Source organism: Mytilus galloprovincialis, chromosome 6, assembly GCF_965363235.1.
Source record: "Mytilus galloprovincialis chromosome 6, xbMytGall1.hap1.1, whole genome shotgun sequence".
NCBI classification, from domain to species: domain Eukaryota; kingdom Metazoa; phylum Mollusca; class Bivalvia; order Mytilida; family Mytilidae; genus Mytilus; species Mytilus galloprovincialis.
Window position 1 is genome coordinate 12733684 of NC_134843.1, and position 72089 is coordinate 12805772.

General features: G+C 32.5%; 1 protein-coding gene across 1 annotated transcript; it reads right to left on the reverse strand.

Annotated features, from left to right (window-relative positions):
• Positions 1 to 20041: 20041 nt before the first annotated feature.
• On the reverse strand, positions 20042 to 40217 carry LOC143078971 (uncharacterized). The gene is made up of 7 exons (XM_076254050.1): positions 39539 to 40217; positions 37231 to 37261; positions 32590 to 32861; positions 31883 to 31910; positions 30344 to 30667; positions 25585 to 25884; positions 20042 to 20790 (listed from the first exon to the last, which is right to left on the reverse strand). The coding sequence occupies exons 1-7, from the start codon at positions 40067 to 40069 to the stop codon at positions 20456 to 20458; spliced, it is 1821 nt and encodes a 606-aa protein (XP_076110165.1). The 5' UTR covers positions 40070 to 40217; the 3' UTR covers positions 20042 to 20455.
• Between the last annotated feature and the right edge of the window lie 31872 nt (positions 40218 to 72089).

The following is a 72089-nucleotide window of genomic DNA, read 5'->3' on the forward strand; positions in this document are numbered from 1 at the left end:
TATTAGAAATCTGGGATGAAAAACGTTGCTGATGTTGATAGCGTCATTTTCTTTATAAGAAATCTGGGATGAATTTCCTATTTTTATCATGTAATGGGTTCTGATCTTACTATTTTAAAAACTCAGAAAAGAGCTACTTCAGAAATTATACTGAACCGACTGTTTATTGAAGAACATGTATGCATCCCTCACCAAGTGCATAATATCAAATATTTAAGAAAATTAAGAAGCAGTGACAAAAGAACAGTTCTTATGAAATTAAACCCTAGTGGAAAAGAAAGGTCATCATAACTCCCATTAGGCGATCTAAATTTGGCAGACATGTTTACATTGAGCTTATAGTAATATATTTCCCCATGATTACGCTGGGGTCTACAACAATTATTAAATAAGCTCATTTCATTTACATCGCTACAGGATTGAGTTGACAAATCTTCTCCTCATGTATGTAATCATTGGAATCAAATTGCATTGCAGTACATATTTCCCTTATCCAGAAATGTATCAATCTTGCAAAGCATTACCCCTATTTTTGACACTTTACCTACTATTTTATTGAATTTTTCTCGGAGTTTGTTTTACTCTTTTTTTTAATACCCCTTGTTTATAAAATAAAAAATTGTATGAAAAAAATAATCCACAATGCTTGTTAATATAAAAAAAGGTATCTAACCCTATAGAGGTATTGCTTTAGAATAACATAAGGCATATTTTGTTGATAATGAACAAAAAAGGTGAGTGATACACGTTTGAAAAAAGTGATTGGTATGCTGGAATTCTTATTGGCATCATTATTTTGAATTGAGAGGTACATTTTTTCATCAAATTGTCGGCATGCCTAAGTGAACAAACTTTGTGTCTCTCTTTGTCGACATCTTATTATTTTCATATGAGTCCGAGTTTCTCCAGACAAATGTCAAAAACCAGAAGATCAACTGACTTTACATTTAGATATATTGATGATGTTCTCTCCATTAACAATCCAAATTTTTCTGATTGGGTTCCATTAATACATCTTCCGTATCAACTTCACAAATAGTCTATGATCGTCTTGATGTATAGATACTAGGTACTGACGTTGTTTATTGTCTTATTACGTGGTATAGTATTCTTTTGTTTGTCTTTGTTCGTTATTTACTAGTTCTATTTATTCTATTTTTTTGTAATATCAGTACTTATATATCCCGCCATAGTATTATTGTGCCATGGTCTTTTTGTATTATTGTCTTTCACTTTTGCTTATGTTTGTCGTCTATATTTCATTTTATTTTTCTTTGTTTATATAATTTTTGTGTCTATAGTCATTAAGATAATAATACAAAACTGTTGATTTTACCAATTAATAACGGACATTCTGTTTTGAACTTTTCTTGAAATCGGTAGTTTTGTTGTTTTATTATTTTCTGCGTTGTACATATCAGTTGAGCTTATCCCTTTTTAACAGATTTTTATAGTTTGGTCATATTTTATGCTGTTAAAATACTGTCCTATAGGGATAGGGTTAGCGCTTACAAACACGTTTAATCCTGTCACATTATAGATGTATTTAACCCAAGTCAGGAGTATATAGTTTAGATGTTGTCGTCGGTTCATACCTGTAATATTTGTTTATTTATCAATTGCAATGTTTTGGCCGTAAATTTTCTCAACTGACCTGATTCATATTTGTCTTGTCCGGCTTTTTATAGACACCTATACGGTATAGATTAAGGAAGTTCGCAACTCAGTTTTAAACACTAGAACAAGTTTGAAGGGGATTATTAAAGGAACTAAAAGAGCAGATAAAACATATATAGGTCAATGTGCTTGTGTTCGAATATTAGACATTAAATGTTTAAATTGTGGCAAAATATATGGTATTACAGTGAAGTTATTTAATGTAATTAAATCAAAGTATATGAATTTGAAATCATGTGTTAAAATAAATGGCAAATTATCTTAATTTTTAAATGCACTGCTGTTGGCTTATACAAGGGGAATCTTTATCTCCTCTTTTGTATTCTATAAGCTGTACTTGCTTTTGGAATAAAGTATTATAACATATAAAAAACTTGCGGGAAAATGTTCTCTCTTGAATTTTCATAGGTTTATTATTGACAAGTTGAAGGTCTCAAAAGCTATAATTTTCTTTTAGCAAAGATCGTATTGGACTTTATCAGATGGCCTATAATTATACATGTAAAAGTTTTATAAAAAGAAATGTTGGGGTGATTAACTCTTAAAGTCGTATAGTTTCCTATTATTGCTTACATAAACTTCATTTGAACTTTGATGAATATATTTCTCAATGGCAATCATACCACATAACATTATTTTTATATTGTAAAATAGCTGTTATTTCTAGTCTGCGGTATATAACAAACATACTGTGTATGATCCTTATTGAATGTGAATGTATGTTATTACTCAAGAGATCCTCATTTGAATTCGATGATTTTAAAAATCAACTATTTTAGACCAATTTCTTCTTCTTCTTCTTCTTCTTCTTCTTCTTCTTCTTCTTCTTCTTCTTCTTCTTCTTCTTCTTCTTCTTCTTCTTTCCTTCCAATTAAGAACACTAAGTAGAAACGGAGTCGTTTTCACTTGTATTATTTAAGATTATTTTTAAAGTACTATATAAATCGGATAGTTTTAAAATGTAAATTTTTTTTGAACAACTCCAACTCCCAAGCACAAGTTAAAAGGTGTCATCCGTTAATATATATACAACACTATAGTGCAAAGCATGTGCAACATATATACATCCATATCCTCGGGTTATACTACATGAAGGTTTAAATATTTATAGAGTAAGCACATTGTCTTAAAGATAGCTCATGTTCAAAGCTAGCAAAATTCTTCTTTCCTTCTGCTAAGATTTTGTACAGTCAAAACGTTATTCTTATTTCATTCAGTTCACCATAAAAAAAAAATTTTAAAAACGCTATTTGGTTTCCTCACAAGTACGTCTATTTATATGTGGAGAATAGTTAAAACATAAAACTGTTACTTTCATGCAGTATTCAAATATTATGATAATGATAAGTTACTATATTATAATGTTTGTTTAAAAGTATCTCTAAAATCTAAGAATGAGTGTTGTGTGTTGGTTGGGAACCTTTATGTTATATTCAGTTCTAATTTTAATTTCAGCCTTTTATGATGGATTTCATAGCACATTTCACTTGTTGCTTTTATTATATGTTCTAGATTTGATGTGGATTTCATTGTTTTACTGTAATAGTTGGGATCAACTATCAGCTGTGTTATTGACTGTTTATCAAAAACAGAATGCATTCCATTGTCTTAGTACAATGTATCCAATGATGATGTTTTTTTAAATCTTAATAGATGTATTTTTCTGACATCATGTAGCAGTATGCATCTTGTGAGCATGTGTTCCTGTTGCTATACGACAGTGGTTGGTAGACCTTTTCACCTCAGTGACTGATGACCCAATAGATTGCCAAATTTGATGCGGTTTTCCTATTTCCACTTGATCTACACAGAGATGTTTCATTGTTGATTTATTGGCTGATTGGTCTTTATATGTTTTTGACCAATAGTTATTAATCGCTATCTTATGTTGATGTTTCCACTGTAATTTGTTCATTTGATTATTCAGTAAGAATTCTAGATTCGGTAGGTTATACAATTCCAACGTTTTTGATACTATGTTATATAAACTTCCTGGGTTGTTGAGTTTTCTTAGGCAGTTTCTGTGGAACTTTCTAAGGCGGTCAATATCTATTTGTTTTAGTGGTAGTATTTCAAGTCCAAAAAGAAGTTTAGGTATTACATAGCTCCGAAATATTTGGTAAGAGGTGATGGGATTTAAGCCATTTGATCCATGAAGTCTGCTGTTAATTAAGGAGTAGAGTGTCCTGCGAGCTAGGGAGAGTCTGTATATTTTTGTTATTTTCTTTAATTTCAGCTCTTATTATACCTAGATGTTTAGTGTGGTTAGTTGGTGTTATACAAGTGGTGCCGAGATTCCATTGTAGGTTTTTTTCTTACAGTTTTGCCTATATTGATGATAACAGCATTTGTTTTTGTTGGATGAATTGTGACCCTGCCCTGTTTGGCATTTAGAACAGTGTTAAGCATAATTTGTAATTCTTCAATATCATCAGACAGAAATGCTATATCATCTGCACATGTTGGTGTGCCAGTGTAAGCATTGCCAATTTTCATTCCTACACGGCTTTTCATTAGTTCCCTCAATACGTTGTTTATGTAAACCTGGTATAGGTGAGTGGAAAGGACTCCACCTTGTCGTACTCCTTGTTGTATTGGAAATTTGTCACTTATTTTGTCTTTCCATTTTATTTTTAAGGACATGTCTGAATAAAGATCTTCGACTATGGACCAAAGCTTTGGATGCATACAGTTTATCTAGAAGAATGATGTGAGAAACCACGTCAAATGCAGTTTGGCTGTCTACCGGAATCATAACTAGAGATTTTAAAGTTACGTGTTTGAATTCTGATTTACATTCCGATACGAGAAAGGCAGCTATTAGCATAAAGAGACCTTCTCTAAAACCAAATTGCATGTCTGCTTGGATAAAGTTTTTTGTAAGACCTGGTAACAGAACATATTCAAATAGTTTGGTAAATAATATATGTTGGTGTCACTGTGATACCTCTGTAACTTTCTACTATTGTGTTGGATCCTTCAGCTATTTTAGTACTGGGTTTGTAGTTCCAGTCTTAAAGAAAAGCGGTATTTGTTTTGTAGTTATGATTTGATTAAAGATGGAGGTGCTAGATTTTTTGTGCAAATGAAGCTTTATTAACATCAAGTCCTATCAATGAAATAAAAGTGTCAATTCTATGGGACATATATATAGGAAGATGTGGTGTGAGTGCCAATGAGACAACTCTCCATCCAAATGACAATTTGAGCTTACTCAATAAAGGCTTTTCTATGTGGGAAATTTACTTCATTCGAGAACTAGCAAAAATATGCCCTTTACAATCATCCTTTAATACCTTATCTTTCTTAATGAGAGTGAAACCGCGGGCGTAACTTAACTTGTCTTTGAATTTATGTCGAAAATCTGTAATATGAACGTTTTACTAAAAGTTAAACATAAAATCAACACTAACCAATGAACCATGAAAATAAGGTTATGGTCACAAAAATCCTTTCAGATAGACACGAACAGCTCGTTTTTATTCCATGCTATAAATACAATTGACCTTTTGTGTATAATATCTACGGACACACAAAAACTAAAACTGTCAAATGCACCATTAATTTGAGGTCAACGTCAGAACGTCAGATGAAACCTTGCTGATAGACTTGGTCATCTGACAAACATTCCACTCACCAAATATAGTGTCCATACTGCTTATAGTTTCTGAGAAATACACCAATGCGCAAAAACAAAACATTGTACAATGAAACATAAAATCGAGGTCATGGTTAGACAAAATCTAATAATGGGATATGTATCCTTTATATCATGCCAAACACCAAATATAGTTCAGCTATTGCTTATAGTATAGGAGAAATAGACCAAACCAGAAACTGTAAACATTGTGTAATGAAACATGCAATTAAGGTCAAGGTCTGATGAAATCTATCATTCGGATATATACCCATTAAATCACTCTATCCGTCAAATATAGTTGACCTATTCAAAATATTTCTGAGATACGGACTTGACCACGTAATTTTAACCATGTTCACTGATCCATCGAATACTGTAAAGGTTACGGGCCATGTAGACGTTGCTAAGAACTCATATACCAATTATAACTATCCTATTACTCATAATAAGTGAGTATTTCACATAAAAACAATCTGTAATTCTTTCAAGTTGTCAGTGAGCCATGAAAAAGAAACAATAAATATATAACGGACGAAAACTTCGTAACATTAGGTATCTGTATACCATGGTATGAATCATTCTGATATTCTGCCTTGTGACATAAAAAAGCTTTAAACAAATACTTTATCTCAATGCAACTAGACATACCAAGTCTGCCTTAAATATAAAAAGAGAGACACTTAACAAAAGTTTATCCCTTTTGCTGTTCGAAATGGAGCTTTTTAGATATCGTTTTTATTTTGGCAGGCTTTGTGCTGCTCAGACTAGTTTTTCATGTTGTGTTTTGAAGACTGCTGTTTGTATTTTAGTCGTCTTTTTAACATGGCATTGTCAACCTTTTTCTTTGTTATCTTTCACGTCTGTTATACTTGTAAATGTGTGTCTCTTTGACACATTCCCCATTTCCGTTCTCAATTTTGATCATTTGAAAACAAATACTTAAAATGTATGAATACACTGATTTTAATGCCAAGCTGGAATGTCTGGTTCATCCTCACGATGCTGCTTTGGCAAACTGAATAAGACTCTGAGGAATAAGAACGAGAAGAATGTATGCAATTTTGAGTTTACTATGAAAGATGGAAAAAAACAAACACTTTATATACATACACAAGTAAAATACATTTCCAACACACCAACAACAAAAAGCACATTGGTATTATGATAAATGGAATAATATTTCAAGATATGTGAATCTTCGCCATAAAACTTATACAATGCACGAATGACAGGGACAGCTTCCAATTTGTCAGTGGCTCATTGACCGATGATCATTTTCATGGCAGAACAAAATCTTCACACCAGGAGCCCCATTTAGAATATTCCACACGGCACAAGATGCACAAGGAAAACACGATTCAAAAGGAGAACCACTGGCAGTGATCCAAAGAATTCCTTACCTAGTTCCAGCGGTTTGCAGTTTTCGTCAAACATCAATCTTGGTATGTTTAATTTAAAAAAAAAAAAAGTTGATGTTTTGTGGCGTATAATTATTATAATTTATATTTATCTCATGATGAATAAGATTAATATGATAGTGATAAAGATTAAATTTACTGAAAGGATTATTTTTTATTATTATAATTTGATGTCATATATTTAATTTGAATTTCACATGAGCAATATGATCGCACTGTGGCCTTTTTACATGTCTCTGCTTTATTGTAAAATATCTTATATAACCATGCAGTCATTTGGAAGACGCACCTACTGCCTATAGCGCTATTACACACAAGATACACACGAGGGCAATACGTGCAAATTCGTCAACCTTTATCTCAATTTAAAATAACATGATACCACTAATTATACACAATTATAGTTGAAGGCAGTACAATGACTTATTGTTATTAATGCAGTATTGGCCCTGCTCATTATTGAAGGCAGTAAAGTGACTTATTGTTATTAATGCGGCATGGGCTCTGCAAATTGTTGAAGGCAGTAAAAAGACTTATTGTTGTTAATGCGGTATGGGCCCTGCTCATTGTTGAAGGCAGTACAATGACTTATTGTTATTAATGCAGTATTGGTCCTGCTCATTATTGAAGGCAGTGAAGTGACTTATTGATCTTAATGCGGCATGTGATCTGCTCATTGTTGAGGGCAGTACAATGACTTATTGTTAATGATTTCTTTGCCTTTTGGTCTACTGTGAAGAGTTGTCTCATTGATTCATACCAATTCTTTTTTACATGAGTGAGTTACTCAGTTACATGTATATATATATATATATATATTGCGTTTCTATTCTTGTTATCTTGCTTGCTCTAATTTATGCATGTTTCACTTTGCCTAGCTATTTACATTATGCATGTGTTCTTGTTGTGTAATATGCTTATAATTTGATATCTGATTTTTGTATTAAATATCAAGTCAGTTGAACTTGAGAGAGCTACAGAGCTCATATTTACGTTGTTGAAACATACATATCATGCCCGACCCTAAATTTTCTGACTTATGCAAATAGAGTTAAAAGCAAATATAGTTATACAAGCAAAGCTGAGTTGATATTTTCAACCTCAACATATGACTTGCAGGCTCGTATCCAGGAATTTTCAAAAAAGGGGAGGGGGGGTGTATTTGGACTCGTGAACTCGACCTTAACAGTCACAATTTGAACAGAACATTGACTTTAACAGTGCTTATTTGGTTTCAAGGGGGGAGGGGTTCGTCCGAACCCCCCTGTCTACGGGTATGATCTGTTATTACTATTGGTATAGGTTATTCTGATAGCTCACTAAAGCTCATGACCAGGACTATTAGTTTACCAACATGTTAACTTAAAGCAAATAAGGGAATTATGTGCACTTTTGACAAATTATCAAATTACTTTATAAAATCACGAAGCAGCAGACAGAGCATGATACACAATATCCTCTTTACTTTGAAGTGCGATAATGTTATTGTATATATTCTTGTATTGTTTATAATATTTTTGATTGTCATCATCATCATCTAACAGGGATATGTGAATATTAAGGACACCTTTGTATTTTACCATCACATTTCTTTTACATGTATCACATGTCAGCACGAACTATGGGCTTTCCCACAACTATTTTTAGAAACAAAATAAATATGTGGTATGTACTTTTAATGACTTTTACAGACAAACACGTATATTATCCAGATGGGAGACTCCATGAATTTTTAAACTAATTTCAATTACTCTTGATCTATCTCCTTCTATTAAAAGGAACATCTAGCATTCTTATTTATATACAGAGCTGATTGACACAATCTTTTTAATTCTAGTCGGAATTAATCAACTATGCATCTATACACCCACATGGAATTTCACTTTAGCACCTAGTTCTTTTAGGTCACAAGATATATTCGAGGTAAAACTATACAAGTTTGAACTTTCCAAAAAGCTGCACAGACTGCTTAGCTGTATCCGAATTTCAGTTTTACTAGGAATGCATGTGGCAGGTTGCCGACTTAGTACAGAAAGTGTAGTACGTTCTATATGTATTGATTGATACGAATAAATTATTGTTTAAAATGTACGTTATACACCCTTGTTTTTAAAATATTTTTGACGCTACTTGTTAAAAATAAAAATATATACAAATGTACTCAACTTCGAAGGGGTGAGAATAGCATAAATTATATATACAGGTTAGGTATTTTCGTAAACTTTGTAGAGGATAATAAAATTGAGAATGGAAAACTAATATTAGTCAATAGTGCGTATTATAGATTAACAAAGCTATTAGATAGATTCATGGTATACCACTATCTTGCATTGTACTTTTGCAGTGACCAATCAGTCTATAGCTAGTTGTTAGCCAAATCTCCGAATTTGTACACACATGTTCAATTTTATTGATAAGAATGTTTATTTCTGAAGAAAACTTCCTGTTTTATCGCACTATAAATATGAATAATATTTTAACAAGTACCAAACATATGTGCTTTAAAATAAATTTGTTTAACTAAGCCAGTTAAGGCGAGATAATTTTGTTTAGTAAACATTGATAATTCATGAGCGGTTTATCAGTGGATGTATTACAAAACTATTACAAAGGAAAAATATGATTGTCCAATATTCAAACGTATTAACAAAGACTAATGCCTTCTTAGATAGTTCACTTAAATGGACCTTTAGGTTGTGGAAAAGGGGGGGGGGGATTTGATGAGTGTGTATAGACACACTCAAGTGGCAAGATTAAGGGGTTATGATCGTTTCCCGTAATTGTACGTCGGATCATATTAGGTTTTTACTTTCCTGCGGTACCGCAGGAAGTTGTTCTGTTGAGACCATCTCATGTCTACCCTGAGTGGCCGGTTCTGAATTGGTACCAGTTCGAGCTTGACTGTTTTATGATACATAGTATGGCCTATGTATTCAGCGTTTTATGATATAGAAACTGTTAATCTTTACTCCCCTGAAACCAGGGGGTGATGCGAATAAGACCCGACGTATGGGGATCATAACCCTCGTTCTCTTTAGGCTGAACCTTGAGGAACTTGAGCATCCATTGCTACCAATGGTGCATAGATTTGTCAGTTAAATCAATCATGTCGGCATTCTGTAATCATGTCAGACCTCGTCATTCTAAGTGAACTGTGGCCGTTATTTCCACATTAGTTATTTGTTTGTTATGTTTTTGCCTGAAACTTGATTCTTTGATTACTAGGGTTTATCTCTTTCATAAGATAAACCAATTTAATTAAAGAGAAATGATTACTGCATCATTCGGATCCGGTTCTCGTTTCCCGCCAAACAACGTCACATGACTCGTCAGCATTACATTGCACTAGCCACTCTTGTAGCCAGATATGTAAAAGTTTCAAAAACCCACCCACCTCCCCTTGCAATCTCCCAATCTAATAACAATTCTTGTGTCTGCTGCTGTTTTATTTATCTTTTCAGAATGAACAGAACAGGCCGGATCTATATTATTTTGGACAAAAAAGAGGAGATAAACAAGCCGATGGATTTGTTAGCTGAATCATACATTCGAGAACTATATATGTCAATGCCTATTTTTATGAATGGCTACCACCTTTATCTAAATATTCAGACACCAGTAGTGTCAGAATGGAATTGTCAATTGAATACCTGCTATTAGTTCTTCGCCTGGAATGCATTTAACTTTTGACTTTATTTGGATAAAGATCATGCAGCATTTATCTTGATTACTTGATTCTTATTGTTCATTTATGTTTTGTAATAAAATCATTCGTCACAGTCAAAAAGGATGTCGGGATCTGGCAAGATTAAGGGGTTATGATCGTTTCCCGTAATTGTACGTCGGATCATTTTAGGTTTTTACTTTCCTGCGGTACCGCAGGAAGTTCTGTTGAGACCATCTCATGTCTACCCTGAGTGGCCGGTTCTGAATTGGTACCAGTTCGAGCTTGACTGTTTTATGATACATAGTATGGCCTATGTATTCAGCGTTTTATGATATAGAAACTGTTAATCTTTACTCCCCTGAAACCAGGGGGTGATGCGAATAAGACCCGACGTATGGGGATCATAACCCTCGTTCTCTTTAGGCTGAACCTTGAGGAACTTGAGCATCCATTGCTACCAATGGTGCACAGATTTGTCAGTTAAATCAATCATGTCGGCATTCTGTAATCATGTCAGACCTCGTCATTCTAAGTGAACTGTGGCCGTTATTTCCACATTAGTTATTTGTTTGTTATGTTTTTGCCTGAAACTTGATTCTTTGATTAACTCTATTTACAATACCATACAATAATATACAATGCTCTTATTTGTTAGAGCAGGTGCGCAAATTATGACACATTGAATTACACATTACATTCCGCCTTTTGCATTTACACTTCGAATTGTTACAACAGCCCTTACATGTATTTGCAAGAGAGATAACCCTGTCCACCAGTTTTTGAAAACAATTTAATAGCTACAAGGTCATTCTGTCCTCTACAGTTGAAGTCAGCAGACATAATAGTTTTAACAACAAGTTGTGATATGTCAGTACGTTTTCGTTTAAAGATACATTGTTCACAGTTGGGTATAAATATGTGTATTGCTTCCCAGCTAATGATTAAGCTCATATGGTCTTCTGTTTTGTGACCTAAAGTTCTTTAAATAATACTTGTACACCCTTATTTACTGTGATCATATAGTTACGATTTTAGGTTGATGTGCCATAGTGACTGCAATCTTCTGTATGCAATAATGCATAGTATGTGTAATTGATACATCATCATGAACATGCATGACATATTTTGCCACTTGATGTTAAGCAACCAACAATCAATCAATTATAATTTCATTTTTTAACACCTTAACTTTTACTTGTGTTAATGACCAAGTGAAAGAACAGTGAACAGGAGTTCAATTAATAACCTAAAAGCAATAGGAAAGGAATGAATCAATATGACTTTAAAGATAGCATTGAATTTTTTTTTATAGTGGGTATCAACACTTTTTTATCACAATATCCATATGATAAATTATTGTACAAGTTATAAGTGAAATTAAGCCTTATTTTGTACAAATTGTAATTTGAACAAGCACGTTTTGTACAAATTATAATTTGTACAAAGTCAAAATACAAATTATAATTTGTACATTTTTTTTTTACAAATTATAGTTTGTACAAAATGATAACTTGTACACAACACATTACATGAAGAAGAATGATATCAGCCATACAATTACTACCGGTTTTGATAGCAATACGCCTTTAGATGTAAAATAAGCTTTAATTGAATAGTTAACGTTGTAGAATCGTATGCTGATCTCTCCTGATATCTAAATTGTGTTCTTTAATTAAACATATATAAGGTTTTTTTTTAAAATCCTTTGATATCTGAACACACCTGATTTACTCATTTGTGTGCTTCTGGCATACGAAAAATTATAAACTTGGTATCTTTTGCGCGTTTTTCAATAACCAGTTTGAAGCCACTGATAGTGAATGTTTAGTTCCCGAGGATATCAACAGCTTAAAAGATCTATTCTGCGTATTTTCTTTAAACGAAAATTTTAATTATCAAAATCACAAAAGTTTGTACCCCAGGCGTGCGCGGCCTAACAATTAGTAGTGTTCCAGAAAAATCTATTAATATACACTGAATAATTTCCTTAACCAAAATATGTCATGACTCTTCCAAAATTATAATATACATGTATGTTCAGAAATGAGATTTGTACCTATTTTAGCGTTTTTCTTGCCATGACACTCATACATGAAATATGTTTATTTGAAAATATTGTTATCACTAGTATATTGTAATTCAATCACTTTGATCATTTAAGTGACCAGATCCTTGAGTTTTCATTGGCAATACCTCATTCTATTGATTGTAAAATGGTGTCTGTCCTAGTTTTTTACTGAAAGAAATAACTTTATTCTATTTTAAACATTGACGGAGGATTGCGATATCTGTGCTCGTAACATCTGTCTTCTCTATTTGATCTGCTAGATCTACATAAATTGAGCCTTTTCGTAGAGCTTTGAGAAATTCATTAAATCCTTGTTCATTTTTACGCAAAATAATGTCCATTAACCACCTGTTCATTTCATGTTGAGTTTTACCTGATTCTATCCTCCTCCCATCATCAACCGACACTACCTCTCTTGATATTAAATGATCTACTGTGCTCTCATGTTGTATACCATTGATGATATTGAGGTAATTCTTTTGTAGACGAACTTTATACCATGGAACATTCCAGTCTAATAACCCTTAAAAATATAAATCATTTATTTCTTAAGCATGGTGTGTGATATTGCCCTTTCATGTTTAAAAAAATAAAAATATTAGGTTTGTGAATATTACAATAAAAAAATTGATAGACATGTGCAATGTTTTAAATGCAATGTATCATAAACAAGATGTATGTTTACATACAATGTTACGTCAATATTTCTTATTATATTTCTGTTAGCAAATTGTATAAATTGTATTGCTTAATTTATATCAATATTTTTGCTTTGAAATTATCAGACACATATGATAACCATTTAACAATTTTAAGAGAATTCTCAATCGAAAAACAATTTATATTTGACAAAAAATAATGTATTTGCAATATAAAGGTTCAAGATCCTTTCCTACAGCTATGTTGAAGTCACGGTTCATTAAGTACCAGTCACCAATCAGACAAATATGTTTTTCATGAATTTTGCTGTATTAGGTTCCTTTTGTTCAGAAAAGCTTTTCATGTGTTTATATCTTATACATCATGGGCTTTTGAATGTTTAACATTCCGGGTGAAGTTAATTCAAAAAACACTTCAGTCAAACAATAGAAATCAAGTTTAAAGGGAACTATAGGCTCTCAAGAGCCTGTGTCTACTGTGATTTTTGAAATAATGTCAAATAAGGTTAAAATCATAATAACTAGAATAAGATACCCAAAAATGATTGAGACCAAGTTTGGTTTAATTTGGCCCAGTAGTTTAATTAAAGGCAGGTCATCCCATTGTAGTGTTATTGTAGACCCATTATCATTATTTTAATTATCTTTCAAGTTTTCAATTGAACATTTTGCAATTTAACAATTTGCCCATAGACTTCTCTGGGTCAGAACGGTTGAGAGAGCTTTTCTCATCACTTCGCAACTAGCAATGTCTTTTGTCCGGGAAACTACTCGGCAACGTTGCCAAAATTTTCATTATAGTATCTACTACTACAATGCGCCCATTGCTCCCACCTTACCACAAACATAGTCGACATGGCTAAAAAAAAGACCATCTGGATACAATGCAAGTTTTGTCTATTATCTTTCTTATGCTATTTAAAACCGCTATAAACAGAGAAAATCTGACAGGAGCTGATATGTTTAAAATGATGAGATCTACCTATTGTCAGTTTCATCAAGACTGTACACGACCTGTTACAAAAAGTTATTGCCCTTAAATGACACATTTTACCAATTTCATTTGTATTAGTCTATAATCTTGAGAATTGTAATAGACCAAACGCACAATAAAAGGAAGAGTTAGGCTTATCAAGTAGAACATTTTTTTATTGTTAGCCTGTATATAAACTGTCTGACAGCCACGAGGACCTTGCAAGGTATGTACATACTAAATAAAGTCACCTTAGTATGCATAATTAGAAAGAAAGTAACATTTAAAATTTTTTTTTTAAAAAAAATCAAGTAGTTACTGAACCATGAAAATGAAGTCAAGGACAATGGTCATATGGCAGACGGAAACTTCATAACATAAGGCATACAGGTATACAAAGTATAAGGCATCCAGGTTTTTCACCTTCTAAAATATAAAGCTTTTGAGAACTTACATTTGTAGTTGACGCCCCTGGATCACTATCTCATTGTCGAGCGTTTTACAACAGAAGTGACAGGGTCGACAATAAAACTATTGTATTTATCAGATTGCTAATTTAATTGAATGTTTGTCGATTTATTTGTCAACTATATTGAATTTTTTCTCAGTTAATCAATGCAAATTTTAATAGGGACTTTTTTGCAGGTAGTGTTCTGTTATTTTCATGTCGTCAAGATATAACTACTGTTTTTTCATATGATTACTATCAAACATGGATGAAGGTTTACACTCATCAAAACCCCTGATGAATTCAATGTTCGAGACGATTTTTCACTCAACGAAACCACAGTGTCAGAATCAATACAAATTTAGATAGGAACTCTTTTTGGAAAGAGCGGTCTTGTGAAACCATCTGTTCATGTCGGCATGATATTACTACCATGTTGTATATGATCCCTATCATATGCGGATGGAGATTTACACTCATTAAAACCCCTGGTAAATTTAATTTTCAACCTCTACTGTCTAGGATGATTGTTTGATTAGGGAATTGTAAAAATGACCAATGCATTTGTTTCGCCGCAAAGGAACCTTTATTTTCATCAGGTCTTCTTTATACGGATGAACATGAGGTTGAAGAAAGTACATCCCTTTCAATGTTCGAAAAAAATCTTCCAGCTACCAGTTTTTGGTGCTCAGTCTAGTTTTTAATGTTGCATTTTGTAAACTGTTGTTTGTCTTTTGGTCGCATTTATTTTTGCAATGGCATTTTCAGCTCGTCTTCAAATTATGAGTTTGAATATGCATTTGGTATCTTTCACCTCTGTGTGATTTTGTGGATGGTTGGACTGTCAGTCTCACCGTGTCGATGCTGCTTTGATTTCTTGGCACATAAATAAATAGAACATGCATGTAGTTTTGTTTTTACCTTTAAGGGTAGTAGAATGCACAAAAGTTTAGACATATATACAAGTATTATTAAGGGTAGAAGAATGCACAAACAAGTTCATCGTAATGTACCAAGACCTTGTTGATTAATATTCCGTATCAACTTCACAAATAATGCATGATGGTCTTGATGTATAGATTCTGCGTACTGACGTTGTTTATCATCTTTATAACGTGTTGTATTGTTTTTTTTTATTTGTGTTTGTTCTTTTATTATTATTACTTTAACTTTTTGGTCTGTTTTCTGTGGTATCTATTTGACATGGCTCGGTACTTACACATCCCGTCAATGTGTTGTTTGTATAATCTTTTATTTTTGTTGGTGTGTTTTGTACATCTGACTTTTTGTCCAGTTACAGGACTTCAATTATTTCAATTCTTTATGGGTTGATTTAAAATACATATATAAGTTAGCAACGAATGTGGTTGTTAAATTTGATAGATGCTTTTTGTGCTTCTCTGTTAAATATTTGTTTGCGTTTGTTTTAATTGAGATTGTGACACAGTGATGATTGCTGTAATCCTATTTTGACAATTTTACTGTTATGTCTGTTTTGTTCATGCATCGTTGTAAATATAATGGAATTTGATTCGACGGTCATACAAGTGAGAGGCTTAGCGCTATAAAACCAGGTTCAATCCACCATTTTCTACATTTAAAAATGCATGTACCAAGTCAGGAATATGACAGTTGTTGTCGATTCGTTTGATGTGTTTTATCATCTGATTTTGCCATTTGATAAGGGACTCTCCGTTTTGAATTTTCCTCGGAGTTTTTTGTAATTTTACTTTTTTTGTGCTATTATTTCTCTGTTTGTCATGATATTTTTTTTAGCCATGGCGTTTTCAGTTGATTATCGATTGATGAGTTTGACTGTCCCTCTGGTATCTCCCCCCCTTTTAAAAGATTGTCGTTTGAAAATATTCTGGAAATCATTTTGTACATTTGCTCACGTTTTGACTGATGATTTTAAACATGTGCTACCTGGAACGATTGTTTGATTAGTCACTTGTAAAAATATACAATGATATTTTGTCAGCGCAAATGAACCTTTATTTACATCAGGTGTTATTCATCTTTGAAAGAATGTTTCTACTGATAAACATGGGGTAACCAAAGTATGTACCTTTCATTTTTCGAAAAAGGGTTTCCAGCTTCCAGTTTTTTGAAGTCTTTGTGCTTCTCAGTCTATTTTGTTTATGTTGCATTTTGTAAACTGTTGTTTGTATTTTGGTCGCATTTATTTTTTGCCATGGTATTTTCAGCTTGTCTTCGACTTATGAGTTTGAATATGACTTTTGTATCTTTTAACTAGTTTCTGTTTTTATTAATGGTTGGACTCTCATGATCACTGTGTCGATGCTTCTTTCATTTTGTGGCACAATAAATAAGAACAAGAACCTTTATTTACTTTGATTTTACCTTTAAGGGTAGTAGAATGCACAAACAGTTTATACATATATACAAATATAAGACAGTTCTTACACACATATAGTGCTACAATAATCACATCAACAACAAAAACACAACTGTATCATATCATATTAAATTTGTAAATAACAAAGTTTCTATATATTTAAAATAAAACAGTTGTACTAATTTATAGCTAACTGTTTGAAGGCAAAATGTATAAGCATTGAAAAAGGCTGACAAATTGATGACAAATCTGGCATAAGATTTTATAGTACACATTTGGGGTGATTGAGTGCAAGAAAAAAATTATCAAGCATGAAATCAAACTATTATTATTGTTGCAAAATCATATCCGACAGAAAGCCTCCTCGTGGGGTTATCGAGTATTTCTTTATTCAGCTGTTTTTATAGTGGTTATTTGGTTATTTGGTTACCAGACCAAATATTTTATGATTATTTAATTATTTGATAATCTAGAACTGTATTTTTGATTATTTGATTATCTTGTTTAGAAAAAATAATTAATGATTCTGTGATTACATGATTATATGATCACTCGGACACCCCCATGAGGGGCCTCACAAAATCTAATCTCTATTGAATATAATTGAATATAATAAAAATGTTAAAAGGGCAAATCAAACAGAAAGTTGTATAGCATTGCGCTTAAACACAAACAAACAACACATGGTGTAGATAACCGTACTTGGTAGAGACGCACAATTTGATTCGGTGTAAGTCCATAAATGTTTTGTGATATGTTCTCAAACACTTTCAAATATTTGATTATATAATATAACCAAACAATTATCACTGATCTATTTGGATTCACAATCCGTTTTTCTGATGAATGAAAAATAATTTCATTTGATAGAATAGATGCATTATGTCAAAAACATTGTTTTTTTTTAGCAATAACTATATTTACATAATATGAGCATATCGTTTTTGATCAAAACCTTATTGATGAAGAGACCTTTTTATTTACAAGCTTACATTTAAAGTAGCTGGTCGATTAACACCATAACAGCAAGCTACTGTCAAGAATTTAGAAATGCATGAAGGACAAGATTCGGTCTCTGATTAAGTTATTTCATATGTGCATACTTGAGTATCCATTAGACTTAAATTTAGAACTAAATTAACTATAAAGGTATTATTGAACAGCTTTAAGTGATTGATATACAAAGTTACCAATGAAATGAAACTCGTAATAATCTAATTGCAGCTATGTAGATTATTCAAAATTTATTAAAATAGTATATATAATATATTGTATCTAGGGGAGATATATACTATTGATATATTTTTTGTTTTGTAAATTTACTGGTATGATCTCTATAGTTAATCTCAAAGATACCACCGTGGGAACTAGTATAAATACACATGAGTAGCGGCCAAACTAAATTCTGAGTATGACCAAACGTGAAGGGTGAGAAAGTACATAATTTTGTATCAGTTTAAACTCATAAGTTTGAGGTATATAATTGTTGAAAATATGCTGCACAGACTTACGTTTTGACCTTTGAAAAAAATAAAAGTGCTAATGAACTTTCCATTCTTGGATACAAATTCGTACGAAACTTCAGTGTACAAATGGTACAGTTAGAGCTGTAAAGGAAGCTGATATGAGAAATTGCACGGTCTATATTTACAGAAATGCAACTTTTGTAAATGGGGAATTACAAATATAGATGGATACTTGTATACACATTACGGAAAGAAAGAAATAATAATAGCCATGTATTTGCAAACAATTTCAATCTAGCAGTTTATCAGTTGATCTCTGTCCGACATGTAAATAGTATTATTTAACTTTACAAATGATGAAAAGTTAAAATTTAATTGATTTCTAAACACAGCTGATTTACCCACCAGCATAACAAATTAAGTATACTTTACGAGTTTTTACAACCAACGGGTTGATGCCACTGCTGGCGGTTGTTACGTTCTAACGGGTATAACCAGCGCAGTAGTTATGACATATCACGTGTGCAAATTATCTGTTTTCGAAATTTTGTATTATCAAAAACACTAAGGTTGGTTCACTTAGACGTTTGTGGCCTTAATAAACTGTGGCAATTCTGGTTTCCAATAATTCTATTAAAATACTTTAAAATTATTTTCTTGAACAAATGTGTTATGACTGTTTTATAATTATCATATTTGTTTAGGAACGAACACTGGTAAAAAGTAAAATAACTCAAAATACAGAACTTTGAGAAATTTTCAAAATGGGAATCCGTAATCAAATGGCAAAATTAAGAGCTCAAACACACTACATGAATGGATAACAACTTTCCTATTCCTGATTTTGTACAAACATTTGCTTATGTCGAAAATGGTATATTGAACACGGTTTATAGCTAGTTAAACCTCTGACTTGTATAAAAGTCGCATTGAATTCCATTATATTGACGCCAATGTCAAAGCAAATAGACATAATAGGTAAAATTGTCAAAAATAAGGATACAGCAGTAAACATTGTGTTATGGTCTAAATCACTATAAAAACAAGAATGTGTCCATAGTACACGGATGCCCCACTCGCACTATCATTTTCTATGTTTAGTGGATCGTGAAATTGAGGTCAAAACTCTAATTTGGCATTAAAATTAGAAAGATCATATCATAAGGCACATGTGTACTCAGTTTCAAGTTGATTGGACTTCAACTTCATCAAAAACTACCTTGACCAAAAAACTTTAACCTGAAACTCGCACTATCATTTTCTATGTTCAATAGACCGTGAAATTGGGGTCAAAACTCTAATTTTGCATAAAAATTAGAAAGATCATATCATAGGGCACATGTGTACTAAGTTTCAAGTTAATTGGACTTCAACTTCATCAAAAACTACCTTGACCAAAAACTTTAAAACCTGAAGTGGGACGAACGGACGAACGAACAGACGAACGGACGTACAGACCAGAAAACATAATGCCCCTCTACTATCGTAGGTGGAGCATAAAAATCAAAAAGGCATGTAGACAAAGCATATTGGCAAAAACGAAAGCAAGAATACAAAAATTTACCATAGCACAATAACACAATGACGGTCTGTATAACTACCGAGCCACGTCAAATGGATATTGGGATTGACGTTTAGTAATCAACTCTCATAAAAGCTAACATATTTTAGCTTTTTCCTTGCCACGCATGACACTCACACATGAAATATGTTTAAGATAAAAGATTGTTATCACTATTACATTGTGATTCATTCACATACTGTAAATTCAGAAATTATTTCGAGGTTTTTATTAATGCGAATAATGCGACTGAGTGAGTATCGCAATAATAAGAACTCACATTATTATATCTGATACATATATTGGTAAAAAGATTCTCCTGACATCGCAATAATTAATATCGCATTTTTGTCCATTTAAAAAAAGGCAATAATAAATGCACGCAATAATTTCTGAATTTACAGTGGATCTTTTAGGTGACCAAATCGTGATGCATTGAATTGACAATACCTCCTTCTATTGATTGTTAACTGATGGTTTTCCTAGCTGGTTTTTTTTTTAAAAGCTATTACATTTATTTTATTTCAAGCATTTATGAAGGGTTGCCATATCTGTGCTAGTAACTTCTGTCTTTTCTATTTGCTCTGCTAGGTATGCATAAATTGAGTCTTTTCGAAGGGCTTTGAGAAATTCATTAAATCCCTGTTCATTTTTACGCAAAAGCATGTCCATCAAAGTCCTGTTCTTTTCCTTTGGTGTTTTACCACATTCTATCCACTTCCCTTCATCAACTGACAATATCTCTTTTGATATTAGATGATCTACTATGCTCTCATGTTGTATGTTAGTGATAACCTTAACGTAATTCTTTTGTAGACGAACTTTATACAATGGAAAATTCCAAACTGAAAAGCCTACAAAATATAAAAAGAGAGATTTTATTTTCATAAGTGCTATAGAATAAATTACCTTAGGCGTATTTGGCACAAGTTTTGGAGTTTTGGGTGCTCAATGCTCTTCAACTTTGTACTTGTTTAGCTTTGTAAATGTTTTGAACTGAGCGTCACCGGTGAGTCTTGTGTAGACGAAACGCACGTCTGGTGCATTGCATTATAGTCCTGGTACCTTTGATAACTATCGACCTTTCATGACTTAAGAGGAAGTTAAGTCCAGAAAAGCGATTTGGACCGCATGAAATTTATAACGTGTTTTCTCTTTTCAACATCACTTGGTTGATACCTCTGGCTATGTACTTCCATTACCCTAGAGTATTCTGCTCAGTTGTTGTTACATTGGTACTGACATGATTTATAACAAACCCTATAAAATTTACTGTTTATCAATTTAAAAATTATGCAGAAACTAAGGTTTCAACTCATTTGCTGCAAAGTTTGTCTTAAATGGATTTGGCTAATTTTTGGGTCCTTTTTAGGTATTTAGCTTTTCTACTGTTGCGGTTTCATTCATTGTTATCTTAAATCTAATGTGTCACGAAGAAGCTGAATATCGAAAGATCTTACATTTCTTCAATCAAATTGCATATATTGAATTGATATTTATGCGTTGTAATTATCAAACACATATGATAATTCCGTTAACATTTTTAAGAGAGAGGGTAATTATACATAATACTGTAGTGGTTAGTGCATCGGACTACTAACACAAAGGTTCCTGGTTCGTTCCCCGTTCCGGGATGAAAATTGCGGGGACTGAATTTTCGGCTCTCCCTTGACACCATTTGCGAGTTTGGTCTTGAGGAAACGATGATAGTCCGTCGGAAGGGGACGATACATGGCTGACCCATGTTAAGAGAGAGTCAATTCTCTTGCACGTAAAAGACATCCTTGTAGATTTCGAAAAAAAGAGCAGGCTAATGCCGCTACAAGGCAGCACTCACATCCGCAAAGTGGAAAGGGATTAATATAAGTTGCAAACCTTGTTTCCCAATCCCCTATCAATAAATATGTTTAAACTATACATATACACAATGTACGGTTAATTGCTTTTTTGGTTTGGTATTTTTGTTCTTAATCTGAAAACAATTCATAGTTGACCAAAACGAATGTCTTTGCAATAGAAATTATCGAGATTCTTTTCTACAGTTATAAGTCATTGTTCATTAAGTACCTGTTACGAATCAGGAAAACAGGACCTTAGATGAATTTTGCTATTATATGTCCCTTATAGTCACATAAATTCAAATACATATGGGCTTTTCCATGGGTTTGAACATTCCCAGTGAAGCTTAATTCGAAAAACATAGATACATATGAGAAATAAAATGTAATTTTCATGAAAAGAATTAGAAGATTAATAATACAAACTTCAGAAACAAAATTGAATAATATGGCTTTTATCAAACTGTTCCCTGAAAGTTGTTGAAGGTGAAACCAAAGCAGATGTAATGAAATACACAAAATACTATGACAAAAAAGACATTTAAAAAAATTGTTATTTCTCCTAAGTGTCTGACGCGTTTTCCTGATTAAACTTCACTAGGAGTGTCAAACCCATGATGTATAAGACCTACAAATTCTGTAACATCATTTACAAAGGATGAAATTTTACAAGACACAAATGTGTCCTACCTTTTTGTATCAACATCAAAGAAAACGCAGAAAATTTACCCCAACTATACTATTCCTTCTACAGAAAAATATGGCCTTAACACATATCGTGATGAGAATAAACTCATCATAGATACCAGGACTAAATTTAGTATATACGCCAGACGCGCGTTTCGTCTACAAAAGACTCATCAGTGACGCTCGAATCCAAAAAAGTTGAAAAGGCCGAATAAAGTACGAAGTTGAAGAGCATTGAGGACCAAAATTCTAAAAGAGTTATATTCTATCCATGGTGTTAATCAGATTCTCAACAATTCTATAGATCTACTCCTTAATCTCGGATCACAATCTATGAAATTCTCTAGCAACATTAAGACTTTTCATTTTTCTACGCTTTACACTGCTATTTCCCATGGTCAATTGAAAGATCGACTTCGCCCTCTCATTAATCAGAGCTTTTTGTATATAAAAATTGGAATCGTAGATACAAATTTCTTGTTTTTGGTTATAGTTATTCTTATTTTGTAAAGAACCATACTGATTCTACCAGAAAATATACAGAAAATGATACTACCAAAATGCTTGACTTTTTGATCGACAATATATTTGTTGAGTTTGGAAAATGATAATTCAACAGAAAGTCGGTATTCCAATGAGTACTTATTGTGCATCCTTACTGGCCAATTTGTTTTTGTACTCGTATGAAGCAGAATTCATTTTGAATCTTCTAAAAGACAAAAAGAAAAATCACCTTGCAAATTTCTTTAATTTTACTTTCAGATATACTGATGATGTCCTATCACTGAATATCCCATCTTTCAGCCAGTGCTTACATCTGATGTATATATCCCAGTGAAGTTGAAATTAAGAATACTACTGGCATTAGAAGGACTACTTCATATCTTAATCTTTTCCTCAATATTGACAATGGTCAACTTAACACTAAAATCTATGAGAAACGGGTCGATTTAAACTTCTCAATTATCATTATACAGACTTCATATCCAGAAGTGTGCTCCTACGCTAAAACTGCTACAACATAGTTATATAAGGAGGATATATTATTAGTTACATAGTGTGCTAGTGACCTTATACGATATATATTGGGTCAGTGAATTCCATATGGGGTGAGAGCGAAACACCATTTGGAATTTATTGACCCCTTACATATCGTATTAGGACACTAGCACACTATGTAACGAATTTATCTCACCGACTTTCTTCACATGTGATATTTAGAAAAGTGGCCTATAAAAATGATTAACTCTTCAATGCCGTTAGTATTAAGAATCTACTTCCATTATTCTATACAAAGAAAAATGCCAACAATAACAATTTGTTAGTCTTAAATGTGTTTTATTAATTTATTTCAAATACATGAAAATATGAGAGAGAAACAAGTATGTGTCAATTATACACAGATGCTCCACTTGGATTATTATTTTCTATGTTCAGTAAACAGTGAACTTGAAGTAAAAAAAATAATTTGGAATTGAATACAAAATATAATATCATCGGGAACATGTACTTCGTTTCAAATTGATTGGATTTCAACTTCACCAAACACTATATATATCTTGACCCAGTTTAATCTGAACCGGGAACGAGAGACGGACGACCCGACGGAGAAATGCACGGACAAACGAACAGACGTACGAACGAACGGACACACAGACCAAAATAACATATGGTTTGGGCATACACAGTCAACAATAATTAATCTGCTTACCCTTAGGGAGCACCTGAGATCACCCCTAGTTTTTTGTGGGGTTCGTGTTGTTTATTCTTTAATTTTCTATGTTGTGTCATGTGTACCATTGTTTGTCTGTTTGTCTTTTTCATTTTTAGCCATGGCGTTGTCAGTTTATTTTCGATTTATGAGTTTGACTGTCCCTTTGGTATCTTTCGTCCCTCTTTCATAATTATCATTCGTCAATAAACATTTATGTTTTTCTATAAGCTGTATCACTATTGAATAAAGTATTACAGGTAATACCAAGAACTTGAACTTTTATTGCCTTTTTTGTCAGCAACTAACGGATAATTTAGGCATTATATTATCTATCAAACGAGTTGATAGGGATAGAGATGTTTAGTGTATTAACAGAGATGGCTTTAATTTTATATAAGAACTATTTTAATGCATTAATTTCTTTAATTTTACTTAATTGATACGTATTAATCCATAGATGGTTTGAAAGTTCATATGTTTCATTAATACAAATTAATTAATACACAGCTATTGTATATATAAAGTTTATTCTTGATGCAGTGTAGATGTGTTTACCTTAATGTGGGAAACTATTGACCAACAATTTATTTATAAAGTTTATTCTTGATGCAGTGTAGATGTGTATACCTTGATGTGGGAAACTATTGACCAACAATTTATTTATAAAGTTTATTCTTGATGCAGTGTAGATGTGTTTACCTTAATGTGGGAAACTATTGACCAACAATTTATTTATAAAGTTTATTCTTGATGCAGTGTAGATGTGTTTACCTTAATGTGGGAAACTATTGACCAACAATTTATTTATAAAGTTTATTCTTGATGCAGTGTAGATGTGTTTACCTTGATGTGGGAAACTATTGACCAACATTTTATTTATAAAGTTTATTCTTGATGCAGTGTAGATGTGTTTACCTTAATGTGGGAAACTATTGACCAACAATTTAATTATAAAGTTTATTCTTGATGCAGTGTAGATGTGTTTACCTTAATGTGGGAAACTATTGACCAACAATTTATTTATAAAGTTTATTCTTGATGCAGTGTAGATGTGTATACCTTGATGTGGGAAACTATTGACCAACAATTTATTTATAAAGTTTATTCTTGATGCAGTGTAGATGTGTTTACCTTAATGTGGGAAATTATTGACCAACAATTTATTTCTCCTATGCACTGATATTGATTTTCGCATCATGGACTGAAATTTGATTTTCTATTGTTTCAAAATGTATGAAGTCAAAAAGAAATCAAACCCATCTGAGGAACTTTTTTGCATCTACAAAGTATTATCAAACCAAATACACTCTGTGTCGAATGTCACACTAACATGCGCAGAAGTACCAAAATATTATATGTTTCAGTATATATATATTCGTTGCTTGTGTTTATGACCACTTTATTCGTACCTTCATTTTCAGCAGATACTAATGTTGTACTTGGACTCGTTTCCTGTATATCACATTTCATTTCATTAGCGATATCTTCGTATCCATAATTATGTAATCCATCAACAAACACACTGTAAGTAGGTTCTCTCCTCTTGATCACAATATCCAGCAATGCTTTGTTCTGATCATCTTGTCGAGGATAATGTTCAATATCACGTCTGTCGTCTGCTGATATCACCAGATGTGTCATCATATGATCTAAAATTTGACTGATTTGTATGTCCTGTATGATTCTGTCTGCATTATCTCTGATTTTATCTGTAATTGTTGTAATAAAAAAATTCATTTAGCATGTAAGTTGACTTAAAATATTAAAATGATTATATTTTGTATTCAGTTATTATACTGCATTTACTAATTTCTTTTCAAAATATGTATTGTCAAGCAAACGAAAAGTCTGAACTTTAGTCCAAGTTTTGAAATTGCACGCATACAAAATATGGAATTTAAAATTTGAGCACAGCTCAAACTCTCAAGACAGTATCTAATTCTATGGAAGAACCTTAAACTTTAGCCCACAGATATGATATTCCTGTATAAGAAGCAAACTCCCGAAAATGTACATAGATATATAAAGTGATATTCACAGTAAAATAGATGTTTTGTCAAGTTTTCCTAAAGCGTTTATACCGTAATCAAACTAAATTCATTTGATGTGTTTTGATTGATATTTTGTCTCAGGTACATTTTTCTTTAATAATTTGTTAATGTTTTTAAAGACCAAACAGCCTATTTATTTCTACCAGTGATTTTTCCTAAAAATTTTGTGTGAAGGTATTTCATGATTTGAATAACAAAAAATGATGAAAAAAATTTGGGGTCACCGACTTAGTTTTGTTGCTATAGCAACCTTAGTTTCGTGTTTTCCTGAATATTGGCATCATATTTGCTTGTTATATAAACTCTCCAAAAATCCTTTATATCAAACTTACAAGCATAATTCTTGTTTCACATTAAACAGTAGATTTGTATCTATCAAATACATGTTCAAGAGTTTAAGCCTCATATTGTTTTGATCTTTAAAAATATGATTTATTTCATTCCCGCCAAAAATAAAACGTAAAAATGAAAAACGTTTCCAGTATCAAAAAATATCTACCAGTGATTTCTTTATAATAATTTCAAGAAGGAAAGTGCCACGTGTACTCTTCAAAATAAAGCCAAAAACAGTGTATGTCACCGACCTTTCAAAAAAGTTATGAGCAATTTTCATGTTATTTTCTTGTTCGTTTCGAAGAAAAGAGTTGTCTTTCTCCAGAACATCGCATCTGACGTCATAGTACAAACTTCCCTTACTGGCGCACTATTTGAAAAAAAATCGCAAATTTGACGTTTGAAACCCACATTTAAATTTCCAAGAATAACAACTATAATCACCTACTTTATTATCTGGTAATACAAGAGATTAAATGCATGTGTCAGTATTAGATCTTATGATGTTGATGCCGCACAATATCAACCTTCAGAAACCCCATCCGTCGGAATGAAAAATTGATTGAAAAAACAACCTTTCTCGCCGCTTTTGTTAGGAAAGTCTGTTTTTGTTCTCTGTCCCTCATTAGCAAAATTATTGAAAATAAAGGAAAGATGGCACTGGCTAACTACAGAGTATTTGACTATAGCAGACTAAATGTGTGTGTTTTTTTCGCGTCAATTTCAGAAGTTTGCCGTAACGAACTCATTTGCTACTGTTGACAGACGGACACACAAAGCATGGACGGACTTCTTTATACCATTATATTTCCCGACTAAGACGAACGTATAGAAATTATTCCATCTAGTTTGTGAAGTCATTATTTCTGAATATTTAAGATATAGGGAAATTAAAATTATAGGTAAAATATATGAATTAATGTTTTTGATTCTAAAACGTTATACATCTATCATGAAATACAATCCCTGTTATTACTACCTCACATGACGATGTTTTGAAAAAAACGAGGCAGTAAACATAAAATAAAAAAAGTTTTAATTCAAAAATTAATTTAGAAATCATTTTCTGTTGAAAACTACAAAGTTAGATTTCTCCAACAGGATAAAATATTATAAAAATAATTTGCTAATTTTGTAAATTAAAAAAAAAGACAAGGTTGTTGCCGGAATTGAAAATCGAAATTTGTTTTCAATCTTTCCATCTCCCAATTGATACGATATTCCCGTGCTTGCATTTCCTATCATGATTTTCTTGATAGAGGTTTGCTGCTCACAAGGAAGCTATTAAACCAAGAGTTCCAAATGGTGAAGTTGAAATCATCACTTCGTAAATTTTACGGACGCCATCACGAGTTGGTTGACCGTTATGGAATAACCGTTTCACAAATGATATCGGATATGTTCCTTACGTCGTAACTACAATCCCCTTCCCTTTCATGAATATGACCTACCGAATTAGACTATTTACCGGATTTGTAATCACATAAGCAACACGACGGGTGCCACATGTGGAGCAGGATCTGCTTACCCTTCCGGAGCACCTGAGATCACCCCTAGTTTTTGGTGGGGTTCGTGTTGTTTATTCTTTAGTTTTCTATGTTGTGTCGTGTGTACTATTGTTTTTCTGTTTGTCTTTTTCATTTTTAGCCATGGCGTTGTCAGTTTGTTTTGGATTTATGAGTTTGACTGTCCCTTTGGTATCTTTCGTCCCTCTTTTCTAGGCAAAGTTTTAGCTAAATGAAAGGGAGAGATTTTATGTTGGATATGTTTCTTGGAGCAATTGTTTTTGTCATAAGTTAAATTTTTGTTTTGCCTTACAGCTGATTTCCTACTGCATGTAGAGTAAAGCTTTGGTTGGCTTCCTTGCTTTGTTTGTATAAATGTTTATTCAAGCTTTGTAATTAAGATTGACATCTTCATAAATAGGTATGTAAACCTGTATATATGATAATTCAATTGGACATTAACAAAATATACCAACAAAGCAAGCAACTAACTAAAGTGATGATCTACATACAGAAGGAAATTAACTGTAAGCTTCAGTCAGATCAGGCGAAATGTTTATCATTTCTTCTTAAGACAAATTGAAATGAAACAAATAAAAAAACGACAATGACCCTTTGTCATAATTATAAGATTTGGTCAAATAAGCAGTGTAAATAAATTTTAACTTCATTGCAAGGTCGGACATTATTTTACGAGAATCATCCAGACATTAGTTACATGCATACGTTGCCAGTATGTCGAAACTTCTAGGAATAATTTTTTATCGGCCTGACCTTCTGAATACTCAATTTTTTAAACTTTTGAAAAATTGACATTAAAATTTGAAGGATCAAATCATAGGAAACATGTGTATTAAGTTTTAAGTTGATAGGACTTCAACTTCAGCAAAAACTACTTTGACCAAAATCTTTAACCTGAAGCAGGACAGACGGACGGACAAACGAACGAACGGCCGCACAGACCAGAAAACATAAATTAGATATAAAAATAAATTTCACCTATCTAATAACCCCGGTAACCTGTACACAATCGGCGTAAATGAAAGACAAAATGAAAGAATAAAACAAAATGAAATGCATATTGGCGGAATTACAAGACAAAATCTACGCATGTGAAAGAATAAAAAAAAAAAGAAATGCAGATCGGCGCAAAAAAGTAGAGATCAAAAGTTATATTTTATTGTTTTTATTAGAACGAAGGTTAAATACAGTGTAGTATCTTTTTTGTTCATTTGTGTTAAATTTCCACTCGACGCTTGATTCCTCTTTATTTTGGAGACGTATTTTTAAGCGTACACCATGTTGGATCCGTAAAAAACGCGAAACAGGACGTTATAATTTGACGTTTTTTCATTGCTAGAAACAACGTCATAGAGCTTTTATGTCACTACCAAGTTGCGTTAGTTGATGCGCATAAACAATAGGCTGTTCGGTCTTTAAACTAGCTTATCACTATTTTATGCTTATGTGTTTTTGTTAATTGTTTGTTTGCTTTGTGTCATTAAGGCAACAGTAGTAAACTGCAGTTCAATAGTCATAAATCGATTAAGCGAAAACAAACCCAGGTCACAAACCAAAACCGAGGGAAACTCATCAACTATATGAGGAAAACAATGGAACAACAGAAACACTGAAATGCTATTAAAAAAAAAAATTGCCTGCATACATAGAAACGGACTATTTGGTATCAATCTGACGAGTTTAGCAACAAAGTCCCTTTTATATTTAGTTTTTATATGTTCCCTTTACACAACTGACACAGGTTAAAGAAAGGTTAGTTTTCAAGATTGGTTCTAAATATAGAACTTAAAATATCCAAAAACTTTCTGACACATGTATATGCATTCAATTGACATAAACCAACACTTAACAAAGGAAACGCAGGTCATAACAAATGAAAGAAAAATTGGAGTGCATTACTTCACAAGAGTAGTATACCAATACTACTATAACATATCAAAGAAATTCAATTAAAAACCAAAAAAAACCTTAACAACTAGAAGCAAACATATACAAATAGTTTAAAAGAGATTCCTAGATGATTCCAGATGCCATCTGTATACTAAATTATCTGAAAAGCTACTGAGTTGACTGCAAGTGAATTGTTTTAACATAACTGAATGAACCGCAATGGATATGGCTGAAAATTGACTGGGAGACTGAACATGACGGAATAATCAAATTTCAGATTATGATTCATTTACGAATGCTACCTATTCCGTAAATAAAAAACTACTGAAAAGCTTCCATGCATATTTTCTGTCGCAGCATATTATTACCTGTAACAATTTCCACAGCTCTTAATGTTTTTGGATCTATGTTCTTCACAACCTCCTCTAAACAACGTACACTTTTTCTTATATTAACTAAAGCTTGTTGAATGACCCGTATTGTAGGTCTTACTGATCTGTCTTTTTTCCAAGTAAATAACACTTCCTTATTTTGGGCTGTCAAATTGGGACTACATTTGTCGATATTTTCTAAATCTATTATGGACAATCCGAGTTCTATTCCAAGTTGAAAAACCATTTTTCCAATCTGTGGTGCTAGCTTGTCTAAAATTTCATCTGTAGGAATACAATCTAAGATATCGTCTGGAATTCCTATAAGAGAATTCAGATTTAAATAATACATGCAAGTGAATAATTTTACATGGACTAATGGACATTAGTCTAAAAGGAACTTTTTAAACACATTGTCCTTGCTTTATTAAAACAACAAGATTTCCTGAATCTCGATCAATTTTTAGTGTCAAATGGTATTTACTGACTCGATTCAATCAGGCCGTTACTCACACTGCCAGAAATCTAGAAAATCTTTTCCTACAAATAATGTTTTAAACAATCATTATATTTTCTAGGACTGATTTTAGCTGACATGAACAACACGATGGGTGCCTCGTGTGGAGCAGGTTTTGATAACACTCAATGGTTTTTGGGGTTCGTGTTGCAAAGTATTTAGTTTTCTGTGTTTTGTTTTGTATACTCTTGTGTTTCTGTTTGTCCTTGTCTTTTTTAGCCATGGCATTGTCAGTTTATTTTCGAATTATGAGTTTGAATGTCCCTCTGGTATCTGTAGCCTCTCTTTTTGAAAGTGCTGTTTGTAAAATGCTTTTCACAGAATGCACAATTATCAGCGCAGTTAGCTTTTTAGCTGGCATGATTCAAATTAAACTTTTTTTCTATTATAAGTATTTGTTGATATGTTTAGAAATTATTAAGGAAATCAAGTTCCCTCAGGCAAAATGGACCTTCCAAGGATTTTTCTAGATCCTTTTTAGTCATACTGCTTCCCTTGGAAACAGCCTCTAAAAATTTACTTTCTTCACAAATAGACTAACAAGTGCACATTACCATGTGTTATGAGTGAATGGCAAGAACGCAAAGGGGCATACATGATCACTAGCAAAATCATTCGTCTAGTAAGAGTAAAAAATAATGAGAAAGTGATTATCAGAAAAAACTGCCCATAAATTGACAAAACATCACTTTCAATATTAGATCCTGTTTGTGTTTTTTCTAAACACAATTAACAAACACAATTCATGTTTATGCTTCTGTCAACTTAATTTCTATGAGAATATGTGGATTTTTTGACAACATTTGCAGTTTCTATGATTTTAAACTGAATGTTACTGTAAGACATTAGTTAATAAGAGAAATGAATAGACGGACACAGCATTATAACCAAGCCCACACAACGTTTGACCATAGGTTAATAAAGTCACTGTTAAGCATGATTTCTGTTGACAGCACAGTAAACAAAAATACTAGATTTCGTTTTAAGTACATGAATATCTTAAGATACAGTTTACTTACTAGATTTCACTTGTTTTCTTCTCCTGACCTGAAAATAAAGTCGTATAAACTGTATAAGCATTTATGATGAGATCTGCAAACTTAGGAGAAGTTAAAAATCAAATTCTTACTATTTAATATCATTCTTTCGGTGTATCTTTAATGATTGTCCAAGTTTAATTCACGAATACGTATCATCAGCATTGTTTTGTCATACAGATGTAAAAACATGTGTATAATATCGCCATTATTTTAGGACCATTTTTGAATAATATGGAGGTATTTGTTGTATTTTGTTATGTTTACATAATTTGATAAATGGCGTCAAGTATGACTGTTTATTTAAAAAAAAATTATCCAATAATTAAGAAAACAAATAGCACATATTCATATCTATATATATATCTGGGTCATTTCTCCTGCTGTGTCGGCAAAACTTGGGAAATAAACCCAATGCATATTTAATGACATATCATTAATAGTTATGTAACACGATATTAAATATCAATTCTTGACACTTCTGTAGTTTATGTAAACATTCCAGCGATCTAATTGTGAAATTTAAGTACATATCTTTGATGTAAGCAGCTCTAAAACTTGGATTTGATGTTGTACAAATTGTAGCTAATATACTTTGAAGTGACCATAATTGAAAGGGAGATATAAAATGACCATAATTGAAAGGGAGATATAAAATGCAAAAAACACTTTATCTCTATATAGCTTACCATGCATAATATGTGTGTTGTTATTTTCATTTCTTGCAAACTTTTATCTAGATCTCCAAAACATATTGAATAATTCTCTTTCAAGTGAATAAGTGTCAACAACTTGACCATCTTTGTATTTCCATTATAATTTTTACCAATGTCTCTCCAATCTATCTCTTCCATTCCAAGACGAAGTGCTAAATCATGTATCAAGTCTTCTTCACAATTACCAGAAAGACTAAGCAACTCGGGGTTACTTGGAATTTGATCTAAAGAATGTTCACTCAAACCTACAAGTTGTATAAAACGTAAACATTGTGCATAGATAGTAATAATTATGTAAATGTGACAATACATTACTAGAACACTATTAGTCAATATTGGCAGCAAATTTAGATAGTGATTATATTTCAGAACTGTCTACCACTCAGAATAATTATCTATGTTTCTATGGTCCCGTCTGGCTATTCTATGAACAATATCTATATGGCCTTGCCTGGCTGTTCTAATATAAGCTATATATTTATGACCGTGTTTGGCTGTTTTTAGGATATTCTACCATCAAGAACAATTATCATTTTTATCTGTATAACCATGTCTGGCTGTTCTTATGATATTGTAATAAGGAATAATTATCTATATTTCAATGGCCGTGCCTTGCTGTTTTACCAGCATGGCTTTATATACAACTAAAATAACGAGTTCCAATTTGTTAGCCGGCATGAAGTTTTTCTCTGTCTATTTCATACTCAAAATGATAGGCAATACCACATTAAACTAGTAATCAAAGCATGTAAGGCTGTGAAAGCATTTGCTGCCTAGTTAATGTTTTTGTAACTTTTGTCAAAGATCCATATGTAAAAGAATTAAACCTGACAGGAGTCTATATAAAATAAATCCAGGAAAAAGTAAAATTGAGAATGGAAATGGGGAATGTGTCAAAGAGACAACAACCCGACCAAATAAAAAACAACAGCAGAGGGTCACCAACAGGTCTCCAATGTAGCGAGAAATTCCCGCACCCGGAGGCGTCCTTCAGCTGGCCCCTAAACAAATATATACTAGTCCAGTGATAATGAACGCCAGGAAAAAGGTCTATTTACTTTTTAATTCCTGAGAATGACCGGTCATTATTTTTTAATAACGCAAATGGTCATTATGATATTTGACACTGTCCAGAGAATTAACCTTGATCATTTTGCATTATATTGATTATTATACAATCTGTTTACAGATATGAGTTTATAAGTATCAATCAGCAATTAAAGAAGGCCCTAATACATAACAGAGTCTGTAATTTCATCGAAGTATTAAAAGCATGGTTAGTGACATTTCTATAACGTGCGTAGTAATTTTGTACGATAACTTTATGAATGGAAGATAACTACATATAATTTGTTTAAACTAGATACCCCAATGATGAGTATGGCCAGGTTTGATTCAACCTGACCCAGTTGTTTAAAAACAGACGAGGATAAACAAATAGTGCCAAGTGATGGTAAATCTGACAATGAACATTGTGTCCTATGAGCCACACAAAAAACAACTCAAACACTAAACAAAAAATAAAATAAAACTGCATATCTCTAGAACAGTAAAAGTGACGCCACCAAAATTGAAACTTGATCTGTAGTGTGTAGTAATAAGCAATATGTATAAGTTTCATAACATTTGGTTGAGGCAAACTAAAGTTGGAGAACGAAAACGAAAAATTCAGCAATTTTTCTATTTGAAAAGGGCATAACTTTAGAACAGTAAAAGTGATGCCACCAAAATTCAAACTTGATCTGTGTTTTGTGGTAACAAAAATTGTGTATAAGTTACATAACATTTCACAGAGGCAAACTAAAGTAAGAGAACGAAATCCAATTTTGGGAAGTAGACGTACGTACAGACGGACAAGGGTAAAACTTAATGTCCTTTCCGCTACGGTGGGAGCATACAAATATTCCCCCCCTTTTTTTAACTTACCCCCCTAATTCCAGAAAAATAATATTTGAAAAAAAACTTTATTTTTTATAAAATGTTGTACAGTTTAAGAGACATCAATGTACTAAAACAAGCATTATTGTCTGAAAACTAGAAAAATGCTTGCTTTAGACCGAGCTTTTGACCCTAAATTCCTGAACAGATTGGGCATTTACCCACAACATGAATCCCAATCTTCAACTTGTGGTATGGAACCTTGGGGTACAATTATAGAGCAATCAAAATACTTACACACAAGTTATTATTCTGAAACTAGAAAAATGCTTGTTTGGGAACAATTTTCAACCCTAATTCGTAAACGGTTGGGACCATCACCAACAAAAACCATCCCAACTTTCCTGTTGTGGTATTAAACCTGTTGCTTAAAATTCAAAGAGATCCATACACTTAAACTTAAGTTATTGACAAACGAAATGTTGTCGGATGACGACAACGCAGACAATGACGCCGATGAGGACATGATAGCATTTTACGATCCCATTTTTTTTTTTCGCAGTCGTATAAAATATATAAAAAATAAAATTTGCTCTAAAATAAATGTGAAGGTTTTGTCAAGAAATGCTGATTTAGAGTTTAAAATCATGATACTCAAATTGATACATTTAAACTTGTATTTCATTTATTATCAAACTAGTTATTTCATAATCTATGTTTCAATGAGAACTATGAAATGATTCTGCATTTTATAGTATTACGATCGTTATGAAAACATGAGTAAGGCATGTTAGAATTATATAACTATTATTACTTGCGTTTGTCAAACAGCTTTTATAATATGACTTATGTGTTACCTTTATAACTTCTTAAAGTATTTATGTGACAACATTGCAAACCATTTTTTTATATCTACCCATAAAATCAAAACACTCTATAACTAAGCAATTTTCAGTTACATTTATCTTAAGACATACATGCAGTTCCATGTTCCAAATTATACGCTTATAAAACACCAATTTCTACAACAATGCTCTTCAACGTCGAACTTTATTTGGCCTGATAAACTTTTTTAGAGTCAAGCGTCACTGATAAGTCTTTTTGTAGAGGAAATGCGCGTCTGGCGTAAAAACTAAATTTAATCCTGGTATATATGATGAGTTTATTATAGTGACAATAGAATCAAAATTTAAAAAAAAATCACATCCAAACTGTTCATGAGTTAACTCCGTTATTAATAAATATGCCTTGTATTATCATATCAAGTTACACAACAATGCTTTTTTGGCGCTATAAAACCAGGTTCAATCCACCATTTTCTACATTTGAAAATGCCTGTACCAAGTCAGGAATATGGCAGCTGTTGTCCATTCGTTTGATGGGTTTTATCATTTGATTTTGCCATATGATTAGGGACCTCCGTTTTGAATTTTCCTTGGAGTTTAGCATTTTTGTGATTTTAATTTTCAGTAAACATCCTAACAATATTGGTAAGCAAGCCAACCAACTTTGGACCAACATGGATTAGTGAAATCATGACAAAAACAGTAAAGGTTTATATGCTAATAATTCTTATATCATTTGCATATCTATAAATACTTGAATTGGATTGGTCAATTAGAATTTTTCTCTTGGTTTACACTTCGATAAACCATGTTTCCGAAACTACTTTTGTAATCTATTCATGCGCGATTCACATTCTTGCAGGGATACTGGGATTTTCAGCAAGTTGAGATCAAGTTGAGATTATAAAACAATTGCATAACAGTTGTTTATATTCTAATGCATATATAACAAAAAAAAGGAAATAAAATAAATGCACTACAGCTTCGAAAATGTATAAAAATAAAATTTAAATCAAATTCCAGGAAATTTCACGAATGATTTGGCGAATTTACGTCATGGCAAAACACGACGTCATACGATTGAAAACTTTCAGACGGAAGATTATTTCGTTACTTGTACGCTTCAAATTCGGATAGTATCGAATTAAAATGAAGTTTTTGAGGTAGGTGCTAGTTCATTTTAGATTCTGTTGCATTTATCGAACATTTAAGTTTTTTAGAAAGTCAAGATGGCGGCGTACTCCTTAGTTACGACATGCCATTGTGCTTCTGATGGTACATATAGTAGCCATTAAAGTAATAATGTAAATTAATAATCGGGTATGTCTGGCTGAAGAATTATAAGGATTAAACACATTTTTTCTAGAGGTTATTGATGTGTAAACCGGGTCTCTAACTCACAAACTTGACATAAAAGTCCTTCGGGTCTCTAACTCACAAACTTGACATAAAAGTCCTTCGGACTTTTATTCAGTTTGTGAGTTAATCGCCCCGGTTTACACATCAATAACCTCTAGAAAAAATGTGTTTAATCCTATAGTCAACTCTTATATATATCATGCATATAAACTCATCATAGATACCAGGATTATTTTGAGGTTTACGCCAGACGTGCGTTTCGTCTACAAAAGACTCATCAGTAACGCTGGAGTATTTGCTGAGATTTTTTGGGGGTAATGGAACACAAATATAACCGAAACACATTTCAATTCCACAAATATTTAGAACTGGATTATTGTGAATCTTACCAATGTTTTGTAATTATGTTATCAGCTCACAATATATCTTAAATGGAAATGAAATATACTCCTAAGATAGATATTTTACTCGAGAAGGAATTATGATATTTTCGAGATCTTTTAACAGAAAAAGAAATAGTCAATACATTTACCTGGACAACTAAGATCACACTGCATTTGTTCCTATAAGGAAAAAAAACTTTTTATTATTCTACAAGTATTTGTAGCTAATGTAATCCGGTTAACTTACTAAGAAACAAAAACATAGAATCTGCTTCTAAGTTATATGTTAGTATAATGTTAGACTAGTGTTGATTACCAAACTATGCTGAACAAGTTTAATCAAGCCACAATTTGTATGTGCCTGTCCCAAGTCAATAGCCTGTATTTTCGTTGTTGTAATTTGTTGGTGTACATCCTACTAGTTTTTCGTTCTTTGCTTTATGCATGAATCAGTTCGTTAGTTTTCACTTTTGAATTGTTTTACATCTGTCATTTCAGGGCCTTTTATAGTTGAATATATGGTATGGGTTTTTCTAATTAGTGAATGCCATACCATGACCTACAGTTGCTACTATATCAGTTGGTCACTGATGGAGAGCTTTCTCATTGGCAATCATACAACACCTTCTTGTTTTCATATTAATCATAATATTTGGAATTACAAAGTTACACCAATGAGGCTACAACAAATACCTTTATGTGACTTTTTTGGAGGGATTGTATGGTTAGTTGTGCGACCTTTAAATACACTGATTGTGTTGTCCTACCTATTATGACATGTTGAGTAAGTGTAAATTTGCATAGTGGTTGATGCAGGCATAATAGAAGAACATCATCATGTATAGCAACTGGTCTCTTTTTGTGGTTCGAGAGATTCTCTCAGTTTTGTGTTTTTTACTTCAGTTTGTAAGTTGTAAATGAATTTTCGAGATTTAAACATCATTCTACTCAATATGTCTGCGCCTAATGTATACTATTCATTACACTGTGTCTGTGAATTGCAGCACATTGATTCGGCGTATTATCAAATAATTGCTACACTGGCATTGCTGTTAATTATACTCTAAAAAGCTAAGAAAAAATAACAGATGGAACATAAATTTAAGAGTGTCATTAATAATGTTTATTATATAATTGAATACCGTTGATTTAAGGTAGATCATAAGTAAATCTTTTTTGAGACAGAATTTTCTTATACTTAGCCAGAATGAAGATTTTAATATGCTCTTTTCAAAAATATAATAAAAAGTAGGGGTCACCGTGCTATTTTTCAAGCTATGAGTCGTTGAAAATTGCCTAAATTTGGTTAGATTGTTAATGGAAAAACACAATTGTGTGCATAAAAAATAATCTATGAGATAGAATTTTGAAATAAATTGTGAAGAGATAGGTTTTGTAATATGTTTTAAGAAAATAAAAAGAAAAAATGGTGTCACCGAACTTGTTTTCTTGCTACAAGTAAAAAGAAAAAATTTCCCTATCTGTCCAGTATAAATTTTTTACTAAAAGAGTTATCTTCCCTTAAATGGGTCATTTGAAAAAAATGATTCAAAAAGCAAAATAAAATGATATTTGTTTAATTATTTTGAATTATACAATAAATTGCCAAGTTTTCTTTATATTATTAAACAGTCTAACCATCAAATTGCAAATCTGTCTCCAAATTTGTAGATTTAGGCAAATAACTAGACCGATTTTTTACTGTGATTGTTCAATCCAAGATGGCGGTATACCATGAATCTACCTTAAAAACTCATTCGAACTTTTGGGTTTAGACATTGCTTAACATATGGTTATTCATTCAAGTATTTCCTTTTCATACAGATATAACATGAAATATGTATTTAGCGTCAAACAAACTGTTTAATTTGAAAGAACCACTTTAAACACAAAAGTTCGTCATAACTTATGCTCTTGTCTTAACCGCAGTAGCATCCCATATTAAAACAATTGTACAGCATATGCTGCAAAGGATTGAGGGGTTGAGTGTTTCTTTTTATCACAATTGGAAGCACACTTTGATTTATTTTAGCGATTAGTTTTCAAAGGTAGTTAGAGCTGGAGAAGATGAGGAGAACCATAAAAAAACTGGCAATCCTAGGCTAACAAAAATAGTAAAACGCCTAGGCCAGTGATCACTGTAGATAAACTGTAGACAGTTTATGAATTTGTATCGATTTAGAAAAGCTAGAGTTGAAAAAAATGATTGTTATCATACTGATGAATAAAATTGTCCTTGTATTCTTATTCTTTTATGTTTGAGCTTTAAATTTTGCCATTTGATAAGGGACTTTCCATTCCGAATTTTCCTTGGAGTTCCGTATTTTTTTATTTTTTTTTTTTTTTACTTATTTCTATATAAAGAAACAAACCAACTATATAATGTCCATAAATATCTGTCTTTTATGCATCATAAGAAATTATTCAATATGAATATAATTAAAGTAAAGTACATACCAGTTTCTGATTCCAAACTCTCCAGTTGTGTTTAATGTTTTCACCATGTTCACAAAGACATTCCTCTGTATCTACAACCATATTTTCTTCTGGAGTAAAACAGTTTAATTTTGAGCAGGAATACTCAGTGTGGAATGGTAACTTGTTTTTGGCTTTACGATGGATAGTTGACTGATAAAATTCAGATATTCTCTCCAAAGTAACAAACAAACAATCCCGGACACTGGTGGCTATATCAGGTACTATCAGGCCCTTAGAGCGCTTGTGGACTAGGTACAGTAAGATCTTATTTCCTTCTACACAGACAACAATATCATGCTCTTTATCAAATGATAACCCAACAAACCCAGAAAACATAAGTTTCCGTCCTTGGTATTCTTTTAATGTCCACATACTCAGACATGCACATATTAGTCGGTTTGGTAAGGCTGGAGGTATGATGGTTCCTTTGAAAACTAAGGCCAAACTTACAGTCCTCTCTGGTGTACATTCTAGTGTCAAGTAATCTGTATTATTTCTTTCAGGAAGCATACAGGGTACAAAGAAGTTATCTACTGGTAGACGACTTTCTGTTTTTGTATCATATCTACGCTGTTCAAATACGATATCTAGATGTATCAGTATATCTAATATATACTCTTTAAATGGTAAAATCTGACAGAATTCGTCTTGTTCCCAAATCTGGAAGAGGTCTACTTTTTGTATCATTCCATTTTCAGACATCTTTATGAAGGTTTTCCTTGTTTTATATTCTTTGGGCCAAAATGCAACATCTATAAACATAAAATAAAATTTGAAATATAATTTATATTATGAGGTTATACTGATCTATAAAAGCTACACGATAAAACTATTTGTATCGCTCACCAAAATCACCACTGGAAAACAAATGTATCCTAATAAATGTCTTTCATATCAGAACACATGATTTTTTTTGTCTAGTCTGTTATAACGGGCTTTGATGGTCAAAGTTGAATCATTTCCCATTTGAAAGAAAATAATCTGAAACAAGGCTTGCATGTGCTGTGGGAAAACTGCGAGTTTTCAAATGTTTGCATGGTTTTTACATGTTTTCTGTATGAGAAACACTAAGAATGATGTATGGCAGTCATCCATGGTGACATCTTGTCAGTCAATTTCTGTCTTTCATATTTATTTTCCAGCTTTTAGCACAATTTTTCGGTATAAAGTCTTCTCCTCAGTTACTATTTATTCTAAGTCAAAAAATATTTTGAATGTTTATTACCTTGATTAAAATAAAACATTCCTTTTGGGTGGGTAATTTTTTAGTTTTGATGTAGGTTCCCAAAATGTGATTGTATATATAAAGAAGACATTTATGTTAAATACACTGAATGTGATTTTTTTCTTTGAAAAACTGGTTATTTGAAGATTCCCCGTTCAGTTTTGTCTTTATCAGTCGATTTGAGAAAATGTCTTCAAAAAATTCAAACCATGCCACATCATGATAGAATATAGTGTGGACCAATAAATGATCAAATATCCATCTAAATAAAAATAGTTCAATATGATATTAAAGATGTCTGTAAGATGATAAACAGCACAAAATTACCTCTTCGTTCTCATTTATAAGGTCCTTTTGGTTCATTTATACTTCTTATTCCCTCAAACATTTAAGACTAAGAACTATTACATATTTATGTAAAAAATGTGATTATAAATGAGTAGTTGTATTGTTAAACCTGAATAAGATATACATATAAAAGTTTACTGACTCCATGGAGGGCCAAATAAGTTCTTACGTAAAACTGAAGTATACGTTCAATTCCAGAGAGAGACATGTAATGCGTCCCTATTATTAAAAATTGCAAAATGTGACGGAATTCTTTTTGCTCCCAAATCTGGTAGATTTCTTTTCTTCGTAACTTTCCATTTTCAGACATCTTTTTGAAAGCTTTCCATTTTGGACAAAATTCAACATCTATTAAAATTAAACAAATTAAATGTTCAAAATAAAAGTCATGCAATACCTAAAAGAAATGTAGTAACATGAACGGTACCAATTTTCCTGCACCAGATGCGCATTTCGAACATTATAAGGTATTACTCGTTTTAAAAAAAGCGAGATGATCAAACAATCTACATCGCCCAATGAGATCAGCACCGGACTACAAATTAATCCTTATAATAGGATTGAATATCCTTATTGTCAGAATAGATTACTTGTACCTATTCTGTATTTCAGGCATTTGTTTATCAAACTTGAATCCTTTTCTCACAAAAGGCATGCATAAACTATTTGTTTTGAAATGTGTACATTTTTTGTATACAAACAACAGACGTGGCCGTGGTGGGATGCCATCATAAACGTACAATGTGTTAAACAATAGAATTAATTGCATAACAGTGTGGTCGACAGTAAAACGTTTGTAGGTTGTAACTTGTTTGTCAACGGCTATGATTTTATGCTCACCCAGTCTGTCAGAGGCGTTCCAGTGGGGATTGAAATATTCACTTGTTACACATTCCGATACATAAAATGAAACTTTCTTTTTACAAAGCTTGAAAGGAATTTGTTTTAAATATTTATTATAATCATCACATACAACCGTGTCATTTATAAGAATAATAATGTTCAGAGATGATATTATTTAATAATAATAAAAAAATAGGTTTATCCATTGTAAAAAAAACTATTAAGTTGATGGGGTTAATTCACAAAATATCTCATTGATTAAGAGCACAACTACTTCTACGGTGTGATCATTTAAGAATGGCCTACTATTTATTCAATGCGTATACATGTGGGTTTTGTTTGTGAAGAGTTCTGGATAATTAAAAAATCATTTGATTTCTTTGTTTAATACCATAAAACGATTCATTTTTTCAGATATTTGTCACTTTGCCTTATCTTCAAGTCCAACACAATTTCTCACGTTTCTTACAAAACTTATATTCTTGTGATGTATTCTTTTGTTGAAAAAAAAATGTATAGATATAGATAGATATAAGAAGATGTGGTATGAGTGCCAATGAGACAACTCTCCTCCCAAGTAATAATTCATAAAAGTTAACCATTATAGGTCAAGGTACGACCTGCAACACGGAGCCTTGGCTCACACCGAACAGCAAGTTATAGAGGGCCCCAAAACTACTAGTGTAAAACCATTCAAACGGGAAAACCAACGAAAAACGAAAAACACATATGAACTACATAAACAGACGACATCATGCATTGTAACTTTTAAAGCCAATTAAGTAAAAAAAATAATCTGAAAGAACGTGCGATATCATATTTGGAAAATTGATGGTCAAACCATAACAAAAAATCAAGTAAAGAATTTTAAGTATTCAACCTTTATAGCTTGCTGTTCGGTGTGAGCCAAGACTCCGTGTTGAAGGCCATTTTTATTTATTTTCAAATTACAAAGGTTATTCCTGATTAGTATTTTTAATTATTTTATTAAGGCGTTTAGAACCTTTGGTGACCTCACAGTTTAAATTTCTATGATAAGTACGTCGTGAGCAGTGGGCATTACAGACGAACGTTCACCTAATTTTCCCCAGTCAATGAATGGCCATAACTACACTGTTATGAATTTCATTCTATGTTAAAAGGAAAAGAGTTTGATTTAACACATGGAATCGCATGAAAAATATAAAATAAAACCCAAAATATCATGGCTCCATCAATCCATTTATTTTTCATATGCTAAACGTGCTATGTTTAACTTTAATCAATACCACACTCCGGTAAACTTCGGCAACACTCAAAAGTTTAAAAAACTCCCAATCAACAAGCACTGAAAGAATTTATTTGTCGATATAACGTTATCGATTCGTTATAAATGTGGGGGAAAAAACGTGCATACATGAATTACTTCCGTATTTACATGTAGAATGCAATTTCAAGGCTAAACATACAATGATACGATTTATAAAACAAATGGTGTTTTTTTCTTACAATTGGAATGTTTATTGATAGTAAAAAAAATATCTGACCGGCATTTACAAATTCTTCTAATAACTTTTTCTTAAGTCTTAGATGCATGATTTTTTTATTAGTTGTTAGTGGCTTTGAACTAGCTGTCAGATAACTGCGAGTACTCTCAGATCTGTTCATTGCGTCTTTTTGTGTCGGGATGTATAAGTACCCGGCCACGTCCAATTGTATTTTTGTCCATCTGGTGAGTTAAGCCTTTTTCAACTGATTTTTTATAGTTCGTTCTTATGTTGTACTGTTATACCACTGTCCCAGGTTAGGGGGAGGATTGGGATCCCGCTAACATGTTTAACCCCGCCACATTATTTATGTATGTGCCTGTCCCAAGTCAGGAGCCTGTAATTCAGTGGTTGTCGTTTGTTTATGTGTTACATATTTGTTTTTCGTTCATTTTTTTTACATAAATAAGGCCGTTAGTTTTCTCGTTTGAATTGTTTTACATTGTCTTATCGGGGCCTATTATAGCTGACTATGCGGTATGGGCTTTGCTCATTGTTGAAGGCCGTACGGTGACCTATAGTTGTTAATGTCTGTGTCATTTTGGTCTTTTGTGGATAGTTGTCTCATTGGCAATCTTACCACATCTTCTTTTTTATATTTGCATTTGCAAAACTGAAAATTTTTCCCAATGCACGAATATGCAAGTCGACTAAGAATTAATGACGGAAGAAATTTCTGAAGACCTCAAATTTATTGGCGAAAGTGGTGTAAAGAATATGCCTGCAATAGCATATTTTATGCTCATGTTTACAACTAATCTTATGAAGAAGACAGGTATAGAAACAAACAAGTAAAAATGTTTGCTTTTCTGGCAGTTCTGTTTTACGAAACTGATAAAATATTATTGATAGAGTATATCAATTTTGTCATACTTTAACATGGAGGTAACCAGTCCGATATGCGGTTTAAATAGAACAAAAGAATTCGACCTCTTGTGTTTAGAAGGTAGAAAAGTGTAATGAACTTTGTATACGGTTGTCAAGATGTCACAAAAGTTACTTTCCGTAAAGTCATTGAAAATATTTGCATTCACGTTGTTTAATTTTCATGTTGTACAATTGTTCACAATGCAACTTGCAAACAACCGTTTTTAAAACGACCATAAGTCAAGCTGTTACGTCATTTAGGGGGTCTCCTTATAAACTGCTACTTTTTTTTTGCTCGACATAGAAAAAATCTGGGGAAAATTACAAAAATTGAGAAATGAATTGTCAATCGTTTAAGACCATTCCCAAAGTGGCACACCTAAATTTAACATTAAGACGCAACTTCAAAGTTGGATGTTATATGACGGGGTTTTGTTAATTAATTTACGCATCGAACACATCCGTCCTATATATGTAACATCACATGACTTTTAAGTGATTAAAACTAATTTTTTTTAAATAATATTTGCATGCTTGACATGTTTTTTTCTTTAACAATTACAATACACCGACAGTCATAATTTCTGTAATATTTAAAAAAAGTTTTGTTACACATTTTGTTACACCTTGGTTATACAGTAACCCGGATTGGTTGACCAAGTTGAGTTTTTGGGGTGGCATAGATTTATATCGTTGTATTCCTTTTGTTTGTGTTAACCAATTGTTGTTCGGAATTATTTTTTATACATCATTTATTGATCTTGCAATTACTTGTAATTTTTAGTTTGGGTCTCATTTCTTGATTGTCATATTTTGGCTATGTTTGTGTTCGATCATACAGTATAATAAGTCGGTTGTTGCCCGCGAATTGATTTTTTTTTAATTTCTTGTGACTCTTTGCGTCTTATTTGTTGATTGCAGTTGGTTTTTGTTTTGTGTGTCAACACTGTCATGTGGAGATATGGTGTGATTTTGTTTTTCTTTTCATGTGTTTGCATCTTAAATTGGGATTGCACAGAGTTATTTCATAATTTCTTTTGTGCTATATTTTCGATACATTTTTAGTCTATCTCATAGCATCTTACAATTGTCAGACGACATAATGTTATACTTTTTTTGTTCGCCAATATTATTCATACTATTCATACGATTTGAATTTACTATTTATATCTTTTTCTTTTCTTAATAGTTTACCTTCAGTCGAAAATTTGCAAGACATTAAGAGTCTTTACTTATTTAAAAGTTTTACATTAGACTCAATTTTATTAAAGTTTATCATACTCGATTGTATTATAGTATTTTACTTGAATAACCGTCCCACTGTTAGTTCTTTTGTTAGTTCTTCACAACTCAGAAACAGATTCAAGGATATCAAAGTTCCCTTATATTAATTTTTACCGTATACGGTAGCTCACTCTATTTTTCTCATACATGCTCACTTTTAATACAAGTCAAGTACTATAGTAGTACACCGGTGTCTTCATATTTCATGTACTACAAATGCGTATATATATTACTCGAGTGTGAAACATTCAACAATACCCTACCAAAGCAAGCCAGGAAACTAATCCATCAACAAGGAAGTAAGTTAATCATTTAACTTCAAAAGGGGTATGGTTTTCTTGTCTGAGCGCGAACATTTATTGTCCGCCTCCATCAATCAAATATTTTTTTCCTTTCAAAACTTACCACTATAATGTTTTAGAAGATCAGAATTCATAATATTCTTTTTGGTTTTAAATTTTGCGACAACAATATTTTTTCGAAAGAATTTTGGATCAGACGATATTTTTTTTGAATGAATCTCACTCTTTTTCGCAATTTTAATGTTTAATTTTCGTTCCCGTATGTAAATAACCAGCACAAAGACTTTCATTATTTTTTTTTTATATATATACATTTAAAGACTTCCATCGCACTGTTCAAACCAATTTTCAGTGGCGGATCCAGAAAGGGGGGACACTGACTGAGCTTAGGAGAGCTCGCTCCAGTCATGCTTCATTGATTCCCTATGTTTAATCAAACAATTTTTTCCGACTAAAGCTAGCTTATTTTTAAAAAAAATGATGATTTTAATAAATAACAAAAATTAAGCATATGCTCTTTTGACTGTTTTTGAACAGGGCTCCAATTTAAAAAAAAAAAAAAATCAGATGATCAAGTTCATTGAAGAAGGAGAAAGGGGAAACCAATGACACTGCTATATCATCTCAGAAATTATATAAATTATTACCATCAGTATTACAAGACTATGAAGGATGCATTCACATCTCTTATGTTATGGATACGTTTGACAAATTCTGTATATAAAAAAAAACAAGTTCCTTTTGTGGCATAACTTTATTTATATAGATTATTTCTCCAACATATCTTTATTGTAGTACGGAAGCCCTGGAGTGCCATGCAAAAAAAAATTTCAAGTTGTGCGCACAAGTTACCAACTTGCGCGCACAAGTTACTATCTTGTGCGCACAAGTTACACAACTTGTGCGCACGAGTTATACAACTTGTGCGCACGAGTTATTAACTTGTGCGCACGAGTTGTACAACTTGTGCGCACAAGTTACACGTGATTTTATAGACATGCGCTGTTTTGCTAAAGAGACTACTTTATGGAACGCCATAGCTGCCGAATACAAACATAATTATTATGTTTATATACATGAATGCACATACTTTTCAATATCTGCACATGTTTTTTTCTATGTATACACATACTTTTCATATATATGAACATAGTTTACTTTATATGCACTTACTTTTTATATATATATGCACATACTTTTCCTACATATGCACATCGTTTATCTTATATGCACATACTTTTCCTACATATGCACATAGTTATCCTCATATGCATTTACTTTTTTTTCTATATATGCACAGACTTATTCTACATATAAATGTACAAATGTAGTTCTGCATGTGAATACTTTTCTCAGTATATATGAACATAGTTTTTCAACGTGAGAATTACAATTCATTTTATGCTTTTCTGTTGTTTTTTTCAAACTGAACTAATGGTTCCAAAATCATAAAAGGAATGTTTATTAAGAATTTCTTAATGATGTATGTTGTTCAATTAAGCAACTGTTGGAATCATTTTTATATGAATGCAATACTATTTTGGTATGTATGATGGTATGGCGCTGTTGTCTTCATCTATAGTCACTTGGTTTTCATGTCAAAACGTTGAAGGAGTCGATTTGTTTGTATTAAATTTGAACACAAGCATTATTACCACTAACGGGTCAAAAGTTGTAAAAATGCATTCTTATAAAACTTAATTTAAATTGCCATTTTCTTTACCAATTTTAATGTGTTTTCAAAGTATTCAGTATAGTCTAAGATCTCAAAATGTGAATTGCTTTCTATTATTATGATGTTATAGAAAGGACCAAAGACGGGTTAATTTTTTTATGCCATGCCGATAGGCGTATGGGGGCATTATACATGTATTACCCTTGATCTTCCGTTTTACCGTCTGTCCTTCCATCTTTTCATTTTATTTTGCTGCACTCTAATTCAACTTTGCCTCTACTTAATTTGATAAAGCTCATACACAAAGGTAAAAAACTATAAAACGCAAAAAGTCACCTGCTGTACTACAGTTCTGCTCCTTTATAACTAGGAAAATTTCATTTCTTTTTGTTTGTTTTTGCACTCTCACCTTAATCCCCAAATGCTGAAAATATATACGCAAAACAAGAAATGCAGAGTAAATCAGACAAATCATAATTTAGAACTGCAGCACGTCATATCATATTTGATATTCACACCTTTTTAAAGCTTTTCAATACGTATACATTTTATTTTTACGACGTCGGCGTTGGCTTCGCAATGTATTAGTTTGTGATTAGGTCTAGTTTATGTTGAACCACAAGTGGTGGTTCAATGATATGTTTTATGCAGTTGTATAAGTATTGGAACATCTCATTTCCATAGATAATATTTGGCCTTGTCCCGTCGGTAATTGTCTATCGACTTTGTGAAAATTTATTGGCATTTGCAAGTCATATTTCTATGGAGGTTATAAAGCCCACCCCCTCATCATGGTTCATTGACATTGAAACTTTTACATAGTTTACAAGTTTATGTTTGTTCAAAGGGAACGACTTATGATAAGTCCATGGTATTTTGTATGTAGTTGTATATTGGCACATTTCCATGGATATTGTTCAGCCATGTACTTTCAGTCGTCGTTCATCAACTTTGAATATTTCCATAACTTACATGTTAAAGTATTGCTATTTTGGTTTCAACATTTGCATTTTCAAAATTACAAAAAGGCGTTACATCACCATTTCTGTGAAAACAGTTTATTTTTTTAATATTTTAACGAAGTTATATATATATAATTACTTTCGTATACAAAGAGAAAAATTCAAGAGAGATACATTACTCCAACCCGACCCCCAATTTTCAAAAGCTTACAACTTGACAATGAATACATGATTCTATCAATATTTTTGTCTCTTAAAGATATAAATATAAAATTACTTATCAAATTGATAAAATGGCCGAAGGGCCCAGCTTGATATTACTGCAAATGTAAAACCCTGGATAGTTCGAGCAAGTATGGCCCCTTTAAATACGTTTGACATATCTATTGATAATAGGCATCTTGTTAAAGACATCAAGAAATTCAGTGGGCCATTCTTATACCCTCTTTATAGAAAAAATTTAACATTGACCAAAGAATTATGAATCATGAAAATGTGCCACATATAGTTGACCTACTGCGTTATTACATCTGAGAAACGTACATAATAACTTAATTTTAACATTGATCACTCATAAAAAGGGAGAAATTCACAGGACAAAAAAACTATAATTTTGTTCAACCAGTCGCTGTACCACTTATAATAGGTCAAGACCAAAGAACATATGACAGACGGAAACTTCGAAACATAAGGCTATTACAAACAAAGTATGAAGCATCCAGATATTTTATCTTAATACCGAATATAAAGAAATAGTTTTCGCCATCGCTGGACAGTAATACCTTTGTCTCACTCTATGACATTTTACATTCACTGTTTATAGATTATTCCCACACCGACAAAGTGCATTCGGCTCTTACTAATGTTTTTACTAATAAAACATAAAACCTGTATCAAAAATAAGTCTGAAAACACGAATACACCCGCTTAAAATTTTCAATTTTCCAAGTTATAAAGGGGCATAATTGTCCAAAAAATGACTGCCCAAATTCTAACTCGGCCTAACTTTGTGTGATTATTAACATTGTGTGTGGATTTCAATAATTTTGGATAAGGCAAATTAACGACAGAGTGCGGAAACCAAACTAAATGCATTAATATAACTTGTGATCCGTTATGACTGAATTGTTGGAACAAACACCACTGAATTCAACACGCCATTAGTGATAATAATCCTTCTGTTAAAATGTAATACAAACGACTCATATACAAAATACAAAGTTATGGCATTAAAACAAGTGACTATAGATGAAGACTGAACAGCGCCATACCATCATACATACCAAAATAGTATTGCATTCATATGAAAATGATTTCAACAGTTGCTTAATTGAACAACATACATCATTTAGAAATTCTTAATTAACATTCTTTTTATGATATTGGAACCCTTAGTTCAGTTTGAAAAAAACAACAGAAAAGCATAATATGAATTGTAATTATCACATTGAAAAACTATGTTCATATATACTGAGAAAAGTATTCACATGCAGAACTACATTTGTACATTTATATGTAGAATAAGTATGTGCATATATAGAAAAAAAGGTATATGCATATGAGGATAACTATGTGCATATGTAGGAAAAGTATGTGCATATAAGGTAAACGATGTGCATATGCAGGAAAAGTATGTGCATATAAGGTAAACGATGTGCATATGTAGGAAAAGTATGTGCATATATTTATAAAAAGTAAGTGCATATAAAGTAAACTAATAATATTATTATTGTTTGACGTAAATTTTACATTGAGGTTCTGAAAAAGGAAATCACCAATTCACCAACATTCCAACTGACTCTATTTTCAGAAAACGAAATCTGTAACAAACATAAACTTTTAGCCACCGCTTTACAAGCAGAGCCAAATACAATGAAAGTCCCAACTATGTATTGGCTTCCGAAGCTACACAAAACCCCTTACAAATATAGATTTATTTCGTCTTCAAGCCATTGTTCAACTACTAAATTGTCTATTCTTCTTACCAGCACACTTGGTACAATTAAAAACCTGATAATAAATTGTTCAAATAAGGCCTTCGAAAATAGTGGAATAAATTACTTTTGGAGTGTCAAGAACTCGTTGGAAGTACTTGATAAATTGCATGCTTATATTGGTGATTTTGAATCTGTTCAAAGTTTTGATTTTTCTACCCTGTATACCACATTGCCTCACATTCTCATTAAGAAAAAATTCACACATCTAATTAAATGGGCATTCAAAAAATCAGAATGTGAATATATATGTTCAAACTCTTTTAGGTCATTTTTTAGTAGCAATAAACAAAAAATCTATGTTAATTGGACATGCTTTGATACTATATATGCCCTTGAATATTTACTAGATAACATTTTTGTTCGCTTTGGGGATTCCGTATATCGTCAGATTATCGGAATTCCAATGGGGACTAACTGTGCACCACTTATTGCGGACCTGTTTTTGTATTGTTATGAGTTACAATTTATGACAAAAATAAGCAAAGACCCATCGAAACAACATCTGATAAACAAATTTAATAATACTTTTAGATATTTGGATGATATTTTGGCTCTCAATAATGACGACTTCAGTATGTATATTAATGAAATTTATCCTGTTGAACTTACTTTAAATAAAGCTAATACTAACAATGGCCACTGCCCTTTTCTCGATCTTGATATCTATATCACTAATGGAAAGCTGAATGCTAAAATTTATGATAAAAGGGATGATTTTTCATTTCCTATCGTTAATTATCCGTTTTTAGATGGTGACGTTCCCTTGTCACCATCTTGCGGTGTTTATATATCTCAACTTGTACGATTCGCTCGTGTATGTAACAATGTTTTAGATTTTAACGAGAGAAATTTATGTATTACTGAAAAATTATTACACCAGGGTTCTCGATATCACAAACTAGTCAAAACATTTACTAAATTTTATCATCGGTATAAAGACATCATTCGTAAATATAGCTCAACATGCAGACTTCTGATACGTTCAGGTATTTCACATCCAATTTTTTATGGAAATATTCTTTATAAAGCACAAAGGTGTCAGTATTCACCTCAGAAACTTACAAAACCTTTGAATAGACTTATTAAGAAGGGATATAATTACGATACTGTTGTCAAGTCATTAAAGATTGCATATTTTGGCGTTAATATTGAGTCACTGATAAGGTCTTTGCATCGGAACTAAACACATTTATTCTAAAAACAGTTATTGGCATGACACGGGTTATGTTCTTCTCATATATGTTATGATGGTATGATACTAAACCCCTAACGGGAAGGATTATAACTGATGTTCATATGATGAAATCATAATCTTTCAGTCAGTTTAATTGAAGTCTGGAGCTGGCATGTCAGTTAACTGCTAGTAGTCTGTTGTTATTTATGTATTATTGTCATTTTGTTTATTTTCTTTGGTTACATCTTCTGACATCAGACTCGGACTTCTCTTGAACTGAATTTTAATGTGCGTATTGTTATGCGTTTACTTTTCTACATTGATTAGAGGTATAGGGGGAGGGTTGAGATCTCACAAACATGTTTAACCCCGCCGCATTTTTGCGCCTGTCCCAAGTCAGGAGCCTCTGGCCTTTGTTAGTCTTGTATTATTTTAATTTTAGTTTCTTGTGTACAATTTGGAAATTAGTATGGCGTTCATTATCACTGGACTAGTATATGTTTGTTTAGGGGCCAGCTGAAGGACGCCTCCGGGTGCGGGAATTTCTCGCTACATTGAAGACCTGTTGGTGACCCTCTGCTGTTGTTTTTTATTTGGTCGGGTTGTTGTCTCTTTGACACATTCCCCATTTCCATTCTCAATTTTATGTTCATATATATGAAAAGTATGTGTATACATAGAAAAAAACATGTGCAGATATTGAAAAGTATGTGCATTCATTTATATAAACATAATATGTTTGTATTCGGCAGCTATGGCGTTCCATAAAGTAGTCTCTTTAGCAAAACAGCGCATGTCTATAAGATCACGTGTAACTTGTGCGCACAAGTTGTACAACTCGTGCGCACAAGTTGTATAACTCGGGCGCACAAATTGTGTAACTTGTGCGCACAAGATAGTAACTTGTGCGCGCAAGATAGAAACTTGTGCGCGCAAGTTGGTAACTTGTGCGCTCAAGTTGAATTTTTTTTTTGGGCATGGCACTTCAGGGCTTTATATATATTGCTTTCTTTAGTTCAAATTGGAATCTCAGATAAGCATCTGTCTCTCCTCTCAGTTCCATTCCTCTGGTCGACATGTGTACTTCAGAATAATTCCTGACTGTCAGATGTATAGCAGAACTTTCACATAACTTCTTGATAAAACTGCTGTCTTTCTCCCTTTTCGACACTGCACACAAAAAATCGAACAGGCAGTTAAAGAGGGGGTTGCAACCACATGTTCCCCGTACAAACGGATCAGAACTAAGAGCTCTTTCTCGAATCTGGCACTAGACATCAGATGCGTCACAAAATATAAACATGTTATTAAATATACTAGAATATGAATCGAAAATGCTAAATTATCATTTATGTCTACGAAACCACAAGATCCTACTTAATTGGCCATGTTTTCAAATCATATCAAATGTTTCATTGGTCTTCATTGTTAGAAAAATGTACTGAATTAATTGTTAGCTAAATTATCAATGTTAGGTTATTGCATATTCTTCAGAGCTGTATCTTGAACTAATGAATTGAAAAAGAGGGGATGGGTATACGTACTAAACATTTGTCTGTATTTTCAACATATCTAACAAACATGTGAGAAAAATCAGTTTTAGAATACGAAATATCTCTCTCATTCTGTAAACAGATATTGTAGGAATTGTTAAGGTATTTTGGAGTTTTTAAAAGACCCCCCCCCCCTTTCTTTTGTAATATACACCACAAAAAAACATTTAGTTAGGATAAAGAACTAATAAACGATAGTCCAATAATGTAAGGCTTCAGAGTTTCATATCATTTACATTCAACATGTTTATCGGGTTTTTTTTTACTTTCAATGTTGAACGATTAATTTTTATCGGATTTTTTTAACTACCAATGTTGAACCGTTGAACCGTTCAACGTTGAAACTCAAAGTAAACAAAAATTCGATAAAAAATGTTGAATGTAAATGATATGAACCTTCGGTCTTATATTAAAGGACAATATATAAGACTTTTTTTACTATGAACCGTTCAATAACAATAATAAAAAAAATCCGATATAAAAACGTTGAATATTAGTGATATGAACCTCCGAAGTCTTATATAATAGCACTACGGTAAATAGAATAATTGAAATTCAGCTAATTGAGTGTGAGAGGCTATTTTAATCCACTTTATAAGTGTGTATTATATAATGTTACAATGTAACAAACCTATCAAACACACCGTGAAAAATAACATTATCTCCCCTGGAAATGCTTAACAACACGACACAAAAAACTGCTACCTTTTTTTTGCTCTATATCACATAATTATGAAAACACATTACATAGATAGGGAATACTGTACGTGTGTACACGTTTAAATGTGTAGGTGGCACACTCATAACATGCATAACGATCGTCTCTAGATTTTTTTTTTAAATTCGTCCCGGCCTTTCCGGGTTCACGTAGCAACACGTTTCTTTCCTTCCCAGCTATTCCTGATTATGAATTAATCCAAAACATGCATTTATCCCAATGCAACAACTATTAACTTATACCCCCCCCCCCCCCCTAGATAGCAATACTTTGTTGGGCCAACATTGGTGATTGGTTGGCACAGTTGATAAATAGTTGGCGTTGGCAGCACAACAAGAAACCGACGTTGGCCCAACAAAACTCAGCCAACAGTTATTTTGACACTATTGGCCCCTTGTTGGCCCAACAAAACTCAGCCAACAGTTATTTTGACACTATTGGCCCCTTGTTGGCCCAACGACTTTCCACCAACTGTCATTATTTTGGTGTTATTGGCCCAACATTTTCTTACCAACTGTTATTTTTAAAGTAGCTTGTCCAACGATATTTGACTTATGTTATCCATTGGTTCAGTGTAAGATCTTCTGACTGAAACTACTGAACCAATTTTATTCGAACTTTATTTGAATGATTCTAATATGTTATCGTAGAGAATATAGATTATGTTTGAAGGGCATTGAGGACTTAGTAAAATATCAAATAATAAAGTCTTTCCAAATAGGACTATTTTAAACCGTCTGTGCCAAGAGCTAGAAAATTCTTAGTATTTTGAATAATTCAAAAGTTTTTAAAACAGTATATTTATAAAAAAAAAAACAACATAGCATTGATATTTCATGACAATATTGAAATATGAGCCAACATTGTGCCAACAATATGCCAACGTATTAAGTTCTTATCTCCCCGTATTATACCACAGATTTTTTTAATTTTTTTTAGATATTATTTCAAAGTGCAAACCAAAAAATGTGCTCTTCATTCTCTTTATCTAATATTTTCAAATCTGTGTAGTCATTTAAATGTATTTATCTTAATGATTGAATAATTTTATGCACAAACAAAAAATACTTAAAACCAGCCCAAAAAAACAAATAAAATTTGAAGATAGTTTCTGCAAGTTGTTAAACTAATCAACTGAACTCAGCTGCTCATTTGACACATGACAATATAATATACATTAAATACTATAAATAAATATTTTTTAATCCATAACATGAAATTCATGAAAAACATGTTAAACAGACTCAATCCATCGTTGGCATACTGCTGTTCGACCAACATAATTTTAAAACTAGACGACGTTGGTAGACTGTTGGCAAATAGTTGACATTGTTGGCAGATTGTTGGCAAATAGTTAACCTTGTTGGCATACTGATGTTGGGCCAACTGAGGGCCGATGAGCAAAATGACGTTGGCCCAACATAGTTTTCCAACATTGGCCCACAATGTTGCCAACAGAATGCCAATATTGGCCCAACACATGTTTGCTATCTGGCCCCTATAACCAATCCCCACATAAAAATTAAAAGGAATATAAGCACAATTTCCCGATGTCCAAGATAACTTATGTAGCCAATGTACAACCGTTAGAAAAAAGCAATGAAAAGTCTAGAGGAACTATCATAGTAAATATAACCAAAGGCATTATTCATTAAGTGTTTCAGTATGTCATCATGATAAGTTAATGGAGCGGCGTTTGCTTTTTTTAGGGGGTAACGAGTGCGCGTGCAATGTACTATAATAAACATCTCAGAAATTTAATATTTCTAATTGAATTAACAAAGGTCATTTATTTTAATGCCAAAACATATTCGCATTTCTTTTTCATTTCTTTTATTGGATAAGTGAGAAACCCCCTTTATATTTAAGGAATAACAGTACTGTAGTTGAAGAGTTGCCACCGTCAATTGTAGATTTGACGGTCGCAAATGCAGTTTTACTGGCGACGCGTAGCGGAGACAGTAAAACGGAGATTTGTGACCGTCAAATCAAAATTTACGGTGGCAACTCTTCAACTACAGTACTGTTATTCCGATTCTAATGCATTACAAAAAGAAAAAAATACGATAAAACTTGAAAAAATGTCTAAATTTGACAAATAGAAAAAAATCCGCGAAACTTCATGAATGATTTTGGCACAAAGACGTCATGGCTAAACGTGACTTCATACAAATGAAAACTTACAAACTGGAGGTTATTACGTTACCTGTACGCTTCAAATTCGGATAAAATTACATTAAAACGGCGAATTCGAGGTAGGTGTTGTTTTATTTTCGATTATGTAGTAGTAAACGAACATTTGTTGATTCAATCAATTCAAAATGGCGGGTCCCTCCTTAGTTACGCCTGGTCAACTGTGGATTTGACGGCAACTTTTAGCCAATGAAAAAAATCGTTACATCCAAATAGCATTAGAATTAAAAATAATCAATATGTACTATTTATAGATACCCACGAATCTCGCTCCATGTGGAATAAAACAACACCAAAAAAAACAACAGAACATAAAATTAACGAAGCAGAATGTTAACAGACAATTGAAAATATGATGCGGCTAGCAAAACTATTTCCTCTGAATTTCTAAGATATTTTTCGCGAACTTATCGATTGACTCGACTATTGATTGATTTCTTATTGTAACGTGACGGTACCCAAATTGCACCTATTTTGACAGTTTTTTCATCCACGTTTTTTTCTGTTAAAGACAAACATGTCCATTCTGTGTTTATTTTGTAGCTGTATCATTCTTTATTATAAAGGTACACCAATTTGATTTTTATTCCATATGGAATCATAGAAAAATAGGTCTAAACTGACCTCCAAACCGGCAATGATTCTGAAATGAGGAGTACCCAAATTGCATCCATGCTTAAATTCACCTCGTCAAAAGTCTAATAACAGAGCTTTTGTTTAATTTCTTCAAATATTTTGAACAATTAGATATTATTCCATGCTTACTCTTCATTATTTTTTAAATGGATACTTGTAACATACTGTATTTGCTCATTTTAAAAAGATGACGTTTTGATGACGTCGCATGGCGACGTTTCGGTACAGTTTGCTTTTTCAGTAAATACTTCATCTGTTGATAAATACTGTGAACGTGTTGTGCATATCTAAATAGTTTTACTTATGTTGAAAGATGTGCTTAGTATCAAATCATAAAAATACAAATTGTTTAGTCTCTAGGAAATCTTGTAAGATTTTCGCTGCTAGTTTTGCTAAATAGGTGCAATTTGAGTACTCGGTGCAATTTGGGTACCGTAACGTTACATGTATATTGAAGTATCTACAGCAAGGTATTACAAAACGTAAAGTTTCAGGCAAAAACGTACAATCGGCAAAGTTAAGCTGATTCTTGATTCGTTGAACATGCGATCTAAATATCTGTATACACCTGAAAGAAACCTATTGATTGATTGACCAGTTCGTGCACGCTCTATAATGACACATATATACCGTCAAAAAGCCTTAAATTTGGAATTAAACTTTGGATACTGGTTGAATCTATTTCCGGTTATCTCATACATGCTAGTACTGTTTACAGAGGGTGACGTTTTTATACTGTGTCTGATGGGGAACTTCAAAGTAGTATGGTAGTTAAAAGTCTTCTGACTGCTGGTTGTTTATTCAATTAAGCTAGGAGATCACGTGTTTTGCGATAGGTTTTTTTTCTAGTCTATCACTAGCATTAAACCTGCTTGTAAGTAATAACATTTATGACTGGAACCTTGAAGAAGAAACCGACCAATGCCACAAAGAATTAAAAAAACCCACGAATAACGTTCAATTTATAGAACAACATTCTTATACAGCACACTATCAATACTAGTATACAAATCAAAGTTACACACTTCTATATCTGCGTTGACCATTTTCCATATATTCTGATTAATTAAGAAATAATTCATGGGGGCTTGAATATATCATGATTTTCCCACGGGTTGGCCCTTTATGACAAATATTTTACACTCAGCGATAGCAATTGTTTTGGATCAAAGCGCTTTAGGTGGAGGCAAATATTTGCCGTTCCCATAAATACACGCACTATTAAATTGGCATAAAAGAACGGAGCAAACATGTTTAAAGTTTTTATAATAACGTATTAAGATGGTTCTGGATGATTTGATTGATAATTTATCTGTAATGTCTTATATATTTTAAAAAAATTGACTTATACCACATTTTAGCATCGTTTGTTTACGTTTCCTTGTTGTGATGTTTTTTGGTTTGGCAAGCGTGTATTTTCTTACGTCATCGTTCTATGACGTCGGTTATCTCATTCATAAAATAGCATATGACGTGGCGGAGTACGGTTGGAACAGCCCTAGCAATATATTTTTACCACGGGTGTGTACTCCACTGGCGTCAACGTGATGATCGTAACTGCAATTACGATCATCCCAATATGGCGGACACAAATATAGGGATATTTTAGAAGGCTGATTTCTCCACTTTAACAGCTTATTTTCAGATTTGTTTTATATCAAGAAAAATCTTTATAAGCATTGCCATTGAATGTGTTTTTCATAAATTATAGAAAAACAACCAGAAGAACAAAAATCGAGATTTAAAAAATCGTTGTCGTAGAAGTTAGAAATAAAAAGTACAGGTTCCAGCCCCGATCGGGGAGGAAGTTACGTTAACATCGTTAGATTGATTTTCTAGGCATTTTATATCTAAATATAAATTATACATATATATATATATATTGAACAAAATTGATAAAGAGATAAGATTAAGACATTTTAATTTTTTCATTTATCTTCACATTTATCTATTTCAGTATTTCCCTTTATTCATTTTCTTGCCAATTTAGGTAGAAAATAGTTCAATAATAAAAACGTAAGGCCAAGAACTGATGATTTGGATTTTAGAGCTTCGAGGCAACAAAATTATTTCGGACCTAAGCATTTTTTTTTCAAAATAAAAAACCGAAATTTTTGGAGTCGTTCACTCCTAGATTCAATTTACCTCTTTTTTGCGCAGGACTTTTTACCTTTGAATTGAGCGCAGATAAATTTCAAAAATATTCATTGACCATCCAATCTCAACAAAGTACAAATCAGAGAGAACTCGCATTAAATGTAATAATATGTCCACAACTCAAAATTGTTTAGAAGAACCCTGCGTGCATATCTTAATGAAAGGAAGTGCACATCCGATAGTCCAAAATCATTCAATAAATGAGTGCTCCCTCTTTTCTCGTTACGGCAAGTTTCGTCAAGTTAAGGGGATTTTCGTCCGTTCGTAAGATGTTGAGAAACCTCTATTACAGGTTTCTCAACATCTTACGAACGGACGAAACTGTACGAACGTATCGTTAAGGAGCAGTAACTTTGTTTTAATAAAATACACGATAAATGTCTTCCGATATTGCAGTGTGTTAAAAAACAACAGTTAACAATTGCATAGTCTTTTTGCAACCTTGCATTTTATTTCAGTTGTTGGACATCGGTGTTCTAATTTATTTTAGTACAAGAATGTGTCCCAAGTACACGGGTGCCCCACTCGCACTATCCTTTTCCATGTTCCATGGACCATGAAATTGGGCAGTAATCTAATTTGGCACCACAACTAGAAAGATTGTACTATAGGGAACATATGTACTAAGTTTCAAGTTGATTGGACTTCAATTTCATCAAAAACTACCTTAACCAAAAACTTTAACCTGAAACTCCCACTTTCATTTTCTATGTTCAGTGGACCATGAAATTGGGGTCAAAAGTCTAATTTGGCTTTAAAATTAGAAAGATCATATCATAAGCAGCAAGTGTACTAAGTTTCAAGTTGATTGGACCTCAGCTTCATCAAAAACTACCTTGACCAAAAACTTTAACCTGAACGGACGCACAGACGAACGAACGGGCGGACGAACGAACGAACGGAGCCACAGACCAGAAAACATAATGCCCCTCTACTATCATAGGTGGGGCGTAAAAATGATTGTTTTAGTTAAATTATTATTTTAGTTAAATGATTATTTTTCTGTTGATGACTGTTACGTATTCTTACGTGGAGTTTCGTTTGTTTACATGTCGAATATATGCGTTCGATTTATCTCCCTTGTCTATTTAAAAAGAAAATAGTCAGTTTGTAATGTAGTTAAAAACAATCGGACCGTCTGGTTTGCATTCATTTGATTGATTGTTGGATGTTTAACGTTCTTTTGCAAGTATTTCATGCTTGTTCCGACGAAATTAGCGTTGTAAAAGGATTGAAAAGTGATTGAGGTGACACAAGTTTAATATTTTTCATTTATTATAACCGATCGGCTGATTTGGGGAGGCTGGTAGGATCCGACACTGTATCCACACATCCTAATTAAAGGAGGGTAAATTCTGTATCCACACATCCTAAATAAAGGAGGGTAAATTCTGTGTCCTAAAATAAAGCAACCAACAGAAAAGTTTTAATGTGCGCTAGGTCCATTTGGTCCGACTTGCTGTTCAATTATTTTTGGGAATAAGTTACAGAAATATAAAGGTGCACTCGATCAATCGTAACTTTATAGAGTTTTGTGTATTATTGTTTAAAGTATGAGTGCTACAGCACCAACAAAACTGATAGTTACATAGTTTTTAAAAGGTACATTTTCGGTAAGTTCCATTCTTAAAAGTAAAAAGAAAAAAAATAGCAGAAGAAAAACCGAAGAAAACATATACAACATTCCATAAAAACTCCACGAAAACATAAAGACAAAATAATTATATATTATATACTAACAAAGAAAATAAGAACTGCCATGAAAACCAAACAAACCAAAAAACCTTAAAACATTACAGAACATCTTTTTAAATTTATTTTTTTTCAAATATTTATTTCAATGTTTCCATTTTGGTACCTTCTTGACTTTATCAGTTTAGATAGAACATAAATCCGTTATAATAGTTATCAAAGGTACCAGGACTATAATTCAGTACGCCAGACGCGCGTTTTGTCTACATAAGACTCATCAGTGACGCTCATATCAAAATATTTATAAAGCCAAAAAAGTGCAAAGTTGAAGAGCATTGAGGATCTCAAATTCCAAAAAGTTGCGCCAAATACGGCTATGGTAATCTTTGCCTGGGATAAGAAAATCCTTAGTTTTTCGAAAAAAGTTTTGTAAACAGGAAATTTATTCATTAAAGGTCAAGAAGTGATCATTTTGATTATAGAGTTGGTGCAACGAAGTTATCCCGGCCCGGATCCGAGGATGTTTTTTTTATAATTAAAAACTTGAGGCGTTCACCCCTAAATTAGTTTTATCTCATGTTTGCAAAAGATCTTCTTCCATTAATCATATCCTTGATAAGATTCAAAAAGATGTTGAAATGTCATGTTTATCAATATCTTTTGTACGATTGCTGTCCTGGTTCTTAATATATAATATTCTTCGTCATAATTTATTGATCAATCAGATTTTCAACGGTATTGGTTGAACCGTGAATTGTATATCATATATTATATAATAGTTTATCAAGTCACTATAATATGTCTACGACTCAAAACAGTCTTACGAAGTCCAAAATGTATATATTTTTATGTCAAAGAAATTTCGATGGGAAGAAAATCACAGCCGATAGTCCTAAATTATTGAATAAATGAAATCTCCCTCTTTTCTCGTTACGGCAAGTTACGCCAAGTTAGGTAAATTTTCGTTCGTTCGTAAGATGTTGAGAAACCTGTATTACGTTATGTGCAAATGCCTATTTCATTTTATGTGCAAACACCTATTACGTTAACGGTTATGTGAAATACCTATTCTAATATGACGTGCTGCTTTCGCTTTGTAAACAACACCGTGATAAAATTCTCGATATATCTATACTTAGCGCAGACTCCAAGATGTACACAAATGGCTGTTTAAATATGCCTCCCACGTAAATCCACATGTATCGTAACCTATGTGTAAACGGTTGTGGATTTCGCTGTGTTAACAATTACAATTGAATAAAACCCTACAGAACATTTATTCTGATTCTGACGCATAACAAAAAGAATTTACACATTAGACAACGGAAAAATGGACAAAAACAAAATAAATTAAAATTCTGCGAAATTCCAGTAATGATTTTGGCGCATTAACGTCATTTCAAAACATGACGTCATACGAATGAAAACGTCAAAGATGTAGGTTTTTCTATTGCGTTTACCTTCAGTGGGTAAAATAGATCAGCCACACACACGGTATACCCATCATCGCTTCAGTTTTTTAATGATCGTATTTGTCCTATTAGAATCGAAATAATTCATGGAAGCCATAGATTTGTTGTAAATTTACACATGGCCTGGGCCGTGATATTCGTTAATTTTATCCCTCGCTAACGCTCAGGATAAATTCGAATATCACGGCCCAGGCCATGTGTAAATTTACAACAAATCTATGGCTTCCATGAATTATTTCTTACCCCTTTGAGCGCCGAGACGTTGTTTTTTCACATGGGTACGTTGCCATACATATTTCAATGACGTTACTAAAATAATACGTAACCGCGTAACGTCAACACATTACCTACAAGCACATGCACGCTATCCTCCTTAATCGATTAATTGGACATCTCATACATTCGGGGAAATTTCCCATATCTCTGGCGACCTTTGAATTATCTTGAGTACACGTAAACTATGCGTATGTTGAGGGATTTTTGCTTAATTTTCGGGCTAAAATTTAAAGTTAATTTAATTCTATTTTTATTCTTTTCTAGAATACTATTAAAAAAAACCGACAATATGGAAATGAATGAAAATTCTTATAGCATGATAAATATTATTAACAGTGAAATATATTGAAGAAAATATAGCTCAATTACTGTATTTTGATATTAAGAGGGTGGTAAAGTGTTATTTTTGTGTAACGTGTTTTCCCATTTTTATTTCACGTGCATGCAGCCGTGAAAAAAGGTTCGTTATTCACCGTGTTTTGTGAAATCGGTAAAAAAAATCAACATGCAAGAATTTTTAATTATTCGTTCATCGTGAAATGGCAATTTTATTTCGCCTTCCTTCATTCAGTTGCCCCCTCTCTTTGCGCCCCCTTATAAAGCATCATCATATGTAAGATTTGATATCATCAAATGATTAAAAAAAAACGAGCAGTGTTCTCAGTTTCTTCATACTTAGCGCGGGTCTGTTTTTTTTTTCTAAAGCACCATCGATGAAGTGTTCGACTTAACACTTAGCAGATCTTTTCATATCACCACAAAATTAGCAGATCTTTTCATATCACCACAAAATTAGAGATACAAGTACATAGCATTGTAATAATTCAACCATCATAAGTCTCAAATAATTGAGTAATGAATAGTTCAGCGGCAAATATTTCATAAATATACAACAATACTTTTCTTCTTTTTTTTTCTGATAACGTATAATCTGAAATAAGTTTGCTTTATCTTAACAATTGTGTGACTTATCTTTCATTTTGAGTTGCCGATTTGGTTTTGAGGAATGTCACTTTTCTGACTAGACCAGTACATGTAGAAGTGAACATTTAGCATCTATTTTGCTTCTTTTTTTTATATATATCCTAAACTAATTTTTGTTTGGTATTCAAGTCAATTAATATTTAACATGTCAACGGCATGCACATTTTCATAATTTCACTAAAAAAAATAATTTATGCAACACTTGACGTCTCAATTTAATGTATTAATATCTGTGGTTCACTTGACCTTTTAATGGTGTAAGCTGATTTTTACAGATACTATTTCTGAAAAGTATTAGGAACTTAATTTCAGTTAAGAACACAATTATAGGTCCTGGTTTAAGAAACACTTTGCTGCATGTGCTAAATACATGTCCGACTTAACCTCAGTTTTGTCATTAAATGGGGTCGGTCGATAAAAATATTTATGTTACTTGTTGCGATCATTGACACCGATAATCTGATGTAGATCCCTTTTTCATAGGTGTGATTTCGGTAGAAAACGAGGAGAAACTATCTAATCGTAAAGACAAATTCTTTTGGCAAGAGTTTCTTTAGGGATTTCGTTAAAATCGATATAGCCCCAAATGCTTGAACTATTTTCTTTCATTGATTCCTACATTATGATGTATGTCAATTTTTGTTTAAATAGTACATGTACACGGGGAGGTTGAAGTTTGAAATAAAAGAGGTAAATGTTGGTACCAATAGTTTAATCCAATCATAATTACGGACGACGTACTTATCTTTTGACTGCGATTAATTCTATAAGTTTTGAATTTGATTTGAAACATGCACAAATATAATCACAAGCTGGTCGACTTACATCAAAAACCCTTCTCTCAATTTTAAAAAGAGATCCAGACTCGGTGTAAATTAGACTTTCACTCCAGGACACAAACAAATTAACAACGATATATATAGAGGTCAAATTACAGTCTGAAAAGAAAATAGTTGGACATTATGCATTATACGATATTTCAAACACTAAAAGCAAAAGTATAAATTGGCTGTGAATACAATTATTCGAGACTACCAATATTTGCTATATCATTCATTTCCTAAATCAAAATATAGCAGTCTGATATCAACGAACGCAATACCTATTACATTATGTGCAAACACCTATTACGTTATGTGCAAACAACTTTTACGTTTTGCCATAAATTAAAACAAAACGCATCAATGATATACATTTTGAAAATTAAGAATATTACAAGTTTGAGGTTTCTAAAAAGCTGTGGAATGCTTCGCTGTATCCTTATCGAAGGTAATATGTGTGCATCGGGATGTTGATTTATTATTGGAAATGTGGTATTTTGTATGTTGAATGATGAGAAAATGCTATAAAAATATTTAGTTTTAGGGGAAATTATGTTGTTCTACTTTAAGAGTGTGCATTAAACACCCATGTTTTTTAAAATTTTGTTCACTTTTCTTGTTGAAAATTAAAACATTTACAAATAAACAGACCCGAATCTAGTTTCCAAGATATGCAACCAAAAGAAACAAAACAATATAAAAAGAAGATTTTGTATGAATACCAATTTGAAAGCTCTTCACAAGAGACCACATGCCACATAAATAAAACCGATAGGTCACCGTACGGTCTTCAACAATGAACAAAGTCTGTACCGTTCAGTCAGCTATTAAACGGCCCCGAAATGACAAATTTAAAACAATTCTAACCAAAAAAACTAGCGGCCTAATTTATGTACCAAAAATGAACTTAATACAAATAAGTAACTCAACAACAAACGACAACCACTGTATACGGTCATCCGACTTGAAACAGGTACATACAGAATGTGGCGGGGTCAAACATTTTAATGCGAACCGAACCCTCCCCTTAATATTATGACTGTGGTGTAACAGTATACCATAAGAACAAACTATAAAAACTAGTTTGAAAAGGCTTAACTCATGAGTTGGATACACATTGAAATGCATCTAACAAAAACATAGAAAGGACCTGGCCCAGTTCTTGAACGTCCCAACGACAAAAGCACACCAAGTTCAGATCTGAGAGTACTCACAGTTACTAATAGCCGTTAGTTCAAAGTTCCCATGGTTTCTCCCGATAGCAACATCGAGCTAAAAATATAACGGGTGACATGATGATTTATTATTAACCTCCCTGTTAGCTATCCAAGCGAGATTGGTGTACCATTTTAATTTTACCAACGCAATGACGTCTTTTACTTTTTATGTAGCAGCAAAGGAATCCTATAAACTGTTTTTAGATTTTAACGTTCAATTTCCATAATAACATTAACGGTACCAATTTTCCTGCACCAGATGCGCATTTCGACAATACATGTCTCTTCAGTGATGCTCGTGGCCAAAATATTTGAAATCCAAAGCTTATATAAAAGATGAAAAGCTATAATCCAAAAGGTCCAAAAAGTATAGCCCAATCCGTGAAAGGAATCAGAGTTTTGCATGAGGGAGATGCATTCCTTAATTCATAATAAATTCTAACATTTTGTAACAGCAAATTTTAATAACACCAAAAAATTCGTATTTTCATGCCAGTACCGAAGTACTGGCTACTGGGCTGGTGATACCCTCGGGGACTTACAGTCCACCAGCAGAGGTATCGACCCAGTGATAGTAATAACATTAACCACAACAGTCGTGTATAAAACAGTTTGTAGGATTCCTTTGCTGCTACATGAATAGTAAAAGACGTCATTGCGTTGGTAAACTTAGGCCGTGTTCACATTGACCTAAACTCGGTGTTAGTGTAACTCACACGTAAACTAAACACAATTTTAATATTTTTTAAATAAGGGAGATAATTTGTTACTTCCTGTTTGAAAAATTTTACTTCCGATAATATTTGAATATTTACTTGACACTGATTCCAAATATATGTGGTTCTATATACTTTTATATTAATAAAGTACAAAAAATAGCTACTTCCGGTTGTTTTTTTTCGAGGTTAAATGGTTTGATACCTTTTGCCAAAAGTCTCATGGCATTTATCATGTATACATATGAGGTAAAAGCAAAGGTCAAAATCTAGAACGTCAAATTAAGCTATGACCTTGAGATCAATTTCAAGGTCATAAACCAAGGACCTCAAATCAGAAGACCATAGGTCTTAATTATATTTGGTTGATGAGTTATATGACCATACGCGTATTTTTAAATACAAGAGGGTAGAAAACTTCCTTTTACATTCAACGTACCTTTACAAACAAAATTTACGTATTACGACATGTTGCAACTAACAATTTAGTAAAAAAAAATTGTTGATATCTTATACGGTTTTTGGGAATAAGTAAAAATAAGCCAAATTCAAAAATTAGAATATGACCTTGACCTTTGACCTTGACCTAATTTTCATTTTTGTTTGGACCAAGGACCTCAAATCAAAAGATCCTAGGCCTCTACCACTTATGGTTTACAAAATAGAAATGCATATCACTTATATCAAAATAGGACAAATCATGCGAAGGATATAACCAGCAATTTTATAAAATAAATTTATCGTAATCTTTTACGGTTGCGAAGGAGTAGTGGACACAAGGAAAACAGTGTTTAGGGAGATAACTCCTACAAAAAAAAGTATTCAGTTACGCAGGGTAAATTTCAAAAGCGCATAAACTGTTTGATATCATATACCAAATATTTAAGCGACATATTGCGAAACAAATATTTATCGCAAGAACAAAATTAGGCGGAAGAAAAAAAAAATAATCAGAAGAAAAACAATAGGTCTTTCCACAGAAAAGTGGAAAGACCTAATTACGTTCCCATCGATAAAACTCAATGTTAAAATGTAGTGTAAATCATGTTAAATTAGTCTACATGCAGTCGATATTCAATGTAGACCTTGTGTAGGTTAAGTGTACAATAAAGCAAGGCATTTAGAACATTAATTTTACCATGTATATTTAAGGAAGAAACGATTTTAAATAAAATTGATATTTCAATTATTAATAAAGTTCTTTACAGTAATATTTGTCTAAACTTTGACTAAAATATATTAATTTGTTATAGAAAAAACTTTAGGTAGCTTTATTAGGCCCTTATCAAGACTAAAATAATCATCATTGCCGAACACATAATTCATTTGACAAGGTCTTCCCGAATCGACTGGACGTACACGGAAATATTTGCCACTGGTCTTTATATAATCAACGATTCACTCATAAATGCATTAGTAAAAATGTGTAAGGTAAATTGTATTGTTTGTCTAGTATATCAGATCCATTAAAATATACTTAGAAATAAAATAAAAAAATACCCCCTCCCATTGCTAAATACTCCTTAGAGAAGAAATACCATTCTAACTAAACAGAAAAGATAGAAATGTAGTGATCCTTAACATCTCAATCCTTTTTATTCGTCTGTAAGCACGCTGCTGCAGCCTACGTTTTCTAATGCGTAATCTAGCATCTTTAGTATCTTTAATCTACTGCAATTCATCTAAATTGCTTTCATAAAATGGGGGTGGTTATATATTTTTTGCTTCGCGCGAACGTTTTTATTCATTTTTTTTTTATGCTAGCAATAATTTTTTTTAAATATTTATCACTATTGACCCAACGTCAGATATTGCTACCATTTAGTGTAACAGAAAAATAACGTTAAATTAGAAACGCGCACTATCAAGTTTTTCCTGCTTTCCTTGTTGGGTAAATGCAAAGTAAAGCACACAAGTAGAAATGCCGAGATATTCCATTCCAATATGATTTTATAATTTACATAGGATATATTACATTTTACTTCTAGTAATAGTGTGTTTTCGGGGGAATATTGCTGCATTATATAAACAACCCAAATATAATTTTATTCAAGCAGTAGAACAAGATACAATTAAATGGCTTATAGTTATGACACTGAAGTTTTCTTAACTTTTTGATCGTCTTATAGATGTTTGTTTTTGTAATATGTGCATCATTTCGTTTTGTTGAAAGTAGGACATTTTCATTAAGGGGAGGAAGGAACCCGCGAATGCAGTCTTGCCGTCCCATATTACGCTTGTGGCGACGTCAAATAATGTTAACGGACAACCTTGCGAGACATTTTCATTAATCCTTAATTTTTATAGGTAACCCTGTAATCTTAATACAATTTGGTGGAACAAAATGAAATCAAATCTCTGTTTTTTGGCAGTAATAGTTTTGTGAAGGCAAGAAAGTTTAACTCGGACATTACCGCAAGACATTGCAAACCTATTGTTTTGAATTGAATATGTAGCTCAATTCATTCATAAATTTGAACTTTTGGAGCTTACATTTAGTACAAAACGATCGTGCTTACAATTTAAATAATTTACATGTCAAAATTTTATTTTTCTATCTGAAATTTTTCAAGTTTCCAAACTAAATTTCTCCTGGGACAGTCATTTATACATATTCTTTTCAAAATATCTATGCTAATTTTATATTGAGACGGCCATGTAAACCAGTACTAAAATACATCACGTCATAGAACATTCATGCAAAATTTCGAAGAGTTTCGTGAACATTTCGCGAAATGTTCGAGTTTAATGTTTCGAGTTTGTTACATGGGACAACGCCAAGTGAACGTTTTTTTCTGATAATCTGTGTCTTCCGAAGCCTATACATATTATATTTTTATTCTTTCTCTATCATAATGTGAAAATTTAAGAAGCAATCTTTATTTTCATATATAATTTGAAATATTCATTTCAGCATTTCTAAGAAAATTTCCTTATCAAATATTTACTTAGCGCTATTTTTCATGGTAGTAGCAATATCTAACGTTGCGTCTATTATTAATAATGATTGGGGAAACTCTGGATTCAGAATATTGTGTTTTCATCTGTATGACCAGAATATTTTTTTTTGTAAAATTGAGGGTCATAAAAATCCATCCCCCCTTTTTTTTTAAAGTCAGATGGTCGTTCCCTACTGCTAGAAAAGTTGTCCGAAAAATTTGCATTCAGTTCTACGCAATGAACATTTAAATGACATGTAGTTTAAAAGTGTGAACAAATCTTAGGTGCAGGTAATTAAACAAGGTGTATAGACGTGAACAAATTTAATATGAAACCAGTGTCCAGTACATTAAACTAATTGTAAACATGTTTACTGTACATGGAGTTTGGTGTGAACACGGCCTTAGAATGGTACACGTTTCTCGATTGGATAGCTAACTGGGAGATTAAAAGCAAATCATCCTGTCACCCGTTATATTTCTAGTTGACGGTTGCAGTCGGAAGAAACCATGGGAACTTTGAACTAACGGCTATTAGTAACTGCGAGTACTCTCAGATCTGTTATAAGTGTGCTTTTTTCTTTGGGACGTACAAGTACTGGGCCGGGTCCGGGTATGAATTTTGTTAGATGTTTTTCTATGAGTATCCAACTCAGCCTTTTCAACTAGTTTTAATAGAATGTTCTTATGGTGTACTGTAACACCACAGTCCCATGTTAAGGAGAGGGTTTGATTCCCATTAAAAATGTTCAACCCCGCCACATTCTGTCTGTACCTGTCCCAAGTCAGGAGCCCGCATTTCATTGGTTGTCGTTTGTTGTTGTGTTACTTATTTGTTTTTAATTCCTTTTTTGGTATATAAATTAGGCCGCTAGTTTTTGGTTCATCATTTCGGGGCCTTCTATAAGCTGACTGTGCGTTAAGGTAACAGGTACGTAAATGGCTTGTCCTGTGATTTTTAAAAGAAATTGTATGCACGTAGAACTTATTGAAAGATAATGAAAAATCGAAAAATTTAAGTTGGTCACCGATCTAATTTCCGAGTTCCAGGCATTTGAAAATGGTAATGAAACAACATAAAGTACATAGACATAACGTCAAATTTGAACCAAAAATAAGAAATTTCAAGCTTTATTTATGCTGCAGTTTAAACCAATCCTACGATTTTTCTATAAAAATCAAATGTTTTTAAGGTACTATTTCCTTTCTTTTGATATATAATTTTCATGGGGTTACCGAACTCCTTTTTCATATATCAGCCGTTGAAAGGGTGTTGTTGACGGGAAAAGAGAAAAAAATCATGACGTCGCCGAAAAGATTACGCAACGTCAAGGCTATTTCAGCAAAATTGTAAAGACAACGACTGCCTCATTATAATTTGTTTGGCTATTCAAATGCGCTATAGAGCATATTATCCTGCCTGGAAAAAGGATTGATTACCTATTATTGTTTTTTCAGTGATTATACGAGGTCCTAAGTATTTATAACACATTTCTGGAAAGATTAAAAACACAATGTTTAAGGACATATTTTTATAAACTTATTGATCAGAAACGATAAAAGATTTATCATTAAAATAGATTCTCTGAATGACGAGATACATTCAATGTTCACATATTCGACCACAATATTGCTGCTTCACAATATTGAAGGCGAAATATACCGCGTAACGAGAAATTGAAACTTATAAGCCGAAAATATACTGACAATGTATTGTGAAAAAACGAAAAACGGCCAAAAGACAACCAATAGTAAATAAATGGGGAAATGTGTCCATGGGACACAGATGCGCCCGCTTGCATATGTTGTTATAAAGTGATATTACTAAAAAAACTTCAAAAGTGACGCCACCAAATTCAAACTAGATATGTGATTTTTCTTAGTAATCAGCATTGTGTATAAGTCTTCTAACATTTGGTTGAGGCAAACTAAAGTTAGAGAACGGAAACCAATTTTGGACGGTACGACGGACGGACAGACTGACAAGTGTTAAAAGTAATGCCCCCTCCGCAACGGCGTGTGCATAAAAAAATCACAACATTTAACTTTTAATCCTCCGATAGTTGCAGGAGGTTATGCAGATAAAATATATAAAATTATGGTTCAATGACAAGAGAACTCAACATAAACACATACTTCGATCCAAATAGTACTGGTCATTTGCAAACTTAAGGAGTGTGTTTAATATGACATGAAAGGAGATGTGGGATAAATGTAAATTATAGGCAAAAGATCAACAAAAAGAATATTTAAAAGTTTGTCATTCATGTCCAGTGAAGGATGTTTATTCAATATTGTCGACATCGCGATATCTACAATGTTAACACGATATAGTGTCAACATTGTTTACATTGTTTGAACCCTTATATATGTATACATCGTTGACATCGCGATGTTTACAATGTTAACACGATGTCGTGTCAACATCGTTTAAATTGTTTGATCCCTTATATATTGTTTACATCGTTGACATCGTTAACATTGCGATGTATACAATGTAAACACCATGTCGTGTCAACATTGTTGACATTGTTTGAACTTTTATATATTGTTTACATCGTTGACATCGTTAACATCGTCATGTTTACAAGGTTAAAACTATGTCGTGTGAACATCGTTGACATTGTTTAAACTCTTATATATTGTTTACATCGTTGACATCGTTAACATCGCGATGTACACAATATTAAACCGATATCTAGTCAACTTTGTTAACATTGTTTGAACTCTTATATATTGTTTACATCGTTAACATCGTTAACATAGCGATGTATACATATAAGAAGATGCGGTATAAGTTCAAATGAGACAACTTTTTATTTAAGTTACATCTTTTATAAGTATACCCCTATTGGTTTGACATTAATACGGAGTTTTGGTTTTTATCGAGTAGCAAGCTATTAAAGGCACAAAAAAACACTAGTGTAAAACTATTTTAACAGGAAAAATAAAG

Bases quoted from the DNA above. Each gene is read 5' to 3' on its own strand.
- LOC143078971 (XM_076254050.1), bottom strand. From the start codon at position 40,069: ATGCTTCCTGAAAGAAATAATACAGATTACTTGACACTAGAATGTACA. The intron at 32,862-37,230 runs GTAAATGTATTG...TACAACTTGTAG, and splicing joins GTGTGATCTTAGTTGTCCAG to GTTTGAGTGAACATTCTTTA. The intron at 31,911-32,589 runs GTAAGCTATATA...CTTTATTTTCAG, and splicing joins CAACACACATATTATGCATG to GTCAGGAGAAGAAAACAAGT.